Below are 69,586 nucleotides of genomic sequence, written 5' to 3'. Positions count from 1 at the left end.
TGTTATATCCCTACTGTGCATTTCTATCATGGTATCTTGAGCACAGTAGGGATATAACACTTCTTATTGTTTAACAGTGATTTAATATCATGGACTACTCCAACTTGTTCAGTACCTTTTATCGATGTGCTGTGGTCCCTATACTCTAGTTGAAATTTCAAATTTTTTTCGTGTACTTGTTCTTTATAATTATTAAAATAAGTATAGCACTGTTAGTGTAAGAGTAGTTACGGAAGCAACTGCTAGCTGGTTAGAGATTGAAGGTGTATTTTAAACCAAATTAGGCTATCAGACTGGTAGACCTTCAGGACTGTAACTTATTTATTTATTATTATTAGCACTTTACAGTGACCAGCACTGAAGGTCTGACAGCAACATGTGCTGCAGCCTTAGGATTACCTAACCTAATTTCAGGGACTTAGACATTTATTGTTGCGATCCTTTTAATTGAATTTCTTGATTTGTTGTTCACTGTCCTGTAAAGCATTAAATGAAAGGCCTATTAGTGATTGTGAGGTTAAGGCTGAACAGTAGCTACAAATGAATTACATAAAAGTTTGATCTAAAATGAATGCCATCTTTCACTGCCTATTCCAGTAGTGATGACATTTATTATATTACAGTGGAATTTAATGTCATTCAAACTGAATTATGAATTGTTAATTAATTGAGCAATTAATATTATTGTAACATGTGCACTCATGGTGTACCTGAAGCCGAGGGCCATTGTAGTCAGAAAGCATCCTTGCTAACCACAGAACATGATATACATATAATCCTCTGACTATACTAGGTAAGATCAGATAATATATAGTACATGATCAAATTCCTTAAATGTTCTCACACAAAGTGCACATGATTGCACTATGATATATAATATAATTATATGAATGTAGGTGCAGATCTAGAAATTTTCAGAGGGGGTTTCTGGTTCTCTGGAATTGCAACTTCAGCCTAGCTGCAAGTTGAAGACCAAAAAAAAGAAAAAAAAGGTTGCAAATGCTGTGAAGGTGATTTTAGAGGTAAAAGTATGAAGTTTTGAAAATATAAAAAAGCCATAATATAACACAGTATGCATAACTCTCTGTAATTTTTATCACCCAGACAAGTCGTTGGGGTACACACTATTTCAGAGGGGTTTCTGCAAACCCCAGAACCCCCCCCCCCCTAAAACCGCCCCTGTGTATGCACATCTCATAAATTTCATGAGAGCTACTGCAGTTGGGTAATGGTTATAGTGTTTGGTGCAGTAGTCTTGTTTTTCTAATGTATTATTCATCACAAAAATAATAAATTATATAGTGTGGAGGCATTTATACAACCTTTAATCAGTTATATCATATGGTGCCATAGAGGTTGAGAAGGGTCTATATGACCAGATTATAATTATGTGCTATGTAGTGTATAAATGTTTAAAAGTTGTTGTACATACTTCTCATTGTATGAATCAGCTTTGTGTTGGTACTTACAATTATTATTATTGTTATTTAAACAATAATCTATGTATATATGCAAACTATAGAATTCAGGTAAACAACTGATAGTGTGAATACTCTACATGATTAGAGTTAGAAATTTGTTTTATTTGAACTCAATTTGCTGGTATATTACAGACATTTGTTTGTTTGATGCAGGTTTGCTGATAGCATAATAAATTTTGCATCTGTTATTTGTGCAGATAAGATTCAATGTTTGAGGCAGCTGTTAGTTTTAAAATAATGTGTGGATGTCATCAGAAATTGTGAGGTGAGGAGTGTCTTCATCATATGGGAGGAATCCTGAGCTGGATATGATAATGGTATCCTTTCAAAGCAAGCCAAATGGAGAGTGAAGTATAAATAAATCTCATTGAAAACTTTTGTAAAATTAAACACCAAACTGTGACTAAACTAACTAAGTAACTAAGCTCCAAACTGTAATGAAGCACAAAACTGCAAACTGTAACTAAACTACTGTAACTAACTAAGCACCAAACTGTAATGAAAAATAATATAAAGACATCATCACTCTATTAAACACAGTGTGCTATGTATACTGTACAGTGTAAAAGTTTAACTGATGGAGGAAAATATTGATGAGTTTGATGATTTGCATTGCAATTAATCTTTCAAGCTTTTCTCTCAAAAATTTTGTGTTCAGTGTATATGTTCTTCTATATAGCAGACAAAATGATTGCACACCATAATTTCCTATCTATATGCAGGCTATAGGGACCTCTAGAATATGTTTTTCAGGCTCTCTGTAAGTCTTTCTAGCAATTTTATCTTCACCAATTATTCTCAAAATTATTCCCAAATATTTTCTTGAGTGATTCATACAACTACAGTAGTTACATATTTTTATCTACAACTATAGAGGGAATTAGCAAGCATAAATTAATTTTAGCTTAAAATTTGAGATATTCTAATAAAGCAGTCTTGTTACATTTTAGATGACTGTTTTATTAGGATGGCTAGATTCTCTATTTATGCTCATATGTTAGCTGTGTGGAGATCTCTGCAAGAGAATTTTACATTATACTACAGTCTGCAGGTAAAATTTATGAATGTTAGTTTATGCAGTATCTGAAAACTTCCCTATTATTCTGGAATTGCTTCCTGGTTCTTCTTATCACCTATTACAGGGGCGGATCCAGGAGCTGGCAAGGGGAGGGGCACAAACCGGGTAAGTTGTAGGTGGTTGGGGAGAACCATATTCTCTAGTTCAGCGCTGCATTTTTGAAGCAGCAAATAAACACCTCTTAGTAGTGTCTCACTGTTGATTTTTGCTATTTTGGCCTTTTCAGATGGTTGTGATTAAAAGCTGCTTAAAAGGCTCTGAATGTCCCAAACAACAGCAACCCAATAATTATTTTTAGAGGTGCTTAGTACGCACGAAGGTGCTGGGTGAGCTAGTTTGGCTTTGGTTTCAGGTGAATTTATAATAAATGCTAGTCAAATGTGTATATTTTCATGAGTTGATAAACTGATCTTGGCGTAAGAAGCATGGTTGGCTACTCCACAAGGTGGGGGGGGGGGGGCATTTGCCCCAAATGCCCCATCCTGGATCCGCCATTGTATTATAGATTCCCAAATTTATTCTGGCATATTCTACAGGTCCCTAGAGTAGACTTGCATTTGATCAGTCAAGGTTGGACATGGTAAGACAAGGTCGGACATCATACGTACGATATAGTAACTGCATGTATATGTTCTATACCATATGCGTATTTTGTACCATACGCGTATGGTACATACCATATGCGTATACGCGTACGGTACAACCATACGCGTATGGTACGGAAAATCGTACCATCTGAGTATAGCTAACCTGGTATGCGTATAATATCAAGCAGAAGGTTTTTGCACTGCCGTACCTATTGACTACGCCTGATAGCACTCTGCTTTCATTTCTGTTTGGGGAAGAGGGAGGGGAGAGGAGCTAGTCTTTCTGTTCAGTGAAGATCGAGATACTCTAATAGAGCAATCATATATTTTATTATTACATCAACACTTCACACTTCATTTTTCAGCTGACAATCCTTGTACGTATCATTTTTGTTGCAGATGTAGTAATTGTTATAACGTAGGTTTATCTAGCAATTTCTCGGTACTTTAGTTTTGTAATTAAGTAAATTAAGCGAGGGGTCCGACACTTACTAAAATAGCGTACGAGATTTCGTACGATCGATATGATTTCTGATTTCGAAGGGCGATTTCAAGTGATTTCTGATTTCTAAGTTGATTTCTGATTTCTAACTGATTTCTTCGTGATTTCACGTATGAAATTGATTTCACAGTTGATTTCCGTGATTTCGCGACCGTTTTCTGTTGAATCAGTCACGTGAGTGTTGATATCCGCGGGTAGCTTGGCGTGTAAAGAAGCTGGGGAAGTTGCCAGAAAGGAGATTTTAGTATCAGTAATAGAGTTGGAGTTCTTGGAGTGGTCAGCCCTCGTGCCAATGGTAAGTGTGAAGATGTTGTGCCTCGCGTTGTGCATGCATTATAGCTACTGTAATAGCAATTAATTTCTGTAATTAAGAGAGCGGAGAGGAATACATTGGGAAAATAAATGTCTCGAAATTCAACAAGAGACAAATTAAAAAGGGTTGACCTTTACAATAGTTTTTAACACCAGTAAATGTGTTGAATTTCTTGATTAGTCACTACCCTATTAAAACCTGCTTACAAAGAAGTGCGCTATTGAAGCCTGCATACAAAGAAAGCTACTGAAATTATGTGTAGCAGGGAGTCAGAAACGTGACACCAACTTGATTGAAAGCAGACTAGACCAGGATCCATGGGCAGCTTGCAGTCTAAGCAAATGCCTATGGACCCACACAGCTTGGGACCCTGGATTGAAGCAGTACTTAAACATTCTGACTTCTCATGGCTGGCTACTATGTAGCTACCATCCTACTGGGGACTCGCAAAGAAGGTTACTAAAAGCCTATGAAACAGAGAAATATCAGAAACTTGACCTTAACTCTGTTGAATGCAAAATCTCCATGAGCAAAGGGATAGTCATTTTTGCACTGTCAGTTGAAACATGAAGGGGAGCTAGGTTCGATCAATCAAATGACAAGGCTCTATTTTACAGACCATGCCACTACACTAGTAGCTAATATACCCATGAAAGTACCCTATAAAGTACCCATGGTTTCTCTACTAATATGAATCAATTGTGTATTCATGCAATCTATGAAGTTTATTAATTTTATTTTCACTGATATACCATAGAAGTACCATTGGTAATTTATGGGGGCATTTATCCTTCATTTCATTGTCAATTCATAATGATCCCTATGAAACAAACCTATATAAATGCTTCATAGATACAATCACTGTAAATTCATGGCAAAATAAATTACCAGTGGTATATAGACCATATACTATTACAGCAACTACTTGTAGTGACAAAGTATGCATGCAGAAGGTATACAGTGATTAACTTATTATCTAATTATCATTCTATGGCTTTATAAGTTCTCTGAAAGTTGTGTGATACGGTACCTTATTGTGAGCCATAAATCCACTCAATGCAAAATTGTTTGATGACATGTTGACATGCAGTTTCTTCTTAAGTAATGCCTTAATGACTAACTACATTTTTAATTTCCATTTATTAATACAGTTCTTTGAAGTAAAGAGCTATGGATGATAATTCAAGTGAACGTAACACTGAACTTAACACTGAAGAGCTAGTAGTGGTATCGAAAGAAGAAGAAGCTCATCTTGCATTGAAGGAGTTGCCCGATTATGTTGCTGATAGTTTTATGACTACTGGATATGACACATTGCAAGTAATTTCCAGAATGGATACTAGTAGAAACCCTGGAAATGCCTTGGAGGAAGTTGAACAATACATTTCAACAGAATTCATTGAAGACCCTCGCTTTCGACGTGGTGTTACACACCGTGGCACTTCAAGTTTTTGCCAGGTCACCGACAAAGGATTATTGATTTTGTGGACAAAGTTAGAAAGAGCCTAGATCAAGAGGAAAAGGCTAAGTGGTTAAGTCTCAAACGGTCGGTGAGTAATGAATCTTCTTTAAACAGAAGAAGACTAAACTCAGTATGAATTTGATGGATAGCAGTACAAAACCTGATGATCTCCTAACTGAGGCCAAAGCAGTGGCAGTGGTACAGCAGCAGATTTGCAAGTGGCAAAAAAATGATGAAAATCCTCATCATTCAATAAAAAAGGATTTAAAAGAAAATAAAGATTTTGAGGTCAAATCTGAGGCTTTGGAAGGTAGTACTAGTTCCGGTCATCAACTCTGTGTGTATATTTACTGCAAGCTATGTAAAAAAAATCATATGTTTGGATGGAAGTGTAATTTTATCCAATTACAGTCAACATGTTCCAAAATGTACTGAAAAAAACAAATTGATGTCCAGAGATAGTAAATTACAGTACATAACTTTTTTCTACCAAAGGCTATCACTAAAGCTAATTCTACACAAACAAAAGCGACAAGTAGTAGTCCTTTATCCAGTATCCTCCTAGATCAACAATGAATACCATAAGTCAGATAATATCAAACTATAACATCAGAAGAGTTCTCTTTTAATTTAAGCACCCTTTTAACCATCCAAAATATTTCCCGGGATGAAGTAAAGGATACATGTACTAACAGTAGAAACAATCCAATACTTGTTAATGATGACAACAGATTGGAGGCTGAAACACAACTCCAGTGGACAAAATGTGGTAGAATTATATTGACTAGCAAAGACAAGCAGTTGCATGATACTCAATGGAAGTAAACTAAAGGATAACCACATTAACGCATTTCACAACATAGCAAAGGTGCAATTTCGTCTCATTGGAGGGCTTCACAATAGTTTGTTACTCAATAAAACATTATTGAACTTGGAAGATTATGAGCAATCTTTGCAAATGCTGTTCATTCCTGATAGATCACACTGGGCAGTGTTACAAGTGGTGAAATGTGATGTTTACCTATATGACTCAATGTTTACATCACCTAGTGAGGATACTCAAAGAATTATTGCACAACTAGTGCAGTCAAAAGACAAATATTTTAACATCACAGTTATGAATGTACAAAGGCAGACAAATTCTGTGGATTGTGGTCTTTATGCTACAGCTATGCTTGCCAGTTTGCTGTTAGGGCAAGATCCAACGACGATAGTATATAATCAAGGAGAGCTACGCCTACATTTAAGAAAGTCCTAGAAGAAGAAAAGATAACTTTGTTTCCAACAAGAAAAACCCGAAAGCATGCCACAAGGATTGCTTGTGTTGAGAAATGTAATGTTTATTGTATATGTAGATTACCAGATAGTGGTGGCGAGGATATGATCTGTTGTGATAACTTGGTTCCATTCTACATGTTTAAACATTAGTGTTTCTTTAGTTGGTGATAAGTGGTATTGTAATGATTGTGAAACAAAAACTAGAAAATGCTGATTATTTATTTTTTGTTTTTTTGAAATTGTGTCATTCACATGCACCTGTATCAAGAGTTCATATATACCATATTAACATGTGTAAATATATATTTAGCATGCATGTGTAAATTATCTGAATTCAGTACAAGTAGATGTATACTTATTATATGAGTATGTCACAAGTAATCTGGTAATAAGCAGCTATCAGTCTCTTTGATGTTATACAGCTGGGTGGGCCGCTTCTCCAGTTGACACCAGGTCCCCATTTAACAGCTGGGTAGAATGGAGCAACATGCACACACATAGTATGTACACATGAACAATGAGGTGAGATTAAATGGAGTAGCCAGTTCAGTAGCTACATATACAGAGCTAGCTATGAATTTCTCAAAGTAACTAAATCACATGAGACGAGGTTGTATGAAAGCTAAGGGAAAAATATTGTAGCTCAGTATACTTCCAGCATAATAGTAGCTAACAAGTTGCTGTCAGAACCTCAGTGCTAGTCACTGTAAAGTGTTAATAATAATAACACCACCCATGTATGCATGGATAGTAACAACCGGGCATGATAATATATTATAAGGGTAAAGGTGACAGCCACACCTGCATGGTATAGTATAGCTGAGATAGTAGTAATGCACCTATCAATGTATTGCCCCACTACCCCCCCTCGGGCATATATGGGGCTATAGTGGGGATTTGACACAGCCGAATGTCAAATGCCCCATAGTAGGGCAAACCTATCGTGTCAAATCCCCACCGTTGGCCCCAGTTGCAACGCGGGATTTACTCGGGATTTGACATAGCGAAGGAAGTTACAACAAAAAAATATTTGAGTGCTTACTGAACGATCGTCAAATGCCCCATAGTGGGGCAGCAGTTTCGTGTCAATTCCCCCTGTAAAGCCCCACTTACGCCCGGGGGGGGGGGGGGGGTGGGGCAATACATTGATAGGTGCATAATTCATGTAGTCAAGATGCATGCAGCAGGTGCAGTATAGTTAGCCCTACACACAAAGACTGGATTGCGAGCTGAATCTCGGAAACACTCGTTCATGAGCTGGAGATCACCTCATAGCGTCACAACAAAACAAAATTAGCAAGCTATCAGTATATTTATTTATTTATTTATTGATTAGCAAACACCCAACAGGGTTTTTACGCTAATGTACAAGGTACGTACACATAAGTGCCTAGTTTAAGTTACAATAACATAAGTGCCTATAATTTAGGTTACAATAATGATTAGTACTAAGTTACAATAAGTGCTAAGTTACAATAGGTGCTAGGTTACAACTAGTGCTAAATTACAGTAAGTGGTAAGTTACAATAAGTGCTAGAATTACAATGAATACTAAATTACAGTGAGGGCTAAGTTACAATAAATACAATAAGTGCTAAGTTACAGTTACAAAGTAGGAGTAGTTGATTGTTTAAATGTTTCAAGATCAATGGTAGATAGATTAGGGATACATAGATCGTTCCAATGGGGAATAGTTCTGGGTAGGAATGAATAGAGATACGTGTTTACTGAAGACTGTATATGATTAAATTTCTGATCATGATGGGCTCTGGTAGCAGTTTGATTTAATGATGGCAGACAGCGATTTGGGACCAATAATAAATGATTAACTATCTTGTACAATAGGATGAGGCGTGCTTGCTTTCTGCATTCTTGTAAAGATGGCCAATTTAGTTCATTTAACATGTCTGTGATACTGTCACGGTGGTGTCTGTTCCAAGGCTTATTTAAGACGAAACGAGCAGCTCGATGTTGAATCATTTCAAGTTTAGAAATGTCATTTTGGTGGTGTGGGTCCCAGATGGCACAACAATATTCGATAGATGGTAGCAGAAATTGTTTGTAGGCATATTCTTTGAAGTGTTTATGACAGGAATGTAAATTTCGCTTTAGGAAACCAAGTAATCGATTTGCTTTGTTGCATATGTAGTCAATGTGATCGTGCCATGAAAGTTTATTGTTCAAGTAAACTCCAAGATATTTAATCTTTTCTACTGATTTCAAGGGCACTCCATTCATTTGATATGTAAATGTTTTGGTGGTATGGTGTGTGGTAACTTGTAAGATGTTGCATTTAGATACATTAAAGTCCATCTGCCATTCATTTGCCCATTTTATAAGAGTAGTTAAGTCATCCTGCAGAATCTTCTGATCACTTGGTGAGTGTATAGGCCTATAAATTAAAATGTCATCTGCAAACAGTCGCAACTCACTATGTATGTTTGTAGTTATGTCGTTGATATATATTAGGAAAAGGGCAGGTCCAAGAACTGAGCCTTGGGGGACACCAGATGTTATGTCACAAGACATGGAATAACGGCCTTCTATTACTACTTGCTGTGTTCTGTTGTGTAGAAATGATTCAAACCATTCCAGCAAACTTCCTCTCACTCCATAATACTCCAGTTTGTTTAGAAGTCGAGCATGTGCAACCTTGTCAAAGGCCTTGGAGAAATCTAGTACTGCCAAATCTACCTGTAGTTTATTGTTTATTGCTTTGGCTATATCATTGACAGTCACAAGCAGTTGTGATTCACAGGAGTGATGTTCTCTGAAGCCGAATTGATTTTCTGTTAAGATGTTGGTTGACTCTAGATGTTTCATTAATTGGCTGACAATGATGTGCTCCATGGTTTTGCAGATTACTGAAGTTAGTGATATTGGACGGTAGTTTTTGGGATCTGATTTGTCTCCTTTTTTATAAACTGGTGTGACATATGCATGCTTCCATTGAGTTGGTAATCTACTGTAGCTGAGAGACTGTTGGAAGATGTGGGTAAGCATAGGTGATATCTCTGCTGCTGTGGCTCTTAGGGCATAAGGGTGTAACTTGTCAGGACCTGGAGATTTGTTTGAATTACCTTCATTTAGTATATTGTAAACTCCTTGTGTGGTAATCTCAAAATGTGGCATAGATGGATACGGAGAATTGGACTTAGAAGGAAAGTTATCAAATTGTTCTGTGGTAAATGTAGATTTAAAATGTTCATTTAAGATATTTGCTTTATCTATTGACTCTGTTATAGCTTCACCATCAGGACCTTTTAAGGTAGTAATTCCTGTAATATCTTGTTGTTTAGCTTTAATATATCTCCAGAACAATTTGTTATCGTTTGAGGATGAAATAATGTTAGTAATATAAGCCCTGTGCTTATGTCTTAACATTTGACGTACTTTACGTTGTAAATCTTTGTATTCTGACCAATCTGAGTCTCGCTTGTGACGTTTAGCCCTCTTATATACTCGTTTCTTTTTTCTTATTAGGCGTGTGAGTTCGGCTGTCATCCAGGGCAGACGAGTATTTTTACGTAGTGTTTTAAAAGGGACATGATCATCTATAATGCTTTGGAAGTTTTCTTGAAAAAAGGACCAGTTTTCATCAACAGTTCTGACTGAGGTGCTGTTTAAATTAAAATATTCAAGTGACAGATCAGATAGTCTACTTCGTATTATGTCCCAGTTTGCTTTTTTGTAAAGAGGTACTCTGTGTGGCTCTTGCTTTTGTTGATAAAATGAGACAGATAGACTGACCAATATGGCATCGTGGTCGCTAAAGCCAGGTATGGAGTTACAAGTGGAGATGATATTAGGGTGAGATGTAAAACACAGGTCTAGGATGTTTATGCCACGGGTTGGAAAGTTGACAATCTGGTTGAGATGAAAGTCTTGTAAAAATGTTAGAAGTTTTTCTCGGAGTAATCTAGATGTGTATGACTCTGCTGATAAGAAACCATGTTCCCAGTCTATTCCAGGACAATTGAAATCACCTCCAATAATAATCTTGGTGTGAGGATGTTTCTCCTTGATTTCACTAAAATTTTGCACTAAATCATCAAATACTGTTGGTGGAGAGTTTGGTGGACAGTAAAACGATCCAATTATAAGGTCATCGTAGTTTTTAATATGCACTTTGTATAGACTAGTATCGAACTGCGTGAGTAGCTACATCAGATAAAACGAGAGTAAGTAGTTTGGATGCCTATTGCGACAGCTACTGTAGCAAAACCATGCTTGAGTAACTCTGAACTTTATTTTCATGAAGATTTCAAGTTAGATTTCGGTGACATGTCGAGATTTCACCGTGATTTCAAGACAATTGTGTGATTTCAGTGATTTCTGATTTCGTTCGGTGATTTCTGATTTCGTTCAATGATTTCTGATTTCATGCAGTGATTTCAGTTGATTTCAGCCGTGGGTGTACGTGATTTCAGCATGTGTCGGACCCCTCGAAATTAAGTTTTAACTTTTTCGGGCTGCCAACACAGGTTGTTGGTTGACCCTCAATACGTTTACTGTATTGTAAAGTATTATTAATAATAATAATAATAAATTATTATGATTGCAAGACCTCGCACAGCGAGTATAAATGCAATATACAAATCAAAATAATATATATATATAGCTACAGCTAACTAATTACAATTTTACAGTTCATTTATAAGAAGGTTGTTAAACACGGTGATAGATGAAGCTTCAACAGTCTCTGGTTGCAAGTTGTTCCATATAGAGTCTAGCAGTGGAAGGAAAGAAGCTGAATTTATATGTGTCAATTCTATATAGTGAATTGCAGGGTAAGTTGATCTGATTATAGCTATTCTATTCTCTATAGAGCTAAGATCAATTTAGCTTTACTGCGATTACAGGTTTTTGCAATTGAATTCGGCGACTTTGCAATTGAATTCGTCCCGTTTGCAATTGAGTTCGTCGCTTTTGCAATTGAATTCGTCCCGTTTGCAATTGAATTCGTCGGTTTTGCAATTGAATTCGTCCCGTTTGCAATTGAATTCGTCGCTTTTGCAATTGAATTCGTCGCTTTTGCAGTTGAATTCGTCCATAACAAGAATGGCAGCTGGAGCAAACATGAAAACATGATGTAGCAGCTGCTACAAGAACTTGTTCAAGTACAACAGTAGTAAACAACTCTTTATAAGGCAATAATTCTTCCTCTACAGCCTCTCCAACAACATTCCAAACTCTACTACGCCATTCGCGATGGGTGTGGTCACTCGCGAGCAAGCTAATTAACTTGTCAGACAGCTATCAACTTCGCGTACTACCAGCTTCAATTACCTTCTAGTGTCTCAAGTGTATAACTCTCCAAGGTATAAATAGTTCATCTCTTAATGAACGGGTTGGTTTCTTGGAGCCGTTTTGTTTATGACGAATTGTAACGCAAACGCGACGAATTCTATTGCAAAACCGACTAATTCAACTGCAAAACCGACGAATTCAATTGCAAACGGGACGAATTCAATTGCAAACGGGACGAATTCAATTGCAATACCGACGAATTCAATTGCAATACCGACGAATTCAATTGCAAACAGGACGAATTCAATTGCAAAGGCGACGAATTCAATTGCAAAAACCTGTAAGATATAATTTACTTTACTGCATGATGCAAACCTATTTAAAATAAAGCATTCCTTAAAATAAAAGAATAGCATGATATCTCGCATGACTATATATAGAGTCTATAAGTGATGAAACTGACATCTTGATGTAGGACAGTATATGATAAAAACAATCATGAATTCATCACACTGTTAGCAGATCCAGTCTTGAATTGTGTTAAGTCCTGCTGATCTGGTAGGATCTGATGGAATTCTACATTGTCAGAACTACACTGTAAAAACAGCCGTGTGTATATTACACGCCAGCTGTGTGAATATCACACAACACATGTTCACACGTAGTTGGTGGTGTTCACACGACTGGCAGTCGCGTATTATTTACACGCGAACAGGGCCGCCCAGAGAAATTAAGGGGCCCAGGGCAAAGAGTTAAAGTGGGGCCCTTGACCCAAGTTGTAAGGTGAAGACCATAAAAAAAAAAAAAAAAAAAAGGTTACAACCTGCTGGCAATGACAATAACTACCCATCACCAACCATATCTCCTTATCTATAAGCTTGCTACACTGCTCCTCTGAAGAATACTGTGACTGCTCTATTAGAGTATTTAGATCTGACTGCTCTATTAGAGTATATCGATCTTTTAAACAGGTATTCAGGGGGCCCTTCATGGGGCCTCCTGGGGCCCCTTTCAGGCTGGGGCCCGGGGCAAAATGCCCCAGTTGCCCCCCCCTGTGGGCGGCCCTGCACGCGAAGTGTGTGTTATTTACACAAGAAGCGTGTGTAACAATGTGAAGTACGTGTGGGCAGCAGACTAGTAGAGTAGAGGCTGGTATTGTGGGACAGGGGGTAATATGGGTCGCATAGCTTAAAACCAGTTGAGCAGGTTAAATACTGCAGATTTAGGAGTAAAGAAATAGTACCTATTCAGATCATCACAGATAGTGATTAGAAGTCAACCACAAAGCTAATTATGGGATGATATAGCTCCTTAAATTTACTACATCATATTGGCATACTGTTGATGATTCTCTTTGTACCACTCACTATGTAGTTAAGAGTACAAAGATTTAAAGTAGACATATGAAGTCAACTAATTTTTTTCGACTGTCTACAGTGTCCCTGTTACCCTTTACATATGAAATCTACACAGTTAAAAAAAGGTTCTTTATTAAACACCCCTTGGGGTGTTTTATCTACAATTGTTGTCAGGCTCCCCCTTAGGGTGTCCCAGTACACCGTTAAAGGAGTTTCAGTAACACTCACCAATGGTGTTCCAATAAACTTTAAGGTGGTATACATAACACCCCTAGGTGTTTCAATAACGTCTTTAGCAGTGTTCAGTAGTCTTACAATTTTATTAGGGTGATATTAAAAGTACAAGCATTGAAAACTGCTATACATAAATGTATAAACTTAATTTCATAAGAGTTTATTGTTCTATACACATTTTCTCCAGATTGGAATAACAGTCTCCAGTTGCAACAGCTACTCATCTTTGAGATTAAACACTTAGTACTGGAATGGAACTATTGATGGAAGACTCAGCTACCCTCATCTTCAGGATCGCATCCGGTAATAACCAGAAATGGTTCTGACTGACAATTCGAAACTGCACAGAGTCTACATCGACATCACGTCACTGCAAATAAAAGAATAAAAATACATAACATATAACAAGCATGACAATAGGTACATATTTCAAGGAACTATAGTCTTGGCCGTATACCACACAATACAAAATTTTGGTGATTTTACTCGAGAAGGAATTTGGTGGATAATATATTGGCGAATAGTTGCATTTTTGGCGAATCAAAATCATTTTGCCAAATTAGCCAAAATTTTCTCCCACCGTACAGTAAGTAGTACTGGACTATTATTGATTTTGGATGCCAGGAAGCACTCCAGCCTATCTAGAGTTGTGAATTTATATGCTAATACATAATTAATGCTTCATGCAGTGAAACTATTAGAGGTTTTATATGTCAACCAAACATAACTTTGTGAATGTACACTACAGGTAAACATACCTCAAAATTCTTAAGTAAAACACTATCCTTGCAAACCATCTTGGATGTAACAGATGATAAATCAGCTTCCAAGTACACAATCAGTAACATCTGAGAAAAATAAGACCTTGTTATATACATTCAGTATTCTTAATTGTTACTTACCATCTGGGTGGACAAAAATCATTAGCTACATTCACCAAGAAGTCCCAATAGCTTCTTAAATTATGGCCTGGTCTTGCACTAAAACATTGACATCAATTTTGTTCTCCACATAGGCCAGTTGATAAAAATGAAGTCCTTTATATTGTTGTCAATTGGAACAGTTGCTTTAAACTTGTTTTGTATCTATATACCAAAAGAAAACATAGTTTTCAAACTATAACAAACTATTATGGTACACTTACCCAAGTACTTGCGTGCAAAGAGGGGAATTTTGATCAACAACCTCTGACAAAAGTGGACATTCAGTCACTATTAAAGCCAGGCGTTCAGTAGGGTTAAATCCACTTATCTTCGAATTGTACAGTTCCTTTGCCACCCTCTTTTAATAGTCACCCTTCATGGACTGAATAGTGTCATCATACTCAGCCATCAGAAATTTCCAATCCATTGTCGGTGGACTCCATTCTTAAGTTTTTTAGTTGGTTCATTACTGATACTTCGATCAATTTGTTTGCTACACCCTCCTCTGAATTCTTAATTTCTAAAATAAACCAGTATATCAAGGTTTTACACTTAACAACATACTGACACAAGTCCACCGTCCATTATCATCCAGGACCTAGCAGGGTGCCGCTTTTGAGCCAGCTTCTGGCACACCACATTGTAAGCCTCTGACTTTGGATGTACAATGATGCATGTTCTTGGCATCTAAGCTATCTCCTGTCTGCCCTGCCAGTTGTCAAACCAGTGGAAATGGCCTATAACATTGTCACGAGAATGTATAAAGTTCTACTGAAGATACCAGTCTCATTACGCTGTTCAGAAGTGAACACTTCTAATCGTCGCCAGTTCTTTCTTCACAGTTATAGATCATGTATTATCCACGTAAAAGTTGCCAGGCCGTTACTCACCTTTTCCCACTCTGGGCGCCCAAGCACTGACAACCGCTGCAGCCGGGTACAAATCGTCTTCCACATTCCCGCCGTCGATGCTGTTAAATTTTGGTTATATTTCTTTACTATCGAAAGCTGCTCGCACGTTATCGTCTCAACTGCTTCTTCAAGTTCGGTGGCCATATTACTGATATTGTGCACCTGGTCTCGCACCTGGTACACGCTATATAGTGCGCACTGCCATTCAATAGCTGGGCATTCAATGGAACACAATTGGATCGTCAGGTCATCACTTATTTCTTGGTATATTTTGACGTTCTGGAAGGTATGCGTGTATATAAATGCCAACACACGGGCCTATAGGACTGCAGGGAGTGTAGCTCAGTATCCGCTTGAATTGTCCATTGGCCTTGTCACAATCAACTTTCATTAGTGAACATGTTTTGACATCCATTAGTTCTTGCAATTTAAAGGTCGGATCAAGTGTATGAAAAATCTTGATAGCTAAGCTTGATGTATAAATCGGACTCACAAACTGGCATTTTGAATCACGTCACAGTGTATGATGATGACCACAAGGCTACCCGAGGCTACCCGCCGGCATCACAAAGGAAAATTTCCTTCCATTTTGAACATGATATGGAGTCTCTTAGTGATATTATTACATGACCAGCTGACGACTGGAGTAATTGAAAAGATGTTGGATTATGAAGTAGCATTTAATGTGTAGCCTTGTATCAACACTGACATTACCATGCTTATATAATGGATTGCAATCCTATGGCTGACAAATTAGTACGGCACACAGAATTATTTACTTTATCGACTGCACGTACATTCATGCTCATATCTGTGAACTCTGCCTTTTGCACAGTGCACAATTTATATTTTAGATATCTATAATTGTACGGAATTGAATTATTATTAATGCACACTAAAATCAAATATACAGAATGTACAAACACTATTAGTACTTGTAAAAGCAGTTATTGACATGTACAATCTAACAAGCTACAGTACGTTGATGGATTGAGTGTGGATATAGTATAGCTGATCTGTTCGTCTGCATGCTGAGCTCAATGTAACATTGTTTGGGCTTCACTGTTGCACTTAACTAAATCAGCAACACTGCATGAGCTTATAATCCTATAGCATCACTGTATGATGTGTAGACTCATTCCTACATAAAAAGAAATTCATTTCAAATGTATCAGTATAGAGTGTACAATAACACCTTTAATACGCTTCACTACACCTATTACAATCCAATAACATTATAGGCGTAATATAACACTCCTGGGTGTATATGTACACTTTTAAAGGTGTAGGTGTTCCATAAACACCTTTGTCAGGGTGTAACTGAACACCTCTGTTTTAACAGTGTACCGTAATTAAATATGAACTAGTCAACTTTCAAGCACAGCGTCTCATAATACCCCCATATGTCTCATAATACACACATCTACAGTGTTCCAGAAAAATTATCATACAGACCATCACAAAGCAGGAAATTTTTTGAATTTTTAGGTTAATGTAGTTTATGGGTACACTTTTCCATAGTATTAGTGTGAAATACCAGGGTTACAGTTTTAGGTAACTTCAATGCTTTGAAGTTAAGTGTCTCATAACTACCACCACTACTCTACACCTGGGACAACGTTCTGATGATTCACAGTTTTGTGAAATACAAGGTAGCTTTTAATAAGTGTAAATTTAAAAGAGTTCGATGTGAACCTTTCGCTGATGCCACGCTAAGCCATGCGTTTAATAGAGCTGTATATTCGTTACAGTGCTGTCTGTGTGACTCCATAACATACTTAAAAGTGAATGTGTTAATGATTATACTTACTTATAAATCAATGGAACTGTTTACCAGTTGAAGTGGTTTCAGCACCCACCATATCAATTTTAAAAAGAAGTTAGACGACTTGTGGCTTGTCACAGTATATGGATGCGAACAAAGGCCCTGTGCCTAAACTATTATTTTTGTATCACTTGTGTATATATCCATTAACTAATAATAATTTACTCTTTAGGGGTAGTATCTAGTGTGGTAGTCATTAATTGGAATTAGTGCGTTTAATCCCGCTATGGGCCTGTGAGAAGGCTAAAGCCTGTGGAATGGAGTCAGAAACATGTAACTAAAACGTGAAGAATGTATTAATAACTCATTGCTTCACTTTCCTTAGGAATATTTTGGCTGACCATGCACACACGCAATAACATAGAATAGAACAGTTTTAAGTAGTTTCGTGTGGCCAAACCACTTTTTGTCTAGGGAGGAAAGGGTCTTGTGGATCCCACAATTGTTATGACACATTGCATGGTTGTGACACAAGTATGTGCTATTTATGGTCCCGTGCACCTAAAAGTCCACTGTAATAAAACTATACTATAGTACAATAGTTGCTGAAGACTGCTTACCATAAGACTTATGACTGCATGATGTAATCATTGGTAGACACCAAAGTAGCTCAGACATTGATTGGCTTGTAAATACATGCTCATATTTCATAGACTGAGTGACTTGTATTAATAATTATATTGTGCAGTAATGGTGTGGGTGGAATTAGAACACTAAATGTATTATAGATTGTGTGTAGTATCAGTAGTGGAGTTATGTGTGACCAACTGACCATCACTATGGGACTATATATTGTCTACTGAATGTCCTGTAGCACTTGAGAGAATTTGTAACATGAGAAGATTACCTTGAGGGTAGTTGTACACTAACAATTCTTGTTATATGAAGTTGTCACTGTCAGAATTGATCAGGAAGTCAGTAGCTATGGACAACTATAGTGCTACTAAGGTGATGGATTAATTGGTAGTAGTTTATTGTTGTCTATTGTTGGTGTAGGACTGATTCTATACCTGATCCAATTGATTGGCTCTTTGACTACACTGGCATATCTTGGTGAGTACGTGTAGTGTGAGTGTTGTTAGTTTGAGTGGTTGGAGCATTGACTTGGTTATTGTAAGGGGTTCCTCTTTCAACACCAAGGTTCTGGTATGTAATAATGAAGGTTTGGGGAACAAATGCTCCTTTGTCCACATCTTGTAAAGCAGGTGAACGTCATCAGCTCAAGCACTGACTTAGAACAGCCTCTTTTGGATACTAGTCCTGCCCCAGTAGGATTTGTTTACACTAGAAGTGTAGTGTTATCAGCAGCCCTTGGGGGGGGGGTTAGATTACCCAGACCGGACCAACTTAAGTTATTTGTAATATGCAGCTCACCTAACAACTTATTTCAAAATAAGTCTCTGTTTCGTTAAACAATCATAGACTGTCTACCTGTAACTGATCCATTAAATAGATATAAAATTCCATTTAGTACCCAGCCTCTTGCAAGAAGTTCTATTTATAGCTCAGCCTCGTATGACTATGAGAAGGTACATTTATAGCTTAATCTTAGCATAGCCCTGTGTCTAAAATTGTATTCTGTGCTATGTTTTTAATCGTCATGTGTGCAGTGTTGCCAAAGCTCGGAGATCAGCTTAAATGAGCTATCACTGGTAAGGATAGATTAAGCTATTGTTGTCGTTATAAACTGTTTGTCATAATAGAAGCCTATTTGTCAGTGACTCCAGGCATGGCTGGTGAGATTGGAGCTACTTAAAAAGGATGGATGTGCTGATATGGACTAACTAGCCAGCTCAACAAAATGGTTCAGCCTATGCTGAATTCTCAAAATGTGGAACGAATTATTGTACATCTTATATGCAGTTATGGAAATGTGGTATTGAAATTCAAGTATATCAACCAAATTATTAACACACGTATATGTTTACAAAGTAGTATTTAGTAGTGTCCACAGTAGCCAAATTTGACAGCCAAATAATTCCTGTGGCTGTCAATCAAGTTGTGAGCACCCTTTGGAGGAATCACAAGAGATGTACCAATGAAACTTCCATTGCACATACTGTATAGCACAGTAATGAAAATTGGCTTCATAAATGTTGGCATGTATTTCAAGATCTGTTCCCAAATTATATTCAACATGCCATTCTTTAATGTGTAGTTATGTTTATTCTTATATGGCCTACTTTATTCTACAGGCTGGACTTATGGACTGAGATGGAAACAGCTTTTAGACTATGGTATGGCTCATTTACAGGTTTACCAAATCACTTAGTCACCTGACTTGCTCATTTAGTCACCTACACATGTTCACTTAGTAACCTGCCCTCAAGCAATTTTGTACATGATAAATAATTATAACATGAAGGGCACACTGCAGTACTTAATAATATTGTAATAGTTTGTTTTTTTTTCTCCGTGTTCCACGAACAATTCTGGACAAAGTAGACTAAACCAGCGTATGTACTGTAGCTCTAGCCATTTAACAGCTAGAGCTACAGCACATACAATACTTCGGTTACCGGTCGAATAATTCAGTATTTTGTGGGAATTGTAAGGACTTCAGGAAGAAACCATTTCGTTGTTCTGCATTGCTCTTTCACCCCACACTCATGCTTTGGCTATAAAGGTACGTACTTTAAATAAACCATAGTCTAAGCTAGACACCGTGACCAACATTTGGAAAATAAGCAATTTAGTAATTCCTCTGGCCCTTATGCACCTATCAATGTTACAGTCGATTGCAGAATTTTTGAAAAACGTATGCTGTACCGTCAGTGTTTCCGTAAGGCTCCTTGTGAGTAAATTTTATTGTCCTTGCTATGGATTCAACAGCAATTGAACCACACTAATCTTTTTTCTCAATCCTGCTGTTCAGGCATCACTACAAGTAGTTTTCCAGCCCACGGAATGTTTACGGCAAGGGAAGAGAAATTTCAACAATTCTGCAATCGACTAAGCCCCACAACCCCTTCCCGGGCTTACTAGGAGATTAGTGGGGGATTTTAACCTGATTTGATCTGAAACTCCACTTGAAATTTTAGGTGTTTATTTTAACTTGCAAGCTAAAGGATTAACCTGTTCCCTAAAGTACCTAACAGCCATACTACATGGAGATTTGACCACTAGTTGTTCCCCCATGGGTGGAAAATTTGATTTTTCAAAAAGTCAAATCCCCACCATTTCCCCCACTACTCCCGGGAGGGGGTAGGTGGGGGATAACATTGATAGGTGCATTAGTAGTGCCCTCGCTACACTCGGGTTTTACTCTTTTCACCACCTTTCATAACCCTTACGTAATATTAAGCTCAAAAGCATCCAGACTTCCTACTGTAGTTGTTGCTCTCTCTCTTCGACTTTAGGGCACGCATCTAGTAATTGCCGCGAGTAGTCGACTTTAGGGGATGCGTCCAGTAGTTGCCACGAGTAGTAGACTTTAGGGGAAGCATCCAGTAGTTGCCACGAGTAGTAGACTTTAGGGGAAGCGTCTAGTAGTGTTAGCGTTAGGGTCAGAGTTCAGCTTTGGTTTCTTCTTCACCTTTAGGGTTAGGTTCTTCTTACTATATACAGCTTATTTCGTTAGTCACATGTATAAGATACAAAAAGAAGGGAATCAAGGGAGCTAGCAGCGGTAGCACACTGGCCCATCATACTGGGATCCTGGGTTCAATCCCCGTTCAATACTGCACTTTTTTTCTCGCCTTTTTGGTTCACTGTTTTTTGTCTAAGTTCTGTAGGGTTATGAAATAGGGTGAAAAGAGTGATACCTCGCTACACTCGGGACGCTGCCTCGGGCCATCAGGATTACTAAATTGCTTAGTTCCCTTGGTCTTGGTGTCTAACTATTATTTAAACAATAATCCAGGCATTATCAACACTGGAGACACCACTATTGAGCTACAACTGCTGGTAATGCTCATCCTTACAAGTCATAGGACACTAGCGCCTCGACTAGCACATGTACTAATTAATTAGAATACACGTGTACTCACAGTGATAAAGTGTAATAGAGGCTATTGTTGTAGTGTAGATGTTTTCCTTTGTTGCTTCAGTACTTAGCACTAGCTAGCATTAGGGCTGTAGTGATGAGCCAGTATATTTACATAGCCCCATCACCTCACCTGGTGGTGCCACCTAGCTAGCTACCTGCTAAGAATAATTACTGGCTCATCTCTACAGCTGTAACACTAGTTAGTGCTAAAGCAACAAAGGAAAACATCTATGCTACAACAAAAGCCTCTATCACGCTATATCACTACTAGTAAACATATTTCTAAGTGTATTCTAATTAATTAGTACATGCGCTAGTTTCATGACTTTTAAGAGCAGTACCAACAGTTGTAGTTCGATAGTGGTGTCTCCAGTGTTGCAAGAGATGGATAATGCCCGGATTAGTGTTTAAAAGCTCCTGTGAAATAAAATAAGCCCTTTTATATACCTGTAGTCACAATGAAGCAAATTCCCATTAACGATGGGCGTTACATTATAAATTTGCCAAAATTGAAGGTGGGATCCACTCCCATAATACCAACAACTTTAACAAATTCTTTTCCTGGAACACTTGACTTATATTGTAGCTTATAGAATTTTGCGTGGGCGAGATCAAAGGAAAATTGTACTTTAAATTTCATAAAGTACACTCTCAGCCGGCCAACAGTGCTTCATGACAACAAAGAGTGCTTTATTGCACCGCAAAGAGTGCTTTATTCATTCAATAAAGCACTCTTTGCGGTGTAATAAAGCACTCTTTGTGGGCAATAAAGCACAGTTTCCCACGTGCCTTAGTGCAGGCTAATAGCCTGCGGGGCTCGCGCCAGTAGACTAATCACCCACGCCGGTAAAGGCTGATAGCCTCGCCGTGCTGAGTGATCAATCATCCCAGCCAATACGAGTCTTACCACTGGATTGCTTTTATAGACATACCTAAATGCTTTGATGATAGGTGGGAGAAGGTAACGTTTGTTAATGTAAATGGGGTTGTATACAATCACTGGACTGGACTGGTGGACTGGACTCAGGTATTTTCCCTTTTTAAACCAAATATTTGGGCAACTGGTTGCAAGTATGTTAGTCTCATGTAGTTAGACCACTCCCCCACACATAAAGAAACCCACACACAAACTAAAGAAAGATGTGATCATGCCCAGACTTGTCAACATTGCCCAGCTTCAGCTATGTACAGTGGTTCTAATATTCTTCAACAAATCTAAAACAGAAGTCACATGCGGTAATTATAGTTTAAAGTTCAAAATGAATCAATTTGATTAGTTGAAATCTTGTGCATGTGATTTCACTTGTTATTGCCGTCATGCAAAACTATAGAACGTTTTTATCAGCTATTGAATAACAAGACAGTTAACTGTCACCACTTAATTTAGCTGACTCCATGACTATAACTTACATGGTTACTACATACACATGTACTGTATGGTTTGTACTTCATGATAAGACAAATGGTAGTCATACAATAGACATTATGCCAAGAGAGAGAGAATTGCACACAATTCTAAGATAACAGACAGTGCCAAGTAGACAGATTCACCGGCATATTTTACATTCAATGAATGTAGCAATAGCTACGACCAGTTGCCCAAATATGTGCTAAAATGAAAAACAAACAAAAAAAACTGAGTCCAGTAGTCCAGTCCACCAGTCCAGTCCACTAGTCCAGTCCAGTGATTGTATACAACCTGTAAATGGACAAGTCCTGGAGATATCACGGAAATATTTTGCCATGTGGCTTACAATAGAATCGATTGTGGGTTGTGAGCAAAACCTGCCAAAATACGCGATGAACGTCTACCATGCCAAATTATGGTGAAATACGTGAGTTACTTTGTTAAACTAGTTCGTGTGCGTTCAGGCTGCTAATAGTTCGTGCAACGCGTGTTAATTACGAGTCCTAGTGTATGGTGACACTACACGACTAGAAAGTTCCATAAATAATTTAAAGCATATAGCCTTGCTTGTGCTATATGAAAAATAAAGTACGAAGCGCGCGGCTGAGATGCTAATAAAGCATCTCAGCCACATGCCTCGTACTTTATTTTTCATATAGCATTCACGGCTATGCTTTAACATATAATAACATTGTATAGGACACCAGAAGTATGTTTAAATGATCTGTTTTTAGATTTATAATATACCATTTGTTGACGATTTTTTTGGCAGTACAACTACACTTTGCATGTTAATCATTCCCCCTACGTCATCGACAACCTCCATCTTGGTATCCTTGACCAAACTGTTACTGCTATAGTAGTCAGTTTTTTCTTTTGGTGCTCATCATGGTACGCACAAATGCATGTTTACTTTCACTATTACCATGAGGTCTTGGAATATTTCACCGTTTTCATCAGTTACGTTTTTACTAACAGACAACTTTTGTGATTTTGTCCTTGTTGCTCCAAACTGCTCTGTTCGAATCAATTATATCAGTAGATGGTTCTGTGGTTGCTAAAGGTTGAACTTTGTAGTAATTTTCGTGACAAGATTACCTCACACATACGGCACCTTAACCGCTAACAAGCAACTCGAATTTACTCCGGTCTTTTGTACATCAGATTCTACATCTTTCCCTGTTCACAACTTTACTGAATCATAGATGATTGGAAGTTGTTGTTCGAATCTTCATCTTCGCTAGTACTATCACAAAACATGGATGATGTTTTGACACAAACGGCTCCAACGGCTCCTCCAGTAAACTAGCTCGCTACAATTCAAGCAGGAGGCAGACCTTCTGACACGAGGCTGAACGAGAGGCTGAACTATAAATACAACTTCTTACACGAGGCTGGGTACTAAATGGAGTTTGTATTCTATTTAAGTATCAGTTAACGAGTAGACAAAGTCCTGATTGTTTAAAGAAACAGAGACCGATAAAGTTGTTAGGTGAGCTGCATATAACAAGTAACTAAGTTGGTCCTGTCTAGTCTTGCGTAGCCAGACCGCTTTTTTCTTTTGTGTGGGCGTTGGAAAAAGGGTCTGGTACGCCTGCATTAAGAATTCTGTGTAACGTTCCACTGCAGTCAGTGATTGCTGCTGATTGGCGAAGTCCTACACTTCTTAGACCTGTTAAAAGCGTCACGCGCCCTCAATACAAGCAGCGATCAGGCTGCACTCCTAAGAAGTTTAGGGTTTCGCCAATCAGCAAGCGGTCTGGCTACGCGAGACTAAGTCCTGTCCGGGTAATCATATCCGGATCTTTATTCTTTATTATTAATTACTAGGCAGACAGCACAGCTGGTTTACCTAGGATGTAAAATCAACTTTGCAATTTGGCTTAAAACGTTCACCATGGATCAACACATCAACCAAGGTATAGTATTAGCCCTGTAGATACTTGTGCATATGGATATGAAGGCGGTTTGGTAGAAGAAACGGTGACAATCTTGTTTACGTTTACCGCATAGTAAACAAACGCACGTGACACGAATGACTTTGGAGCTAGAAAAACGAAACAAAAATTTTCAAACTATCAATGAACAGGCGAATAAGGTGGTACAGGGTACATAGTTTTAATCGATTTGAGTCTTCCTTCTTCGAGTACTGGCCCAATAAAAACTTACATAGTTTTTATGTAGCATGCATAATTTTACAAATCATTTTTAAATTTCAATTTTCTCAATATACTCATGTTTGTGCGAACAAGTCGGGTTTTTGCTGAGACGGTCACATTTACTCTAGTAGAACATTCACCTATTTACTTAGTAATTTGTGACTGCTCTATTAGAAAGAGGAGAACTGTGATTCCTGAATTACCTTATACCTAGCATACCGACTAGATACTCATGAAGAAAGATGACTATAGAACATCACTGTTACTCAATTGTGAACACATTACTGGGGTCAACATTTATAGCACTAGCAAGACTAGTATGCAGATCAAATCACATTTGAGAAGGCCTATCACTTCCTTTCTAGTTTAAGTTTGGTTGGAGTTGTGTGACATTAACGTTTTGATAACAAAGTTGGACCTTACCAGTTTAATAGTTTGACTTATTGTTGATGTCAGTAGTTCATGTCCAACTGAACCTATACTGTGTCAAGTTCAAGTTTTATAGTATAGGTGTGTTAGTATTCTAGTTACACTGCCATCTTATTAACAGGTGCAATGAAGAGAAGTGATAACGTATTAGTAGTCAACCCTAATGTCCAGATGTTAGTACCAGTAAATTATGCAGTGGGATGTTGACCATAATACGCTACTACACTACTACACAATGATACTACTAGTACCAAGTAGTGGCTCGTGTGATCTAACTCTGATGATGTGATCACTTCACATGTACCATGATGACATCCTAAGACTATTCCAGGTATCAGAAGAGACCACACGTGCATGTGTGTGTGTGTAATTGTGTATTTAAACTGAAAATCTTATACATATATATACTGTATATTAGACAAATAAATGTACTGTTCAGTTAGAAAATTAAATGCGTAAATCTATATTATTCATTACATGGTATTTTAAAGGAACAAAAAATGTACGTATAAGGTGAATGTCATAACTTTGGTATACCCACAGTGGATGGTGATCCCGAAGGGAAGACACTTCACAGACAAACTGATTTGAGCTTTTTAAAACTTCATACGCATGATAATGAGGATTGTAGCCGTTTGTTATGAAAAGATAGGTGGCTAAATAGAATTTCTGGTCAACTGATATAATGTCGTGTATTTCTCCAAATATTGGTACATCCTGGTAGTAATCGACAATGACTAAGATTGTAGGTTTGTATGTTGTTCCCATGATCTCCACCCAGTTTACTCTGTAGAGTATTACATATGTTGACTAATATGACAATGTTCACAAGGGTATGTACCTATAGATGGTTCTCTCTGAAATTCCATGGCATGTCTCCGTTAGGAGGTCTTTGTAAGACAGGTTGTCCAGATCGCACAAGGTGGCTATATAAAATTGTCAGTTATTCCATTTGGTTTACACTCACAAAATGGTTTGTACATAAATTCTATGTATGTACGTAGCCTTACCTGGGCCTACTGTACTAGGTGGTTTGAGGAAATTCTCTGCATCTGCTAACTTATAACAAATGTGCTTCTGGTGGTGCACAGCTAGTGATTTAGCAATATTCTTGTAATTTCCTGTTATTTTTGCCCATCTCTTAAAATAGCAATGCTTTGCCTCATATCTCATGCACCACATCCTTACCAAAGGACCATACCTTCAAATATAACATGACATTTATTTCACGCATACAGTTTTTGTTTTTATCACTGACTTACTGAATGATATAGTGTGGCAAATGAACGAGGTGGTGAAATTTCGGCGTTAAACGCCGTTCAGGATATAACTGCTTAAAGCATGTATGATGGTCTTGTATCAGATCTCTCAGGTAGCCTGCAATCTCACGTGTTGTTTCAGGTGCAGTGACGTAATCAACTAGCATTAGCAATCTCAAGAAATTAGCCCAGTTTGGATTGTCATTTGGAACACAATCTCCGATGATAAGGGGCAAGAGTCGTAGCAAGCACCAAGTCTGCGATGCTACAGAATCAGCAACAAGGTATCACATACTTATTCTTATTTGGACTACAGTGGAGCCCCTATAATATATATCACTTTGGGGACCTAGAAATTTGAACCTGATTTTCATTTTCAGAGGTGCAGTGTAAAACTGTTTGGTCTATAAACTTTGTCCTTATGATGGCCAGAGGTTAAACTGTTGTGCCCTCTTTGCAGAGACCTCTATAGAAGTTCCACTGTGATAATATATTTATAGTTTCCATGTTTAAAAATCAAATAAGGGAATCTGCATGCTTATCAGTATATCTTACAGTTTTGCTTAAGTGCTTCAGTGGGTGACTTGCTAAGATAAGTTACTGGTAGTGGCAGTGGTTTGTTGTTTCTGTCAGGAATTCCATATGGAAATTTTTTAATTCTGTTGTTCAGCTTAGCTAAGCCAAATAGCTTGTACTCCTGTATTAAAGCTGACAGCATACAGTGAAGTTCTACCACTGCAACCCCCTCAAATATGTCGTGCATGATGTCTGGTGGCAGTCCAGATGTAACATGGAACTCCTTGAGTTCGTTGAGTGTTGAGTTGCGTGAAATTCCAAATGATACTTTATAAACATCTGCAGCAGGAGTTTTCAACTTTTTAAATTGCTTTTGGTGTATACGTTCTGTCCTTGCAGGAAACTCTTCCGCTGTGAACTACAGTGTAAAAAGGTTAAAATTATCACACAGTACTGTATAGTAGAGATCATGGAGGTTTGGGCTTTGTTGCCCATGATACCACCCGAAAACCAGATTTACTTTGCTGCTACTGTGTCAGATGTGCTTTAGCAAATAGAGAAATGATGCTTGAAAATTCAGACCCTTTGTTGCTGTGTGGTTGAGAACAAAAATCTTCAAATCAAGCAACAGTGATCTGTTTAAAATGTGTAAATGCGAAAAGAGGTACTTCTTTGTGAATTGAAAGGAAAGTATCTGTAGCACAGAAGTAAGTATTAAGCTTTGAGTGAACTGTTATGCTGATAGTTGTAGCCAACTTCACACAAAGCTACGTAGTACGGCTTATATGGCTTGGTAGATGGTGCTTAATAATTATAACAACCCACCCTTGATCATGGCAGGAAGTAGATTTCTAACTTCCTGGTGCATAACAACAGATTTGAAAAGTGATATGTGTACACAGTACGTGCATGTACATACCTTGGTTTGTGTGCTTTCATATGTTGCAAAACAGTGACGACATTTACGGTAAGCTGATGACAGATTCTTAAATCCTCCAAGAAGATTGCTGGCAGGATTGTCTGCAACCACTGAAGTCAGTGCACCTCGAAGAAAGCATGTTTCTCCATTTATTTCAAATGGAACACCATCTGGCTGTAATTGTCATCTTTGAAATATTTTATGCCAAATTCCAACACTCACAGATTCTAAAGCTTTCATTTCTTCAATGAACGGCTCTAGTATGGTGTCAATACCATATTTTGTAATATATTGTGACTCCACTACTGCCAGTAGCATAATGGTGTGCAGTCTTGACCGTAATTTTGGGTCGATGTTGGTAATGGTATAGTAGAACATTCCTATTCAAAGAATGAATAATATAAATATTATGTATATTGTGTTATTATTGTATTCTGTGTATAGGGCTCTCAGACTAAGCTAGCGGCTGGTTATTTATGTTTCTGTATACTTGAGAAAATTTCAAAGTGTGTTTTGCATTATGTGCAAAATCCAAATGCCTTGATTATTACTAAGAGTCCACTTTTATTTTTATCCATTTGTTATGTCCATTTGCAGAGTAAACTATGCTTGTTTAAATTTAATTCAGTGGACACAATACAGGTCTTACCAAGTTTATGAACACCTGCTTTAGATCCAATAGGATTACAGACATCCATTTCATCGAAGTACAGTTGCACTTGGAGGGCTCTGTTGTACACAGAAAATATTTGGTGGTTCTTGAAATGATCTCCATCGCAGTAGTCACCAATTGTGTTTTCCTTTGCATGTGAATTCAATACCTACAGATATCCAGAATCAGTATTGTTCTATTGTGTTGTCATTATAGTTAATCCCTTTTGACCGCGAGTACTACTGTAACCAACATTTACAATCGTGTCATATCAATACCCTGTTACAAAGATATGCACTGTTGATGAAACAAGTGCAACTGTTTCATTGTGGAATTTGCATTGTGGCATCCTTGTGCTACATGCATCTCAGAGAGTTCCTATTTGTTGTAAGGGTAGAGATTCATTGATTTCTGTTAGTACAAGGCACTCTATGGCAATAGCTAGCTTGTTTCAGGCCCTGAAAATTTCGTGATGAAGCCATACGGAAACTATACCAAGCCTAGCTCTCTATTACAGTAGTTGTCATAGCACTTAAATATTCAGACCTTGAAATGGGAGACTGTACAGGCTTTCCACAGTTTAAAGTCTTGTAACTATTTCATAACAATGTGTTTCCTGCAACAAAGTTGTTCACAGGCTTGAGAACATGCAAAAGCATACCAATTTTATGCCTATTTAGTAGTGTTGCACCGATAATCAGTTGAACTATCCGTAACAGCCGATATTAACTAATTTTACAAGTATTTTAAGCTGACTTATTTTAAGCAGTCATATGAAAATATTTTAAGCTGACTTAGATGTTTTATAACTACTTGGCTTCCTGTTCTATGAAAGGAGTTAGGGGTAAAACTGTAGAAAACATAGTAAAAGTTGGCCACCTATGCAATTAATTACATTGATTACATTATCATTACAACTGTAGTTTATACAAATAAACTTTAGGTAGTTTTCTACTTCTCCTCCCCTGTTCTGAAGAATTGAAGAATATTGGTAACTATCGGCATATCGGTTACAGGAGTTAGCAAATAATCGGTATCGGTAAATGTGAAAAAAATGCATATCGGTACAACACTACTATTTAGGCACCTGTCAGGCTTACTGCTAGATGTCACTTCAGCGTGACAGGTGCCTTTTGGCATACATACAATACAGTAAAACCTCTATAATCCAACACTCATTGGGACAAGGAAATTGTGTTGGATTAGCAAGGATGTCAGATTATTGAGGTAGCATTGTATAGTAAAAATCTGGATTACAGAGGTGTCAGATTAGAGAGGTTTCAGTGTAGTAACATTTAGGAGGGGACTTTCAATATACTATACCATACAGTAATACCATGTTGAATGACGACTGTTATCAAATAGTGTATTTATTATTTTAAAGTTATCTTACTTGTGCTTGGACTTCTTTGTTCTTTAGAAGCAGCTGTAATGATGACAAGAATGGAATATGATAGCAGTAGTGATAGTGATCCTGTTGGGTACCATGAGCATCAGGCAGTTTCTCTTTCCCTAGCAAACACTCAATAGGCTCCTAAAAATTGTAAGTAAACATTTACTTCTGCTGTATTCCTTACCAGTAAATGAAAATGTTCTTTAAAGTATTTTGTCTGCAGGTACTCTGTTTCCAATCCGATGAATGGCCGTGAATTAGAGACACTACAAAAGTATTCTTCCAATGCTGGGATACATTCAACATTAGCTTGTGACAAAATTTTTTTTGCTTCTGTAACTACCCTCTCATTTTGCTGCTGTATAAATCCTGTAAAATTGTTAGTATAATAATTATTGTGTTATATTAGCAGAGCGAGGTTACCCGTCATGTCTTGTAGAATGCCATTCAATGCACTTTGTGTCAGCATTCGATCTTCTTTGGTCTTAAGGATAAACAAAGCTGCACTCCGTTGAGCATCACTGCATGCACAGTTATCATCTTGTGGCTCATCACTATCCACATTGTTATCTGGGTCGTCAGAAGAATTCATCTGTATCACCTCATCATTGTTGTTGTCGTCGTCATTTTCAGCGGTGGACATTGCTGCTTCAACATGTTTTCTGTATAGATGTGACCTATCACAGTCACAAAACACATTTTTGGGTAGTTCATTATTTCACACAGCGCAGACATAGTGTGCTGCACACATGTTGCAGCCTCTTACTGTAACTACCTCCAAGGGATTTTTAACCCACACTACCGAGTAGACAGTAGACCCTCAGTTATCTTACCCTTGAAATTGGAATTGACTGTTTTGTTAGAGTATTTTTTAAGCGAATCCACTTTTAGCCATTAGAGAATCTAGTTTTTAAATTGAATCTTAAGCTTTACAAGCAAACTTCAAAGGGCAGACAAACCTTAAAGACAATATGAACCTGGACTGTATATCCTATATACCAAAGTAGTGTGTGCATGAAATAATGGGCACTGACCTGCTATAGGCCAATACAATAGAATTCCATAGCTGTTATTTAATAGTAAGTGATGCTGTTAGCAAGTGATATAATTGTATTCCCAGACACACACACGCATACACACACAAAACTACCTATAGCTTGACACTTCTGAGAATGTCTGAGGGCAGAAATGGCAAGCAATCTGAAATCCCGACTGGTGTTGGTGTATTTCCTCAATGTGCTTGAGTACTCTTGTGTAGTGCTTGGAGCTGAAGTTTCCACAGTGAGGACAAGCGAACATACTTAGGTTTGCTGCGGCGTTGTGCAAACTTGTGGTCAACACTGAATATCGCCGTGCAAAATTATCATTACCACATTGAAACAGCTGTGCGTGTGAGGGTGGGCCTCCAAAAAATCACTGGACATTAAAGAGGTTGAGCGTTGTACTGCTGTAGTCCACGCGTCATTTATCGCTGTTACATTACTGTATACATCATTGCCAATAGGCGCAACTCTATCAATATAGTGACTGTCAATAACATACACAGATGGTATACTTCTGGACACTACGGTGGATGCCGCGCGATATCATAATGCAATTCATTGGCTGTAACTTATGTCAATACCGTTAACTACCATAGTTACACCACTGCGCAGCTGCACGCTAGCTATAGCTGTTGTAACGATCGGTAGTGTCTGTGTCATCTATAGAGCTAGTTAAGAGTCTTTGCTTCACTTATATATTGCTGGAACAGTTGCAGTAACTAGCTGAATTGATGGATATTAAAGAGAACTGGACAACTGATGATGTCTGCCAATTCATTTCCAAAGAAGGATTTGACAATGAGGTATGCACTTTTCTAACCACCCTACTCTCTCCACATCCCCATAGTTCAATTAATTTAACTGTTTGCCCAGAGAGGTTACAGAGCCTCACTCATACAGACCGGCATTATACTTATTTTCTAGGTAGTGGAATTGTTTCGTGACAATAGGATAAGAGGGCGAACACTCCCCTTACTTAGTGATAACGACCTTCGTGAGCTTGGCATAAAAGCGTTAGGTGATCGGAAGCATCTGCTTCAGTTGATCAAGATCAGGAGTAATGAAGATCTAGAAGTAAATAGATAACAACCGTACATGTGTCACAAACAATTGATAATACTATTGTTAATAGCACCAGCAACCAACTACCAGTCATCCACCAAATAGTACAGAAGATGAGGTAAACAATTTAATACTCATAAAAACAATATTTAGTAGAAATATTAAAGTTCCGTATGGGAGGTGCTGATCTGCCAGGATTAGACGATTTGTCTACAGATGATGATGAACACGATCAGGTACACATAGTAACTATACATACTGTGTATATAAGTGTCTCACTTTGTAGCTGGATGACATCGTTGAAGAAGTTGAACTTGGCAGTTCTTCTCAACTACCACCTAAAATGGTTATGAAACAAATAAAGTACAGCTTGCTTATAATTACATAGTGCATCTTACAGTCAAAAACAACTGATCAAGCCCTGTCTGCAGCAGCTCAGTGTGTGATCGTGCTGGATCACGAGGAAAAAATAATACCAGATCCATTTCCATTTCCAGTGACTTATGGAGCAGCTGTAGATGTGGCATTACACACAGGTTAAATGGGTAACAATTAAAAAGAGAATCTAATGATTCAGCGTAATGTACTTTGCGGGGACTGACACAGCTTCTTAACAATAATCCAGGCATTATATATATCTTGTAATGCTGGACACACCATTATCGAGCTACAACTACTGCTATTTACAAAAAAAATGTATGACAGTATGCTTTAAATGCTCCCCTTATGCTCCAATATTCTTAAATATAATTGTGTCTTGACTGCTCTATTAGAGTATCTAATGCATCTGTGAATGTTCTATTAGGATATTTCAACATGCGGTGACTGTTCTATTTGAGTATATAGATCTTTAACGAATCTTTTTTTCACAACGTAGCTGTAAATCTAATTTTTGCCGTGTTTGCACACTATCTTATTCTACATCATACTAAATGAGCAGAGTCTCAGCTTCTCTGATAACTGATGCACAAAATCTGTGCCTATTATGCTGGCATTAAGCTCCGGCAATGCTTTTGGCTACCTAATTATGCTGGCATAATTGGTGCAGGCCTAAAACTTATTGATTTGATATTGAATAGGTGGGAGGTGCAAGATTATGTGGCTATGATACTAAGAAAACTACTTGGCCCGTTACTGAATAAAACACTAGTACTAGGTACTGGAGCAAAGGAATACACCCATGCTACAATATAGTCTATATCACTACCAGTATTCACGTACATGTGTTTTGTAAATATTGTAATAAATAAGTGCATGTGCGACTTATGAGGAAGAGCAGTAGCAGCAGTTGTAGCTTGTTAATGGTTTTCCCAGCATTATATATATACCAGAGACAGAAAATGCTTGGATTATTCTAGTCCGTTAGTCCAGTCTGTGAAATGCATTAGGCCCCAAATTTGAGCCAAAAAAACTTTTGAAGTTTGCATTATTCTTCAAATTTTTACTTCTTAATCTTCTTTACTAAATAATATATGGGATCACAACTAAACCTCACCGTATGGTCATTTCACCGCCTGTTTATAAGATGTTCTCTAGTAGGTTCATAGCTTTGCATATATGTAAAAAAATTATTTTGTTATATACACGCAGGGCAAATGAGTACATCTGTAAAAGCTAAGTTTTACACAAGAATTGCTAATGTCATGGCTATGTACAAAACATATCCGAGCCACGCTGATTACGACTACGTGTCGAGGGCCATCGTGAAACGGTACCCTTTCCTGAAGAACCCAATTAATGGACATGTAAGCTGAATGTACTACATATGCTTCACTTCACTTAATTTAGTTCACTAGCTTGCTAGCATTTGCAAGTTGCAAGAGCGCTTCAGAGAAATGAGAAGGTACAGTGATAAGAAAGGGAAACCAATTATAAGAAAATTAAGCGAAAAAGCTGTCACTACTGCATCAGGAAAAAAAAGAAAGTTTGAGGTAAGAAGATTCAGTATACATTCAAATATCACAAGTTTCTACATAAAGATTCCAGAAGAAGAAGACGAGGACTCATTCAAACAACAAAACAAAACCCTTAAACATGAAGGAAAGAAACAAGCAAAATATAGAAATCGCGCTTTAGTAGGGGAACTGATGGCACAAACATTTTCTATGAGGAGAAATAAAATTGAGGAGAAGGAAGTGCCCCCTGTCAGAATTGTTGGCAGAGTTCCCATTGCTGAAGGACCCTCATGAGGTACAGGGGTGTTATAAAAAAATCACTACATACATACAGTATTACTTTTCTTTTACTTTAGGTGATAGCTGAACTGGGAAGACTGCAGAGAAACACTCAACTAAGAAGCACCTACAATGACACGTGGCATCAGTGGTTACCAAAAATCACAAAAGCAATAAAAATCAATGCTACAACAACTAACATTAAGAGAATGAAGGAAATAGACGTAAATACAGACTTGGAAGATGAAGATGGTAAAACGTTTACTATGTATATTACAAAGCAATTATGGCACCGTTTTACAGCTGGAAGGTTGACTTTGAAGGTGTTGTATGCTCTGGCCTTTATATTAAAAGACCACAAAACTAAGCCAGAAATTGACAAGCTTATGACCATCACTCCAGTAAGCAATAATTGTGACCTGCCTAGCAAAAACCGGCTGTTTTCACAAAATTCCCTTTACCTATAAAACATTGATATAAACAGGGTAAAAATACGTGTGCTACAGAAATATTTTACACATGCTTCGTTTTGAAGTGAAACAAAACTCAAATCAATAAAACTTATATACCACCAGAATCTCCTGTTCATTGGGAGTAAGAAAATCTTTGTTTCATGTACGGTATGTGAGTTATGGGCTCTTATTTACAATGTGGAAGAAATAACGTTTACCGTCATTCTATAATTGTTGAAATGGCCTTCTTCTTTGTGCACATGGAGACATATACGGAAAATACAGTACCTTGATTGATGTGCCAGTTCATGGTGAACATACTGAGCAGAATGCTGTCTTTGTAACTTTTTTCAGTCGTGAGCTATGATCGATAAAATTAAGCATGTGTAATTTATTTGATGTATTGTTGCTGTAAAAATCAAGTTTATTCCTATTCCAACTGTCTATCACTATAACTCCATCACAAAAAGCTGAAATTTTGGCTATCCACTCCTTTGTTACTCCAGATAACAGAGAAGCAATAAAATGGAATTCGAGGAATGAGCAAAAATGGCCAGTAATTGCTCAGCGGGTCACAATTTACTAACATACAGGTCTGAATACTGTAATGTATTACTGGTAAACATGTATTACTGTAATGCATTACTGGTTACAAATAGATACATACCATTAAAAGTGCTATTATACATAGGTCACTGTTGATTTGAACGCTGTGGCTGCCAACGTTGTGGAACCAGCACCCAGTCTGATAGTAACTGGCCACCTGTGTGCAGAAATAAAAGAAGTCACGATTGCAGCAGAAAAGCAGATGTTGTTTACAACAAATGCACTGGAGGCACCCTTGTCATTGCTTTCTGCATACTATGCCCTCCACATAACCTATCCGAAAGGGTTGCAAACATTCTATACCTTCCTTGAGTATGCAATACTAGACAAAAAGCCACCCAAGAAAATGTCATCTAACGTGGAGCAATTCATTACATATTTGCATTCCATGTGATAACAGACCAACTACTCTTGTAAGACTATGACTAATGTGTTTAAACAGTGTAGTTTAAATTACTGTATTTATATGTGTATCCACCATTATGTACTATAGATAGTCATGTGCTGGTCGCATGCTGCTTTATCTGTATGATAAACTTCAATTTGTTCAACTATAAGGAAAAATTAAGAACTTTAAGTATGATTAGGAATCACACAAAAAATAGTAGGTAAACAAGGGAGGTTATCTATACTGGTGGCAAGAGTTCATAATATATATATATACTGAGGAGAGTATCCTACTCTCATATACCCCTGTTGAAGGGCGTATTGTGACGTTATGATGTAGCACTTCTGAGTTTGCTCATTACTCTTTGAATAATTAATGATGTCATTAACTGAACATAATATTGATTGAATATCTGCCTAACAACATCGCTAGCAACCGAACTAACTTGACCTCTCAATGTTTCTCATTGAACTACAAGCATACCTTCGTGAGTTTGACACGACGTCATAGGCATTTCTTACCATGCCATTTGCGAATATGGCTTTCTCAAGTGTCGTGAGTGTGGGAAAATGCTAGTGATTGTTGCACTTATATAGCTGCTCGGACATCACAAACCACAACACTTTGTCGTTACATCATAACTTAACAATATGCCCTTCTACAGAGAGTAGGGGATATTCTCCTCAGCATATATATTTTGAACTCTTGCTGGTGGACATTTAATCCCTACTTCAGCACAATCTGTACCCATTTTTCACAGCGTTACAAATGAAGAATGGTAGGAAAAACGCTTCTCCAGTCACTGATCCCATTTACAAACGTAGGGAAGCCATCACACTACTGCAAGTTGATACCTTGGGCTGTCAGCAAAAAGAAATGGGACACAAAGGAGGACACAGCCATGAAATATGCATTGTACATACTACAGTATGCCAAAAGGCACCTGTCTGGCTAAAGTAACATCGAACAGTAAAAAAATCAAGTTAATCCCTAATGTTACAGTGAACCTCTCTATTACGGACATTTGGGACCCAGAATTTTTGGCCATTTTTTGCTGTAATATAGAGGCTTTCCTCTTTCAGAGATAAAAACTGTATTAACCAGACCTGTTGGGATCAAGGTTTTTTCTATTGTGTCCTTAATTGGGGAGTTTGTTAAGAGAGGTTCCACTGTACTACTATACTGTATGATGTTATATATATTTAAAGCTAGTAAGATTCATCACACAATTTTATTAGTACACATACTGTGCCCTTGAAGGCAATAGTGATTGGTTAACAGTGATGCCTTATGTCAAAAAAAGTTGCCCGATTCACATAGGCAAGAGTATACTGTATAATTATATTAGTAACCAAGAGTATCGAGTGGTGTATTACCTTGTAAGGCCCCTATCTGGTGACTATTAGTTTCCCATCCAGTCTTTCTAATTACTATGATGCGGGCAGGAGGGAATTACTATTAGGCCATTATAATGCACTGATGTACAGAGGTTCTTTATTTGCAATCGAGCTTTATTGACTTTAGGATTTCAGTGGACTGTTGAAAAGTAGTTGAAATAGAATCCATTACAGTGATTTGCCCAAAAAATAACAGCTCTCCTGGCGATGCATAGCGTTAATTTAAAAACTCCATCGTGTTTCAATACAAATTATAACAGTTTGGTATCACGTGTTCTTCTGAGCATGCACACTGTAAATAATATTTATTTTATATTTATTAATGCTTTACAGCACACGTGCTAAAGGTCAATAGGACACCTGGTCCTACAGCCTGTTTAAAGTCGTTACAGAAAGTGTGTTTGAAAAGGTGGAGAAATCCATGACTGGACCTAGGCAGCCTCGAACATGCAGCCATCCGATTAACACTCAAATGCTTACAGGAGTCTGCCAGGTGGTAGCTTACCATGCGGTAGCCTAAGAAAATAGAATCTACTACAGTGATTTACCAAAGAAAACAACAGTTCTCCTGGCGATGCATAGCATTAATTTTAAAACGCCATTGTGTTTCAATACAAATTGTGATAATGCGTTCTTCTGAGCATGCACGGAGTAAATAATGGCTAACTATGCAGTAGCCTAAGAAGGATGCAGGCTGTGGATGAGCTAATAATCACCAAATAAGGGCCTAATTGTGACCGAATTTTGGAAAATCACCCATATGGGTGCACGTGAAATAGCTAGAATTTTCATGTTTAGTGGGTTACTATTACGAGCAGAGGAGAGTTATAAAAATATTTCTAGAATTTTAATTTAAAGCATTGAGAATGGTTTAAAACCATCAACAAGTAGATTTGCATTATAAAGCTTGTTATTTGGTCATTAAATATTTTAAGTGTCAAATGTGCCCATATGGGTGATTTTCCAAAATTCGGTCACAATTAATCATTGCATTGAGTAACACCGATCAAAGGCATAGGTAAATATATGGCCTACTTCTTGAGCCACATTTATAAGATAGAAGAGCATGGGAGGTGAGTAGCTAGCAGTAGTGGCACAGTGGTTATTATTACAATATTATATGTGCAATACCTCAGAATTCAGTAACCTATAGTTATCAACTACATGGTAATGATTTAAAATGTTGTAGCACATCGGTAGTCTAGGGTCGAGCCCCAGAAATGAGTTTTGAGGGAATTTTTCTGCTTCCAGTATCTAAGTTTTACTGTCGGTTCAATAGCCAGACGAACTGACTTTAGGTTCAGTATTAAACCACTTCCTAAAAGAAATTAAGTACCCTTAGCTCGGTCTGAAAGACAGGGTAGGCTACTATAGCTGTATAATTAGCAAGTGGTACACAACTCACGTGCACATGTTGACATATCACTAAACGCACGTGGCGTCAGATAGCTCCGCGAAGTCAACTATCAAATACATCATAAAATTTATCATACAGGTTTTTGCAATTGAATTCGGCGACTTTGCAATTGAATTCGTCCCGTTTGCAATTGAGTTCGTCGCTTTTGCAATTGAATTCGTCCCGTTTGCAATTGAATTCGTCCCGTTTGCAGTTGAATTCGTCGGTTTTGCAATTGAATTCGTCCCGTTTGCAATTGAATTCGTCGCTTTTGCAATTGAATTCGTCGCTTTTGCAGTTAAATTCGTCCATAACAAGAATGGCAGCTGGAGCAAACATGAAAACATGATGTAGCAGCTGCTACAAGAACTTGTTCAAGTACAACAGTAGTAAACAACTCTTTATAAGGCAATAATTCTTCCTCTACAGCCTCTCCAACAACATTCCAAACTCTAGTACGCCATTCGCGATGGGTGTGGTCACTCTCGAGCAAGCTAATTAACACAGGAAATATTAATTGGGTTTCCAATATTGTAAATTACATTGGTTTTCAAGAATTTCCCAATATTAAAATCCAATATTGGAATCATGAGACAAAATACAACATTGGAAGTTTTGAAATTCCAATAATGATATCTTCAATTCCCAATATTGTACTAGAATTAAGGTATCAATTAATGCCAACATTGTGAAAGGTGATTCCCAATATTGGTAATGATGCTTTATCAAGGTTGTTTTGTCAGTATTCAGATATTGTTAATGCATAATCCCAACAGTGTGAATTCTAATTCCCAAGTAATCCCTAATATTGGTAACAATACTTTATCAATATTGTTTTGTAAGTATTCTGATATTGTTAATGCATAATCCCAACATTGTGAATTCTAATTCCAATATTGTGAATTCTAATTCCGATATTGTGAAGTCTAATTCTCAAGTAATCCTAAATATTGGTAACAATACTTTACCAAGATTGTTTTATAAGTATTCTGATATTGTTAATGCATAATTCCAATATTGTGAATTCTAATTCCAATATTGTGAATTCTAATTCCAATATTGTGAAGTCTAATTCTCAAGTAATCCTAAATATTGGTAACAATACTTTACCAAGATTGTTTTGTCAGTATTCTGATATTGTTAATGCATAATTCCAATATTGTGAATTCTAATTCCAATATTGTGAATTCTAATTCCAATATTGTGAAGTCTAATTCTCAAGTAATCCTAAATATTGGTAACAATACTTTACCAAGATTGTTTTGTCAGTATTCTGATATTGTTAATGCATAATTCCAATATTGTGAATTCTAATTCCAACATTGTGAATTCTAATTCCAATATTGTGAAGTCTAATTCTCAAGTAATCCCCAATATTGGTAACAATACTTTACCAAGATTGTTTTATAAGTATTCTGATATTGTTAATGCATATTCCCAACATTGTGAATTCTAATTCCAACATTGTGAATTCCAATTCCCAAATATTGGTAACAATAATTTACCAAGATTGTTTTATAAGTATTCTGATATTGTTAATGCATAATTCCAACATTGTGAATTCTAATTCCAACATTGTGAATTCTAATTCCAACATTGTGAATTCTAATTCCAATATTGTGAAGTCTAATTCTCAAGTAATCCCCAATATTGGTAACAATACTTTACCAAGATTGTTTTATAAGTATTCTGATATTGTTAATGCATAATCCCAACATTGTGAATTCTAATTCCAACATTGTGAATTCCAATTCCCAAATATTGGTAACAATAATTTACCAAGATTGTTTTGTAAGTATTCTGATATTGTTAATGCATAATCCCAACATTGTGAATTCTAATTCCCAAGTAATCCCTAATATTGGTAGCAATACTTTATCAACATTGTTTTGTATAAGTATTCTGATATCGTTCCCAATTTTAGTTTGTCCCTATAGAAATACAGAGTTGTTATTGTTGATAAAAGAAAGTATGCATGAGTACATATAGAATAAACTAAGAACAATATGCAATATTCATTTACATACAGCAAATACAGTAACAAGATAATATACAATTGATATACTGCCATGCAGATAACCAAATCCGCAAAAGTCCGACATGATAGTACATTTTCAGACACTTGTGGTAAAGCGTATATATTTCAGCACATCAACTATAGGGAAAATAAATTACAGGTGCTCAAAAAATTTGTGTAATTGAATTTCAATTTGCACTTGGAAGTTAGCTATAATCCATTACTTAGTAAGATTTACTGCTTGTCACCACAATCGAAGACAGACTTTCTGAAGAAAAGTTCATGCCATGCTATTTCTTCAATGTAACATAAACGCATCCTTTAGGTTCCCATGCCCCTGTTGAGGGTGTAGGTGATTAAGAAAATATCGAACATGCCTTACAGTACAACTTGTTTTAGCAGCCATCTGCATAAAAGACCACCCCTCTAATATGACTAGTTTTAAATTTTCATAGTAATCGTGCACCTGCCTATTAAGACCAAGAAATTTAAATGACTGTCTTAAATAGGTTCCACTGTTTAACCAACCGATGCTTTATACCACAAAATTTCAGCCTGCACTATTATGTTAGGCTTTTGCAGATTTGGTCAAATAATTTTTCTACATATATAGTATAACACCAAAAACGAGTCAGTAGTACAGACTAGTGTTCAAAAGGGCTTGACCTTTCTAACGTCATCCCTGGTGATGGAACCCAAGTTTGTTCCATCTTCTATCTTAACATACTTTTTAGCAATCAACTGGGTTGCCAGTGGTATCATTAACTTGCTTTTTTCTTTTCCCAACAGACACTTCCTTTCTTCAGCAGAACACAACAACTTTATGGCAGAATTAAGCTGGGCTCTGGACACTTCTTTCAAGAAGTGAGCCCCATAAGCTGCCAGCACAACAGCTTCTGCACTGTTGGTATTCAGAACTATAGAAAATAATTGATATTAATGATAGACTCACCACACACTCACCGTACTTATAGAAATTACAGAATACATATGGAAGATACGGACATTATTTTACTGGTTGTAAATCAGTACAGCAACCAATATATGTTATATAAAGATTATTTCTCTGCTATGTAACTAGCTATGGGCATTCATTTCTTAGGAATAGTAGCTATCTCTTGAAAGACAAATGCCAACAATGACCACACCATTATTTAAAGCACAAAAAAGTTCACAAGGTTTGACAATGCAACAAGAAAATATCACTTCAAAAATGGTTTAAGCTGGCATGTATGATGGTGATACTAGTAGTTCATGTGTGTACACTATATACCTTGATCATCTTCATCTTCTGTACTTCTTTCATCTGTTGACATCAGTGATTCTATAACATACAAAAGACAAACGGTGTAGCTATATATAAGTGTAGGATTTAAGTAGGAATCTGGAATCATACTTCTTAAATACTGTAAAGCATTAATACAATACAATACAATACTTTCTATTTAAAGGCCAAAATGCAATTAATATTTAACTATTCTGAGACTTTCTTTCCAAGCTTATTTTTTTCCAGACTTCTCCCTTTAAAACTAAAACATATTTACAAATGTGCACACATACACTAATGTTATATATTCTATTTCGAAAAATAAGTAAATTTACATGGGCATGACTAAAATTTTGCTGGTTGTAATAAGCAATATTTACAGTTGGAAATTACTTCAAAAGCTTCGTGGTGCAACTATACTGATAATTGCATACCGTCGTCAAATTCAGTGTCTTCGTCTCTCTCATTTTGCACATCTCCTTTCCCCTTATCCTGCAGCAACTCACTATCTTCATTACTCTCTTCTTTATTCTTAGCCTTCTCTTCTTCTTTGTTAGCTTTCTCTTCTCCCTTTTTAGGCTTCTCTCCTTCTAGCTTAGCCTTCTCTCCTTCCTTTTTAGCCTTTTCTCCTTCCTTCTTAGCCTTTTCTCCTTCCTTCTTAGCTTTCTCTCCTTCCTTCTTAGCCTTTTCTCCTTCCTTCTTAGCTTTCTCTCCTTCCTTCTTAGCCTTTTCTCCTTCCTTCTTAGCTTTCTCTCCTTCCTTCTTAGCCTTTTCTCCTTGCTTTTTAGCTTTTTCACATTGTTGATCATTAGCGACACCTGGAAGAAATATTAACTCAGAAAATCAACACTTATACCTGTTCACTATATGTGTGCACACAGTATAATATTATATATGTGCATTCATGCTCTTTATGTGTGTGTGTGTGTGTGTGTGTGTGTGTGTGTGTGTGTGTGTGCGTGTGTGTGTGTGTGTGTGTGTGTGTGTGTGTGTGTGTGCAACTACACACCTTTCGGTTTTACAGCTACTTCAGTTTTAGGAGACTACAATGCAAAAGCATCATTGAACATGCCCATTAAAATCTAGGTATTTTACCTTAACGTAATCATATCCTAGTTTTATATGTCGCCTTCGCTCAGACAAAGTGCATATGATATGCTGCTTAATGCAGTCTTTAGTAAAAAATTCAGTAGTGCAGCACTCCTCCAACTCTTCTACTAGAGCATTAAGCTTGGCTTGATTCTCCTTATTGCCCCGAAACAAAGGAATATCATTTCCTGGCCAAACTCTCCTTGCTTCTTTGGCCACTTTATTACGCCTATATCAAATTTATATGTTACATACATGGGTGTTGTAAAGTACAGTACTAGAAGCTCCTTACATCATCAAATAGACCATCTTATGTTTGGCTGGAATGTCATTCAGCTCTCTTTTTGTTAACTTGTAGCCAGTACGTGCCATTGGGGAATACTGTGCTACTGGTACATTAGCATCTGCTGCAGCTGCAGGTTTCAACAGGCGTTTCACCTTAAGCTGCTCCATTACCGTTGACAAGCCACAGGCCTTGAATTGTTCCATGGACCCCTCTTCTCCCAGCATCTTTAACGTTTCTCCATCAACCCTATTGGCTGTGTAAAGCACAAAAAATTACATGATAGATATGTAGACATTATTTGTGTTGCTTCAATTAGTGTGAACTACAATCTCCATTGTTATTTGTTAGCTACAAGCATGCAGCTGGTACATGTGCATGCAGCATGTGCACTACTATTATTGCCTTCCTGTTTGGTAAAATTGACAATAACTTGTAGCACATATATGCATGTGACTTTTTCCAGCTGGTTGTATGAGATCTCCACAATTGCATGTTATGAGAACAGGTGTCAACAGTTGTCAAGCAAAGCCACTAAGTCTAAGTCCTTGCAATTAGGTTAGGTAATATATCCTAAGGCTGCAGCACATGTTGCTGTCAGACCTTCAGTGCTGGTCACTGTACTGTAAAGCACTAATAACAATAAAATTTTTTGTAGCTACGCTCATTTTGTATGCAAGCTCTCTATAAATTAACAAGCCTGTAATGATTGTCACGTAGTGTGTTAGTTACCACAATACATTAACTCCCTCTAAAAAAATAAATTAACATATATTGCGTGCCGTATATAACACAAATAATACGACTCACCTTCAAACTGTAATGCTGTGTCTTCGCCAAAATGAAGCTCAGCCCACTGTTTTGTTTCATCTACTGTCCACTCCTGAATGTTCGCGTAATCCAATGCCATCACAATTTGAAAACAAACACGAAGACGTGACTCGCGATTGATAAAATAGTACGCAGCTGCAGCCAGCACCTGCACACAGCACCTGCACAAGTTTCCCGCTTACGTAAACGCATGCGTGAAAGCTCGTGCGCAAGCGCAATACTGTACCGTTGCCATGATATTGTACCGTTGCCGTACTACAAATGGCTGGTATACGATCACGATCGAGCGAAGATTTGATACTTTGGAACAGGGAAGACGTTGCATATTGTAACTGCTCAGATATGGAAAGTATACATACACATTGCCCGTGTAGAGAGTGCAAAGGAAAAGCAGTGTATCGAGGTACAGAGCATCGTCACTGGAAACTAGCTCAAGCTCTGATTGGGGCTGCTGTAGCTTTAGAAACACCTCACAACGGCAGCACAATAATAAACAGCAGTCATTTAGAGGAGACAGAACTTCCTGAAGCTAGTGCTGTAGCGCTGTCGCGATCGTCTGATACAACATTCGCCAATGCGTCTAGTTCCAGTTCGGTCACGAGTTCGAGTTTGCAATTGGATGCAGCTATAGATCATAGTACAACAGTTACCCTGCAGGACGAACCGGTAATGGATTTTGATGATTCCACTGATGGCCATGGTGATCGTCATGCAGCTAGCTATAGAAGCAGCGAGAGTACAGTTGGTGATCGTGATGCAAATAGCAATCCGCTACATGTGCTGGAGGCAGTGCTGAAAGCTATGAAGATCACTGACGATGTTGGAGGATCTCAAGCAAATTTTTTGAGCATATTAGAATTTGGCAAAGAGATGTATTACAAAAATCACGAAATGCAGCCTGATGAAAATGTGTGGCCAAGATCATGGCAAGCAGCCCTTCGTATGCTGGAGAGAAGTGGATATAATGAGCCACAGGATCTCTATATCTGTTTGGATAGTAGTCATCCTTGTTCATTTGATGTCATTAAGTCACAAGAAGGTTCATGCAAATATTGTGCAAAAAAGGGATCTGATGGTATTAAATACTCATATTTGCCACTGAGAAATAAGATTTCACAATGGTGTCAAGATGCAAGCTTCTGTGTGAAGATGACTGCTCACTGGCAAGAGAAAGACCACTGGATAAGCAGTGGGATGATAAGCAGTGGAGGACGAAAAGAGTTGTGGGATGGAGAACGTTTTGCAGAGTTAGCCTGGTTCTGGGATCCTCAGTGTAACTGGGTGCTACCAACTCGCTGTCCGCTATGCTCTCAAGTAGTTAGTTCTGCATTGATTAATGGAACAATTGGCAGCGTAGTGTCGCTAATATGTCCAGAATGTCATAAGAAGTTTCAACATCGTGTTCAGTCAGCAAACGGAGATCCCAGAAATATTGCCTTGATAGGCCACTGGGATGGATGGTTGCCATTTTTTGGAAGTGTAAAACATACTTCAGGTCAGTACTTTGTAGTTTAAATAATACTGTGCACTGCGTAAAGGTAACCCCAATTATAATGCCTATCCACTAGGTTCCATAGATGTATCTATAGCAACAATGTACAAGAAAGATCGGTGTTCAGTAGGTGAAGTTTATATGTGCGGATTTGTGCCAAGCTATTTGCTTCCAAAAAAACGACCTAATTCTATTGATCCATTTCTGCACCCATTAATTGAAGAAGTCGAAGACATATTTATTAATGGTAAAATTACTAGGTGACATACAGCATTTAAAATTTTTATACATTTAAAGGGGTTGAAGTGAATTATGCTGCAGAAATAGGAGGAATACCACCTGGGCCTGCTACATTAAGATGTTTGATACTTCTGTGGACAGGTGATTATCCTGCACAGTCAGAAGTGGCCAAAACAATTAGCCATGGCATCCGTCCATGTAGGAGATGTGAACTTGAAGGTATTACATATATACTCATAATGCATTGTAAAGAGATGTATTTTAATATAATATATATAGCTTTATTGTGTGCATTTTGTTAAATATATAGGAGAGAGATATCAGTTCACTTCTCAGTATTACTATGGTAACTACCGCTATCATACCCGTTATCCTTGGTCCCAGAAGAATCTAATATCTTGCATTCCCCACATGAAGAGAACTGAAACAGAAGATCGTGTCACTGTGCGAACAACAATAGCTAAAGAAACAGGATTTACAGGATTGTCTATTTTACACCGTTTGCACCACTTATATGGATTCAATGTTCTTACTGACACAGTTTTTGATGCTATGCACAATCTCCCTTTGAATGTTGGTCTCCATCATATGAATTATTATTTTGATGAAGAGATAGTGAGTAAGCAAGAGGTGGATCAAAGGTTAAATGTTATGCCATGGACTACAGGTAGATGCATATATGTATGGAGCTTATTAAGAGATTGTCATGCATTATATATAATGACTTATATACCATATGCATGTACATGTGTCATGCAACGTTGAAAATCTGCCACAATGCCATGAGTGTACAATGTACATGTGTGTACATGTGTATTGCATTCATTTGTGCACTTTCATACTTATATTAGAACTGAAGGCTGGAAGAATTCCAGAAGGTCTTAAGAACAGGTTTGGCCACTGGAAAGCAGAAGAGTTACAGAAATTTATTTATCCGGCATCGGAATATGTGCTTGGTGGGTTGCTGCCAGACCAGTACTATCATGCTTGGGTAACTCTTGTTCGAATAACAGAACTAGTTTACAATACTGGAAGAGATGGCTGGAGTGATGAAGACATCAATTTGCTTTCAAAGCTTGTCTTCAGACACAACATCCTCACAGAAGAATCAGAAGGAACAAAAAGCTGTGTAGTAACTTTACACAATTTGCTGCATCTCCATGAAGACATCATCAGGTTTTCAGCACCTGACAATTACTGGTGCTACACTTTTGAACGTGTGATTAAGTGCTACACTAACCGGGCCTCCAACTGCAAAAACGTAGAGCATACATTTGCTAGAGCTGAATGCAGAAGAGAGTATATGAAATTTTGTTTTCCGGATCAGGATTCACAGGAACTGTGTATGGATATTTGTCTGAATCCGGAAGAGATGGTAAAGTTTAGTTTATGTCGACTGTATAACCACAGTATATCATTGTCTAAAAGTATGCGTATGACAATTGTATGTATGTAAATTACATCATAATTATTATATAGCTGCTGCCATAGCAATACTCCACCATTTTGGAGTACAACCAGTTGTGCAAGCCTGATAGTGTAGGTCGGCTGCTACATACTAGTCAAAAGCAGCTTTACGTTCTAGTATTGTTCTATGCTTATATTATGGTAAGGTAATGGTTTCGCCTACATCAATGGGTTTTACTATGAGATGGCAGAGTGTTATCATATACACATAGAGGTAAACATTTTGTGATATCACACAGCTTCACTGCACTTGTTAAGCTATCAAAGAGATTTTTTGTGGCAATAAACAATGAGCTTCAGTTAGCTGACATAAATCATGCTTTTAAGTTATCTATATGCCATTATTATTTCACCTGCAGGATATAAGGCTTGTGTATTTTAAAGTGGCATTGTCATACATGCTACATAGCTCTTTACGCAAAAGGTGTTGTTGTAAATGTGTTTAGCTTATGATATTAATTCCTTATTGATGTGGAATCCAGCAAAATTACACTGCACACTGGGCAGGTAGTAATATACTATAGCTTCAAATGTAAACACAAAACATATTTAAAGTTGAATAAATAATTTAATACAGTGTAGGTTTATTAAGTTTGTAAAAGGCATTACAATAACAATATATAATAATTTAGATGCAGTGCTTTACCCTTATAAAGTTTTGTATGCCTAGAAATACTTCAATGTTATGTTTACATCATGATAGCATGCATCACTTAGTTTTCTACTTTATAGTTTTATGCCTCTAGCATTAAAGAAGCCCAGAAGATCAGCTCCTTGTACTCAAGATCTAGAGTCGATTCAATATTGGTCGGAGGAAAGCACTATAGATTGATGGATACTTCAGATCTCAGAGCAGCATCAACATTAGTAAATGAGCAGAGCTTTGAAAGTTCTACAATTGGGATATTTGCACGTAGCATTTTTGTTTCCAAGCATGGTTATAACGGAACCTTATACAGAATTGGAGAACACTGTCTTGTTAACCATCCTGGAGAGGACACTGTGATAGAAATTTCAAAAATCTTTGCAATAGAGTTTTCAACCTGCACCACTATTTATGTCAAAGGTACTATGTTTTCACTAGTGACTGAAAGAGATCAAATCAGCATTCATTCATACAGCTTAAATCATATAGTGCAACAAACATCCAATCAGCCAGTTGCTTTAGCCACACAAGTTGTCCGTAAAGTTATGCTTTATCCTCATGGTGAAAACTTTATTTTGGTTGATTATGCACGCACACACATTCCTTTGTGCTCCAGTGAAGTTATTGTTCCTCTGTATCCACAAGTAGGTGATATGGTGTCAGTTAGTGGTGAAGGCAATCAAATTTGGTTGGCCCAAATACACTCAGTCGACAGAACGGCCTGCACTTGCCAAGCATACTTCTATGTTGCAAATGATGAGCCTGATCATGAGCTGTACAGAAGAGAAAGTCATAGACTAGAAAAGATACACTTCGAATCCCTAATAAATTTACAAAATGGACAGTGGCGAGAAGATGGTTTCTTTCATTTGCAATCAGTTTTGCATTAGAAATATGTGTGTTGTATGTACATGAAAGTAATTAATATATTTCTACGTACACTGTAACTAGTAATTCTTAATACAAGTTTAACATTATTATTAATTAATAACAATCAACTTTTCTTTTTGAAAATACAATGTTGGATATTAAACAAACCAGCATGCAAAAGCAATGTCGGATAATCCATTTACCAATATTGACTGTTCTTTGTGAAAACACAATGTTGGATATTAAATAAACCAGCATGCAAAAACAATGTCGGATAATCCATTTACCAATATTGACTGTTCTTTGTGAAAACACAATGTTGGATATTAAATAAACCAGCATGCAAAAACAATGTCGGATAATCCATTTACCAATATTGACTGTTCTTTGTGAAAACACAATGTTGGATATTAAACAAACCAGCATGCGAACACAATGTCGGATAATCCATTTACCAATATTGACTGTTCTTTGTGAAAACACAATGTTGGCTATTAAACAAACCAGCATGCAAAAACAATGTCGGATAATCCATTTACCAATATTGACTGTTCTTTGTGAAAACACAATGTTGGATATTAAACAAACCAGCATGCAAAAACAATGTTGGATAGTCCATTTACCAATATTGACTGTTCTTTGTGAAAACACAATGTTGGATATTAAACAAACCAGCATGCGAACACAATGTCGGATATTATATTTACCAATATTAACTGGTATTTCCCAATGTAATTACCAATATTGTAATGATCACCAACAACACTTACATTGGATTTGCTGTTTACCAATATGGTTTCCAATTTTTCCACCATAATAATTCACTTTTAGCATTGTATTTGTCTTTGAAAACCAATGTAGACCCAATATTGGAATTTGTCCAAGTTGGAAATACAGGGAATATCAACATTGGTTATCAAAAAATTTTTCCTGTGTAACTTGTCAGACAGCTATCAACTTCGCGTACTACCAGCTTCAATTACCTTCTAGTGTCTCAAGTGTAACTCTCCAAGACATAAATAGTTCATCTCTTAATGAACGGGTTGGTTTCTTGGAGCCGTTTTGTTTATGACGAATTGTAATGCAAACTCGACGAATTCTATTGCAAAACCGACTAATTCAACTGCAAAAGCGACGAATTCAATTGCAAAAGCGACGAATTCAATTGCAAACGGGACGAATTCAATTGCAATACCGACGAATTCAATTGCAATACCGACGAATTCAATTGCAATACCGACGAATTCAATTGCAAACGGGACGAATTCAATTGCAAAGGCGACGAATTCAATTGCAAAAACCTGTAATATAGTGTAGCAAAATCTCACCTTTTATTATAAGATGATGCTGGTTCTTCCGCCTTGGCCGTCAGTAGATATTACAATTTTAGTATTTTACACCGGAAGTCGATGCAAAAAATGTTGTTACCTTGGTGACGCAAAATTTGGCGCTGGTTATAGGTGAAGTAGCAAGTTTTTGACGCTCTTTCAACTTTCATTTAAAGGTGCGGTAGAACCTGAAAGTGGTACCTTCGCTATTGGGAGGGTTGGGGGTTCTAACACCCGTGACCGGCAGTGGAATGTGCGAAGCCGGGGAAGTGCGAGAGTGTAGAGTTCCGCCTGCGGAAACTGAGGGACAGAAAGCTAGCATTCAACAACTCGCGTAAGTAAAACGGTATTCCTGACATGTTGGACAGGCTTTTCTTGCAGTTGTCGCAACTTAGCCGAAGGAGGCGGACTATAAAAATTCATTGAAGGCAAATTAAGCAGCAGCCAGTGAAACGGATTTATAAATGTATTGTGAAACCCATAGCAGCTTATCACCGGGTTTTGGTTGGTTTCTACACTGAACTACTAGGTATTGGAAGCTGTGTAGTGACTTTACATTTTCCCAGGGTGGTTCATGAATACTCACTGATGAAAATTCTACTCATAAACAGACGAACAGATGTGGAAACCACTGAAGCATTGGCATGGTGGTGTAGACTTGTAGCAGCCATCTTTGTCTGAGAACACTTGGAGACGGGACTTAACCTGTCACATTGCAGTTCTGTGTGTCTATCGACTCATGTACAATTGTGACCAGGCCTGCGATAATAGGGCATGTGGGCACATGATTTTTACCTACTTTTTCATACTTTCATCATTCATAACGTTCTGAACCATTATGCTATGGTTTTGCAATTTTCAGCTCTTAGTAAGCATTGCATTGGCATCATGATGCAAGTTACAGAATGCAGAAATACTATTCCAGTACTGAGATATGACCTGTAGAATGACGGGGTGTAGTTTGTGCCCACATGCCCTGTTTTCGCAGGCCAGGTCACAATTGCTCTATGCAAGGTATTGCCTTGTGTTATCAGGTTGTTAATTGTAGCACCGTTGTCTACTGTAGGGGTAGCTGTCTGAAAGATGACAATGCTGGATACTTTGCTGTGCATACAACAGCAGGTAAATTCATTTTACTGTAACAATGATATTCATTGTTGTGCTGTTTTAGATGGCATTTCTGAGCAATGGCATGGTGGTGTAGGCTTGTAGTAGCCATCTCTGTCTGACAAATATTTGGAGAATGGAGCAGACTGGACTTAACTTCTCACATTGCAGTTCTGTGTGCCTATTGACTCATGTAAATGCTCTATCCAAGGTATTGCCTGTGTGTTTTCAGGTATATTATGTATACTATATACCGTTGTCTACTGTAGGGGTAGGTATCTGAAAGATGATGATGTTGGCTACTTTGCTGTGCATACAACAGCAGGTATAAGCATTTCACTGTAACAATGACATTCAATGTTGTGTTGTTTAGATCCCAAAAATGTGGCGCTGCTTAGCAGTGTCGTGTGCCTATACAATTTGTCTATGCAAGGTATTGCCTTTATTTTCAAAGATATACTGTACCATACTGTCTGCTGTAGGTGTAACTATTTGAAAGATGATGATGATGTTGGCTACTTTGCTGTAAATACAATGCAGGTATAAGTATTGTAATGTAAACATGATATTTAATGCTGTGTTGTTTCAGACAAAGTGCGGCTTGGCCAAGTAATGGCAGGTGGTGTATACTTGTTTCTGCCATCTCCTTTGTCAGATAAGAACATCTGGATATCTGGAGAATGGACTCAACTGGTTTCCTTCACCTACAGAACAATTGTATTTGTTGTGTGTATGTATTTTGTATTTATTTAAACAATGAGATAACTGATTGTGGTAACAAAACATGTGAAATTGCGTAAAACCAACGAAAAAAGGTGTGTTGGGGTTACAAGAGCTTTTGCGTGAGTCACACACAAATAATTGTGTGAACACTACACACATATCAGTGTGGTATTTGTGGCAACAATTTCACACAAAATTTTGTGTGATATATACACATCTGTTTTTACAGTGTAATAAAGGTCAATCGTCTGGGTTGGAAGCTTTACGAAAAACATGATAACACTTAGCTGCATACAGTATAAGTCTGAAAAGTATAAATCAAAGGAAGGGGATTAAATATAATAATTATGTCTTGATTTATACATAGCCATTGGTGTATAATCTATAACAATGTATCTCGTTGTCTGTTTAACGTTAACATTTCATTTCATCAAAGCATCTGACAGTTCCACAAAATACATGCAATAGAGCCATCACCCATATAATTATGATGGCTTATGTGTAAGCACCTGTGGATTATTTTCTTGATGTCTTCTGACTTTTGTACATATTGATTTATTGCCTCGTCCTGCTGTCTACTGCCTTATTTGTCATGGATTTCCATCTTGCATTTTTATAATAAATGACTTCATTTCTCCACAGTGTAATTGATTTGAATACCGACAAAAGGCATTACCCAAAACTCTACTAGGGGTTTCATACTTGTATAAATGAACTTTGTAAAAATGTGTTTGGGTTTAAAGGTGCCCAATTATCCCTTCAACATAAAACAAGAGCAGTATGCTCCTTGTCTTACTCAGAAACTGAAATTTGAAGTTTGATCTTCTAAAGCATTATTTAGGACAAAAGACATTGATTTCTTTTAGGCTGTAGAATTGTGCCAACATATTGATATTCACAATTTTTCAATGAATATAACTGGAATGCATAGTGATATAAATGCTAAGCCATGCAGTAGAGGTAGCATTGTAGCTAAATATAAACATAAGATATTGATATAATTATCCATATACTGCATTCTGATTGGTTACAACATAGCAACCATATTAAATAATTTGCATCCATTGGCAAATGGAGCCAATTTTTTCAGGCATATATATATTTTCATTAAATATTTTATTCTATTGTTGCTACATATAATCTATTGTTTACCTTTAATTTGTTAGTACACTATAGCTTCCACTTAACAATGGATATTTATGCCTGGTGGCACTAAAGGTGTGTTGAGCAGACAATTTTAATCAGATTAGCTCGAGAAGTACAATGTAATGATTACTCAGACAGAGGAAGACCTGGAGAATGCTGATACAATAACATTGAGGGAGGTATAGCAAAGAGATATAACTGTAGAGAAAGCAATGTTTTAGTTTGCAAATCTGCATGGCTGTAGCTTATAGCAATATTAGACATGCTATACTCTAAGACTGATGTGCATAGTAATTAATTGTGCAATAAATTTTTTTAAAATTTTAGTTCGCTGAATCTTTGCTATTGAATGAGGCATGTGCATTGCCTACTGAGATGAAGTAGGAAAACATAACATGGCAGAAATTTATGGTGAGTTTATGAGTTCTAATGTATAGTTCAGTAATGAATGTATATTAAGTAGCATTGTTTAATTGTTAAGTGCATTGTATAGCTACTCGCTACTTACTGTCATATACTTGTGGATGGGAAGACAATGTGTTTAGCTACTCTTATCTGAATGTACTCTTTAAAGTTAACAACATCCACATTAATTTGTGCTGTAGGTCCAGTGTGATGAATATACTATTTACAGTATGTATAAACAAGAAAAGTATGTAAACAAGAAATTGGATCCTCAAAAGAAGAAGAGTGTACATAGTATATAAAAATGCAAATACATGGAGTGAGGAGCCATGTTGCACAACTGATGACACTTATAATTACGAAGTTCATTTTTCCAGTTATTTATTAGCTTTGCACAAGCAGTATATGTATAATTCAGTTAGAACTTACTAGCTACCATACATGTTGTAATTGTTCTCCTTGCTTATTTACCCAATTCTGTTGTAAATTGTCAGTTATCCACACTTATAATTGAGTATATAAGACCATCTGCATGCTTCTGATAGCTATAAAGCAACATACATGCACAGTACCATTTATGTAAAGTTCTGCAGACAAAGTGAGATCATGTACATAAGATTTAGGTACATTAGTATAGGACTATAGTGGGTATTACATGGGCATGGCAAGGATAAAATGCATGTGTGTGCTGATGAATAAATTTATAGTTACAGCTCAGTAGTAAGCAGATTATTGTGTTGTGTTCTAAGTTTACTTAGCTAGAAATGCTTGTAAAGACAGCCTATTGTAGCTAGGTGATGGCAAGGCTAGAAGACACTGCATAATACGCATATGGTACGTACCATACGCGTATGTCTGTACCGTACGCGTATGGTACGGAAAATCGTACCGTATACGCGTACGGTACAAAATACGTATATGCATAGATAATAGAGTAAAGGGATAGGAAACGCAAGCGATTTCCGGTTTGATTTCCGTTACGCGTGACTTGAAAGGACAAGACAGTTTTGTGAGAATTAGTGTTCTAAGCAGCGTAAATAGTAATCCAACAGACTACAGTAAGTATTTAGGCCTATGTGAGAGATTTTGGCGAGAGAATTCAGACCGTAGATTTTGTAACAAAGCGTATCGCATTAACCGTGATTGTTACACGCTGTCACACTTTCGCTCATCGTACCTTCATGCCTCTTCCATACCGCTTCTTTTATAGCCGGTTCCACTTTCGAATCTTGTGGTAAGCTAGGCGTGTCACCAACACAGTCTTTTACCGTTGCGTTGTACTGCAAGGTGGTTAAAACTTTTGGTTAAAAATGGAAGATACTTAGTCGTTTCTTCAAGCAACAGTTCCTGTTTTGCTCCGATATTTCCTCTGGTTCCCTCTGTTAAATGGTAAGGAATAGGTTTATCACAGTTAAAAGGATAGAATATATTTACGAAGAAAGTAAAGTGGTTTAAAGTAATTTTTGGGCCGTTTTTTTCACTTTCAATCTCCTTTACTTTTGCGTATAACTTCCTTGAGGGTTGGTACCATCCTAATTCCCTCGATTACTTACTTGAGTTCACTGTAGCGAAGTTTCACAGTCGTTGGTTACAAAATTCTGTCGTTACAACAATTTGTTTCTCTTTGATACAAGCGCAGCAAGCGTAACGAGTATGTTCGTGACGTACTACACGGAATTCCAATAGAAATGTACGTATTTTGTGACGTCACGTTATTGCGTTTCCTATCCCTTTACTCTATTATCTATGGTATATGTGACCGGGCCTGCGATAATAGGGCATGTGGGCACATGATTTTTACCTACTTTTTCCTCGACTTTTTCACACTTTCATCACATATAACATTTTGTACCATTATGCTATGACATTGCAATTTTCTGCTCTTAGTAAGTATTTAATTGGCATCATAATGCAAGTTACAGAATGGAAATATATGTTTCCAGCACTGAGATATGAGCTGTAGAGTGATAGGGTGTAGTTTGTGCCCACATGCCCTGTTTTCACAGGCCCGGTCACATATGGTATAGAACATATACACGAAAAAATTTGGAATTTTCAACTAGAGTAGGGACCATAGCACATCGATAAAAAGCACTGAAACAGGTTGGAGTAGTCCATGATATTAAATCACAGAAAAACAATAAGAAGTGTTATAGCCCTACTGTGCTCAAGATACCATAATGGAAATGCACAGTAGGGATATAACACTTCTTATTGTTTTACAGTGATTTAATATCATGGACTACTCCAACTGTTTCAGTACTTTTATCGATGTGCTATGGTCCCTACTCTAGTTAAAAATTCCAATTTTTTTCGTTTACTTGTTTGTTAACTTTTTAATAATTTTATTATCAGTCACTGCCATTCATAAGAAAGATGATACAAATCTTCCTAGCAATTATTGCCCAATCAGCCTTACTTCAATATTTTGCAGAATGCTTGAGTCAATTATTTAAAATAGGATAATGTCTTACTTCCAAGCAAATGACTTTTTTTGCAATGAGCAACATGGGTTTCGTAGCAGGAGATTTTGTGAGACGCAGCTATTGACTGTTATGGAACACTGGACTAGGTGTATCGATGATGGAACTAGTGTTGATGTTGTGTACCTAGATTTCCAAAAAGCTTTTGATAAGGTTCCCCACAGACGTTTGCTGACTAAGTTAGAAGCATATGGTGTTAATGGCTCGGTACTTCATTGGATTAAGGCTTTTTTATCAAACAGGAAGCAACGAGTAGTTGTTCATGGAGCACTCTCTGAGTGGTCTACTGTCACTAGTGGTGTCCCGCAGGGTAGTGTGCTCGGTCCCATCTTATTTATTATATATGTCAATGACCTACCTGACTGTATACAGAGCTATTTGGGTATCTTTGCTGACGACACAAAACTTTATCGCCCCATCTGCTCATCTGAAGATTCCTCCATTCTGCAAGAAGACATTGATTCCGCTTTGCAATGGTGTGACACATGGCTATCCTTCCTTAACCTTCCTAAATGTCACTACAGCACAATTGGACATTCTTCATCAAACACAGTATTATTTCTCATCCGAAAATGAAGCAAATATGATCTCCATGGTTGTGGAGGAAAAAGATCTGGGTGTAGTATTTGATAAAGATTTGAAGTTTACATCTCATGTTAATCAAATTGTAATGAAAGCTAACGGGGTATTGGGAATTATTAAACATACCTTTGCCTCCAGGGATGCCAACACAATAAGATTATTATACGTTACTCTTGTTACGCCCAATTTTGGACTATGCGTCAACTGCAGTGCCTGGAACCCTCATCTTATGAAAAACATCCGTAAATTAGAAGCAGTTTAAAGAAGAGCCACAAAACTTATACCCTCCTTCTATAATTTGACATACTCTGAAAGACTCCAAGAACTTAATCTACCCAGCTTACTTTACCGTCGAACCAGAATGGATCTGATTATGACTTACAAAATCCTGAACAATTTATAGTATCTGTGGACAAAGACTATTTTTTTACTGTTAATACCAACCCCACCTGATCTAATGGACTCAAACTTTACAAAAATCGCTTCAACACTACTATTAGAGGTCATGGTTTTTCACAGAGAATCGTCAATGATTGGAACACCTTACCCCATTAAATTGTATCTGCACCTAATGTACTGATCTTTAAGACTAAATTAGATGTATTTTTATACGACCGCCGGTTTGATTTTATTTAGATGTACTTGAGATTGGTTTTTATAAGACTTTGTCTTCCTTATACCAATTAATAAATAATAATAATAATAATAATTATGACTAGTGAACCCACGAATACCGCAGTTAATACAAGTTAATACACTCTCTTCCATTGCTATCTCCCAACCTCATGTTGCTTATACATGTTTTACTCATGGACTATTTAGCCGTTGGCTGTATGTAACACGTACATCCCTGATACATCTTCTAGTTTCCAGTCACTCGAGAAAACCTTATTGACAAAGTTTATTCCAGCCTTGACTGGCCTTGACCCTACTGGTGCTCTTCTACGTTCACTCTTTGCCCTTCCAACTAGATTTGGTGGTCTAGGCATTGTTGCACCTGATTCTTTATCATCTATTGAGTTTTCTGCTTCAATGTATGTCACAGCACCCTTACGATCACTCATTTTATCACAGAATTTTGGCTATACTGCCGATACTCGTTGTAGTCTGTACTCCCGTAAGCTTGAAATTAAACAATCCAAGACTATCAATTTGTCCACTCTTTCTAAGGAACTGTTCTCTAAGCTTACTCCCACTCTTCAGAGGGCTGTTACTTTAGCACAGGAAAAGGGTGCTTCAAGCTGGCTTACTTCCCTACCTGTGCAGGAACATGGTGTCTCCCTACACAAGACTGCCTTTCAAGATTCCCTTGCTTTGAGGTATGGCTGGATGCCCTCTCGTACACCTTCCCACTGTGCGTGTGGTACCAACTTTTCTGTTGATCATGCCCTATCTTGTCCGAAGGGTGGATTCCCTTCAATACGCCACAACGAAGTGAGGGATATCACAGCTGAATTGATATCTGAAGTGTGCCATGATGTGGAGGTTGAGCCTCATCTGCAGCCTCTAAGTGATGAAAGATTTCAACAGAAGACAGCCAACACTCAGGATGGTGCACGCTTGGACATTGCCATGAATGGATTTTGGGGTAGTCGTTATGAAAAATGTTATACGGACGTCAGAGTTTTTAACCCACTTGCACCATCCAACAGTGGAACCACCCTTAAGTCATGTTACAGGAAACACGAAATAACAAAGAAGAGAGCTTATGAGTTGCGAATCCGTGAAGTGGAACACAGTTCTTTTACCCCTCTAGTGTTCTCTGCTTCTGGGGGAATGGGCCATGAAGCCAGTGTATTTTACAAGCGATTGGCGAGTTTATTGTCTGACAAATGGAATGACCCTTATGCCACAGTATTAGGATGGATTAGATGTAGATTGTCATTTTGTTTACTGCGTTCAGCAATCCAATGCATTAGAGGAGCACGATCTTCACAAGGTCGTTACATCAAAAGTGCTCCTGTGGCCTTGGTGCAATCAGAGACTCAGTTTTTGATTTAATTGTTTAACTGTTATTTGTATGTTCTAATCTTAAAAAAAAAAACCAATACCGCATCTGAAATACCGCATTTGGGGCGCGCCCCAGCGATATCATTTATCGTCTGAAAAGTGAAGTACTCATTACGCTTCGTTGTCAGCTACGTTCAACTTGTTACACAGCAATACGAACCAAGAACTTTTCCGGAAGAACCTCTACAATCTACGCATACCAAAAGAAATGGTGTCGCGCCCCAAATTAACTATCGTCTGAAAAGTGAAGTATCCATTACGCTTCGCTGTCAGCTAGGTTCAACCCGTTACACAGCAATACAATTAAGAACTGCTTGAAAGCGCCTTTACAATCAAAATAGCCACTATGAAAAATACGGGTGATTTCCGTTTCGAAGGGAAGCCATCACGTGCTCGCGCCAAATCTATACCTTTCCCTGTTAGCAAAGATGAATGGGACACAAAGGAGGACACTGGTGGGTCCATGAAGAATGCATTATACGTACTGCGGTATGCCAAAAGGGCACCTGTCGGGCCGAAGCGACGTCGAACAGTGAAAAATCAAGCCCTTAGCTTTAGCCATTATCGAGTTACGCTTGTCTGAAGGCATCAATCAGTTAGGCCAATGAAACTTGATTACCAGTTTCTCGCTCAGATTTTTGAAAAATTGATGCGGGCGGGCGGTTATTATTCATTATTCATTATTTTCTAAAAGCACAACACCCACCCCAAACATGAAGATTTCTGCCAAAAAAAAAACAGGGAGATCTACATTGCATTAAATTTCTAAAGTACGTTACTAATCTATATAAGAATATTAAGCTATCTAAACAAGTGATTTTCCCACTAGAGCTGATTGCTCTATTAAAGTAAAAGTGACTGCTCTATTAGAGTATTTCGATCAGAATTACCAATAATGAAATTCCATGCGGGTATATAAACAGTATGCGGGCGATGACGCGAAACTGCTAATCAAGTTTCATTGGCCTTAGCTACTTAGTCAGTAGAAAATTCCGTTGGATAAAAATTTTTGAAAATTCTGTAGCAACTTCTTGAAAGCATTTCGAGTCGATCTTAAAACTTATTTGGGCTTAGTTTTACCTCACCAATACTGCCTCATCGTCGTCATGGAGAATTGAGGCTGGTTTTGGGGTGATTTTATTTCGTGGGCCATGCCTACTACTTTGTGGTCCCTACTATACAGTTACTGTCGTACTGTATGATAGTATATATAGGGACCACAAAGGAGTAGACGTAGCCCACGAAATAGTATCACCAAAAAACCAGCCTCAATTTTCTCTTACAACGATGAGGCAGTATTGGTTAGGTCAGGGCCGCCCAAAGAAATTAGCAACTTTAATCTCTACATCTAAAGAAGTTCACACTAAAGTGCTAACTGAAATAGACTCGAAAGCTGGTGATGTTGGCTTAAAACTGAAGCCATCTAAATGTGTTTCCTTATTGTTTGATGGCACAAAATTTTGTTCTTGTGGAATAACTCTATCTGGTGGTACTACCAAAACTATCTTAGATGGCCCGACCAAATTTTTGGGGAAGTTGATTGGAGTTTCTGCTCATGCTACCAAAAGTGCTTCTGGCAAAGCTATGTTTGCTAGGTTCTCTGACCTTATACAGAAAGTTGATAGTTTGCCATTAAGACCTGAGTACCAAGTATGGATTTATAGGAATTATGTTCTCTCAATCATCAGATTCCATCTCACTGTTGATAGTGTTGGACCATCCACTATCAATAAAATGGAAAATCTAGCTACTAAATACCTGAAACGTTGGCTCTGTTTACCTCGCAGTGCCACTCGTGTGATCTTGAACTATCCAGGTGTTTGCTGTCCTAGTGTGCGTTCAATTTCAAAGCAGTGTAAACTTAGTTTACTTGCCAACATCTCCTCCTCATCAGATCTGATGATTAAGGAGTTGGCCTTACAAGTGGATCTTTCCTCCAATTTCCTCCAGATTAACAGTTCTCATCAGGAGTTACTCAATGAAGCCAGAGCTCAACTGGACTCTATTCCTACGGCTCGCAAGCTCTACACAGCTAGCAAACACCTTGCCATTTCTAGAGAATTGACACTATGCAAAGAGAAGCTGGACACTCTCTCTGTTCAATGTAAATTTGAATCAAGTGCTGTTCTGGAAGCTGACTCTAAGCTGTGGAATCGACTCCTATTGGGTTTTCATCCAGGCCAGCTTTCGTTTGTGCTGCGAGCTTCATCAGATACATTACCAACTCCGTTAAATTTACGTCGCTGGCATATACAAACTGGTGCAACTTGTTCACTTTGTTTGTCACCTCGTCCAACTTGTCACCATGTGCTAAATGGGTGTCCTGTGGCTTTGCAGCAAGGCAGGTTTACTTTTCGTCATGATGCTGTTTTATTATGTTTGATGTCTGAGTTGCAAGCTTGTTTGGATAATGTAGAAATATTTGCTGATTTGGATGGCAAACGTGCGTCTGACTCTCCTCCTGCCACCATTCCCCCTGCTGTACTAGTGTGTTCTCACCGACCTGACATTGTTATATATAATGCAGAAATGAAATCTGTTGTACTTCTGGAACTTACCTGCCCATTTAATTCTCGTGCTGACCTTTCTGCTGCACGAGAACGTAAGCAGGAGAAGCCAGAATATCTGCAAATTATTGCTGAGCTTGACCGCTTGGGTTTTGTTAGTCATTACCACACAGTTGAAATTGGTTGCCTTGGCCATTACCTTACAGAGACAGTAACATCTATGAAAAGAGTTTCAAATCTGAGTTTTTCCAAGACGAAAGCATTGCTTGATAGAGCAGCTGCTGTGGCTATAACTTCCTCTCAGAGAATCTTTTATGCACGTAGTAATCCAACCTGGACACTTTAAGTTAAGTTTTGTAGTTAATTATTTTTGTATGTATTCTTGCCATGCCTACGCGGATCTTATCTTTGTAGTCGCATGTGTCCGAGGCTCTGTATGTAATTTTGTCATTTCATCATTATTCTGATGGTTTCAAAAAAGAAAAAAAAAAGGGGGTCCCGGGCAAAGAGTTAAAGTGAGGCTTCAGAGGCAAGAAGGTTTCCATTCTGAATCACAACTTCACCCAAGCTGTAAGTTGAAGACAAAAAAAGGTCATGACCTGCTAACAATGACAATAGCTACACCTCACCATCTATAAGTTTGCTACACTGCTCCTCTGAAGAACACTGTGATTGCTCTATTAGAGTATTTAGATCTGACTGTTCTATTAGAGTATATCGATCTTTTCAACAGGTATTCAAGGGGCCCTTCATGGGGCCTCCTGGGGCCCCTTTCAGGCTGGGGCCCGGGGAAAATGCCCCAGTTTCCCCCCTTGTGAGTAGCCCTGGGTGAGGTAAAGCTAAGCGGACAGTACTAGGTGTTAAAATGCTGGACAGCTGGAAAGCTAAGCCCAATGAGCTCAAACAAGCTTTCAGATCTACCAGAAACGATTTCAACAAGTTGCTACGGAATTTAGAAAAACATTATTCAACGGAATTTTTAAAATTTTTTTGTTTTATTTTTAATTTTTTTAAAACTCCCGGCTAGATTAGTCTCGATCCCAGACCACAAGGGTCTGGTGACACGCAATAGAAACGCTAGGCAGTATAAAACAAAGCCTTACAATTTTCATATGACATCACGTATTACGTAATCTGAGGCAGGGATTCAAATTGTCAGCAATGATGGAGCGCTTCTAAAGATCCATGATGTTACCGTAAAAAGCATCGGTGTAGACGGTGAATGGGACACAGCGATAAAGAACAAAGTGAGTTCTAGTTGCGTGAAAGTATAGGAATATCTGACGTCAGAGGCGTACTCGAATCTGATCGGCGACCGATGAATTCCTCGGTCGTATACGTCACTGCCTATAGTTTGTATTGCGTGTCACCAGACCCTTGTGGTCTGAGGGCGAGACTAGGACTAGATGTACTGCCCTTGCCTACCACTCCCAGCACCAAGGAACAAGTATGCTGGACAACTGAAAAGGGGGACAACTAAAAGTCCCTAGGACCAGCAATATAGCCCATTTCCGGGGAAGCATTGTTGGAACGATGAAGGATGGATCGTGTTCCCCGGATGCATATTGTAGCAGAACGAAGCAATGATAAGGACAATGTGCAGCGAATCCACGCTAGAGTGCCACTATAAGATGTTGAGCTGTGGTGAGAAAACATGTCGGCCAGACGACGATAGAATGTCAGTGCTTCTCTTCCCATTCCGCCGGTTGTGGAAATACTAAAGGTTAAAGGAAGCCTGTTCCACCTCCCGGTCACGTTCGCCATACTCTTGCTTCTGTAATTCATGACGACGATATATAGATGGTATGCTGGAGTTATGGCAAGAGTACATAATAATAGAGTAGGGAGGAGAGTGTCTAATTTCAGTGGATTCACCAAACTCACTGCGCTCAGACCTTGCGCAATCAACTATAGCCACCAAAGGTGACAAATGGCTTGCTCTATGAAGGAGGTTGTAGCACTTCTACGGCTTCAATTAGGAAATATCAACAGTCTTCTGTTCACTTAAATGTATTGAATTATTACTATAAGTTTTATGGATTGAAGTAGGAGGGTTTGAGCGCAGTATGTTTGTATGGATTATATTGAGAGTTAGACACTCTCCTCCCTCTTCTATTATTATGTACTCTTGGTTATAGTAACTTGGTGCATTAGGATGGAATACCCTTACATCAAGAAAGGCACTTTGTCATCGTCCCCAGAAACCGCATGCATGAATATCTGCCCTGGCATCATCCTGTCGGTTGGCAGACTTGGGAGTGATTACTTCACCACTGAGGGTCTGTAAGGGAGGCTCAGTAGCAACATCTGAACACACCCTTGACAATAAACCTGCCGTGATGTCACGCAAGTCATTGTGTCGCACAAAGGTTAAGTCCCCATGTTGACAGACCATAGCATGGCCGATAGTAAAAGAAGCCCCGGCCACATACACAGTGACTGGGAATATTCAGTAACTTCCATACGTAACTTTCAACGGAATTTTCTACTGACTGAGTAACTGACTGATGCCTTCAGACAAGCGTAACTCGATAACGGCTAAGGCTACGGCGAGTTTGATTTTTTCACTGTTCGACGTCGCTTTGGCCCGACAGGTGCCTTTTGGCATACTGCAGTACGTACAATGCATTCGACATAGACTTACCAGTGTCCTCCTTTGCGTCCCATTTATCTTTGCTGACAGGGAAAGGTGTTCTTTTTTATATACTTCAATACCTCCATCAGTTCCAGTATCATACACTCGTTCCAACCACCTCCTCAAGCTATTTCACTTACCAACAAGAATCGATGTTTACAAGTACTCTTTCTTACCACGAACAATTATTCAATGGAACCAACTACTTATCTCTGATATTGACAAGATTGACATTGACACTTTTAAGAACAATCTGATTGGTATTGTGTATAATTGTAATGGACATTAGCGTGTTGCCCCTGGTGAGCTTTGCTAATTATAATTTTAATAATAATAATAATTTATTTCCCGCCCTAATGGCACTTCCATCCTCCCCGATCTCTAGCTAGAAGTTAAGCCTAATTTAATTTATAAAAGACAAAAAGCAGCTAAATGCGCGAGGTGTCGATTTGGCGCGAGCACGTGATGGATAGTCTCGCGTGGCCAGACCACTTTTTCTCGGCACGGCGCTTATCGATTGCATTACAAGCGCCTGCTCGAAAAAGGATATGGTGACAACTGAATTTACAACTCGTTCTTGTTACCTACATGTTTCTGTAGATAACGATTTGTGAACGGAAGCTGTATGGTGCGCCCGCTCCAGAAGTTGTAACTCCTGTGCGGCTGACAGGTGGCGTTGATGCCGATTTACGTAAGTCCAGGTGTCGCTGACAAATTAGGCCAGAACGAGTTGTCAATTCGGTTGTCACCAGACCCTTTTTCGAGCAGACGCTTATAATGCAATCGATAAGCGCCGTGCAGAGAAAAGGTGATCTGGCCACGCGAGACTACGTGATGGATTCCTTCGAAACGGAAATCGTCCGTATTTTTCATCGTGGCTATTGTGATTGCAGAGGTGCTTTTCAAGCAGTTCTTGATTCGTACTGCTGCGTAACGGGTTGAACGTAGCCTACGGCGAAGCGTAATGGATACTTCACTTTTCAGACGATAATAAATACCATTGGGGCGCGCGGAACGATTTTTTTGGTATGCGTGGATTGCAGAGATGCTTTTGGAACAGTTCTTGATTCGAAATACTGTGTAACGGTTTTAACACAGCTGACAACGAAGCGTAATGGATACTTCACTTTTCAGACGATAATTGATATAGCTGGGGCTCGCTTTGCCTTTCCAGATGCGGTGTGCATGGGTTCATCAGTCATTCATAATAAAATTATTTATTTAAAAAGGTAACAAACAAATACACGGAAAATTTTGGAATTTTCAACTAGAGTTGGGACTATAGCAGGTGTGGTCTATTCTACGGAACGGAACGAAACGGAATGATGGACTAAACCACGGAACGGAACGCTTTCTCAAATTGAAGCTTGCAACTTACCATTGCTGAAACTGCCCTTACAAGTTATCAGTGGCACCTCCAGTGGGTGATTAAACATAAGATAAAAAGAATTAAAGGATCGATTGTGGGTTCTTGTTTGTTGTTATTAGTAACGAAGTATTAATTGTGGGATGAGCTGTATCAGTGATGTTCATCCATGCATGGTTCATCTATGGATATATCAAGAAGGGCACTTTATGTGAGCTGTTTTGCTTATTTTGACTTTAGAAAACAGTCTGGGCCGGCTTTTCAAGTCATGTCAGTGTACAAATAAAGCAAGCAGGAAGACACTGGTAACAGGAAAGAGCCAGCTGAATTAAAACTTGAAGAATTTTGTGCAGTGTGTGAGGAGCAAATATTTAGGCAGACTGCAAGGAGGCTACATTCTGCAAACATCACTGAAGTGTATGTATGGAGTTATTAACAGCCGGTGCAGTGGACTAATGCCGTATTCAATAGTAAACTGATTTTTTCTGTTGCACAAATTCAAGGATGTGTCTGACTGCTAGACTTGATCAGGATAAATGCCAAAACTCCAAGATCAACCAAATCTCAATTATAAGCCTTCAATGTATGTGAAACCATGCCCATAGCCACCAGGCAAATGTGATTTGGACCAAGGTGTGTGTGTGTGTGTGTGTGTGTGTGTGTGTGTGATTTGAATGTATCTAGTCAGACCTGAAATGGAACACTCACATTAATTACATATCACCTATGAATCCTAGGATTTCTTAAGTGTAACATTTCACATGCTTCACTTCAAACAAAACGGCTAAATTTGTTCGTCTATTTTCAAGTGATTCCCAGTCCAGCTGGTCCATGAAATTACAGTGGGATCACATGTATTTGTTACAGTGTGGGCTGCTCTGCATTGGATCTACTCTAGAGTTGAGATTTCAAGGTAGACTGCCAATGTACCAACACTTGTAGCATATTTAAGTGGAGGACAAACGAATACAGTAATGCTAGATTATTTATGTATACAATTTTTTCATAATGAAATTGATATCCCGTTTTGATTTGTACTTCCACTTTGCAACATATTCAAGAGGTTACCACCCTGTTAATCTCCAACCACTGTAGATATTAACCAAGATTTCACCAGTGTTTGTTTTTTTCCATCTACAAGGAGCAATAATTATGTAAAGGCTCTAATTCATATTAAGTATTTAAATCTGTAATTCTAGTTGTACTAATTTTATTGATTTGTCTGTATGTTTTTTCATTTTCCTTTGAAGTTGTACAGTATAGGTAAACAACGATAAATTTTCTTTCCCATCTTATTCTAGGATTTCTATTGACTAAGAAAAAATTAATTATTTGTATACAGGCTCAAAATTGAGAAAATATAAAGAAAGTGAATTAGTATTATACAGTCAGTTTGCTTTTGGATATTTAATGCCTCCAACTGCAACAAAAAATTGATGAATCCATGCATCTCATCACTGGTCGTCTGAACATTCTGAAAGTGATGCCTCACTCAATCAACCATATATTCTGTTTATTAGACTAAATAAAGTCATTATCACCTAGCCTTTTCCTGTCACCAGTAACTTTTTAGTTAATTTCTCTGTGGATATTATGCTCTGAAACTGAAGAAATTGAGTGGTCTTTTATCTTGTCAAGATCAGCAGAAACAAATGACATCCAATCAGCTACTGTATTCTAGTAACAAAACTTGCCTTGGCCATGCAATAAATGAACCGAAGAGACCTGCTTGATATATCTGGTAGTAGAAAAATCACTGCATGAGACAGCTATTAATATTTTATTATTATCCTATTCCATTTTCCTGGAGGTTCCAATGATAAAATGCAATTTCAGCAATGATAGCAGCTAGCCAAGCTGCAGGTTTTGACTCAGAAAAGCATTCCATTCTGTAAAATAGACCCCATCCTGGATCCAACTCACTATACTCAGCCTGAGATATCTGGCATTAGTCCACTACTCTGTTATTGAATCATTAATTTTCACACAATATAGCCTCCTTGAGGTATCTGAATGTTTGCTCCTCACACACTGCACAAAATTCCTTTAGATTCTGCTTAGACTAAGTTGATTCAGCTTGTCACCATACTTGTTTCCTTTGTAGTGTAGCTACAAACTGATTTATGCTGATTAGAAAGGCTGGGCCCCAGACTGTACATTCTAAAGTCAAAGTAAGCAAAAACAACTCACATACTAGTTAAAACAAGTCATGCATTAAGTTCCTTACTTGATACATCCGAAGATGAACACATTGAGTCAGCTATTCCCACAATAAGTACTTCGTTACTAATGACAACCAAGAAGAACCCACAGTCGATCCTTAATTTCGTTTTATATTTATTGCCTGCTGGAAGTTCCACCGACAACTTGTACAGCAATAGTAAGCTGCAAGCTTCAATTTGAGAAAGCTTTCCGTTCCGTAGTTTAGTCCATCATTCCGTTCCGTTCCGTTCCGTTCCGTTCCGTAGAATAGACCCCATCACCATAGCACATCGATAAAAAAGTACTAAACAAGTTGGAGTAGTCCATGATATTAAATCACTGTAAAACAATAAGAAGTAAATTGAGTACCACCAAATACTATCGGAACTAGATCGGCTAGATATTACCAACTATTATGAGACCTTCAGTTGAGATCAGTGTGCTAGGGCATTACCATCAATATTCTGTACCAACACTTCCGTTTTGTTGACCAGGATTTGTCTATTGCCAAATCCTCAGTAAGACAACTACTAGATGATGCCTCAAAGGTGTGTGTTGCAGCATCCCAGAGAATTTTTTTGGCGAGAGATTGCAGGGAGTGGCTGTGTCCAACCTAGTACTTGCGTAATTACTGTAGTCCTAATTTTTACTTGTATGTTATACATGTAGTTACTGTATAGCCTTATATATCTGTAGGTCATTTTTTTTCCACCCTTGCCATTCCCACACTGGGTTCATTTTCAAACTAGTATTTTGTGGTCGCATGAGACCGAGGTTTTTTTGTGGATTTGTATGTCTTCTCATCTATATAATAATTCTATAACTCTTTTCCGGCACTGTCCCGTCGTTCTTGGTCGGATTCCAATAGGATCGGTACCATTCAAATCTAAAATTTAAGGCGAATCTTTTGATCCGGTGTCACAGTGATATATGTTTCCCCGGGTAACGTGTTTCCCGCACACATATCCCTAGGGATCCGTGTTTCCCCGCACACATATCACTAACTCGCTAGCGACCTACAAGTCACAGTGATATGTGTTTCCCCGGGTAATATGTTTCCCCTTTATAAAGTCATGTGCAACGTACGTAGTGTTAGCATAGGCGCGCATGCACTTTTAATAATCATAGCTAGCCATACCTATGCGACTAATACTATAATTATACATGTTGATGGAGGAAATCAAGCCATTCACTGGCATTCAACTATAACTGCTAACCTGTGCTGTGATTTGGCTATGTAGCTATAGCATCAGTTTAATAAAACAGTAGCTACAAGTACATGTATACAGTATCTCTAGCTATATAGAGTAAATCATGTGATTGCGTGCAGCTATGTATAACTAATCAATGTAGCTACAGCTTTGGCATGCAGTCAATCATTATCTACCTCCTAGCCGGTTCTATCTGGGGTTCCCAAGGGAGTATTTTGGGACCCCTACTCTTCATTATTTACATGAATGATTTACCATCTTGTGTTACCATCAGTAAAACTTTACTATTCCGGCATTGACAACACCAAGATTTATAATACTGCATGTTTGTAGTCTTGGAGATATTTCACTGTTTCAAAATGATTTAGACTCAGCAACTTTGTGGAGTACGAGATGTAATATGTTCTTTAATCCTAAAAAGAGTGTCCGGGCCACCTATATTAATGCAAAAATCATCACTAATTACAAAATAGCTGACACACATGTTTTAACAAATAGTTCACATAAAAATCTCGGTATTATAATGTCATCAGACCTATCTTGGGATCAACACTACAAAAATATAATCCCTAAGACCTACAGAATGCTAGGACTGCTCCATCGCAGCTTTAGCAAGCATCAAACAGTGACAGCCAAGAGAACTTTGTATATTTCCTTAGTGAGATCGCAAGTTATATACTGTTCAGTAATTTGGAAACCTAACCATAATTATCAAGGACATCACACTTATTGAGCAGGTCCAGAGAAGAGCAACAAAGTTTATTTCAAATGATTATTAGTATAGCTAGCTAGTATAATTATTGTATTAGCTTATATAGTAGCTATAGCTAGTTAGCTAACTATAGCTATATACATGCAATATGCATGGTGTCTATTAGCTAGATAGCAATATATCTACTGAATGGTTGGATCGTGCAACTAGCCGTATGACCTTGGAGTTACTGCACGATGGCTATATCTTAGTGGGAAACACGGATCCCTGGTGATATATGTGCGGGGGAAACACAAATCCCTAGGGATATGTGTGTGCGGTGAAATATTTAAAAATCGCTACGGGAAACACATACCACTGACAGCTTTTGGTGGGAAACACGGATCCCTAGTGATATGTGTGCGGGGAAACACGGATCCCTAGGGATCTGTGTGCGGGAAACACGTTACCTATATCACTGTGACACCGGGATTGGTGGCGATTCGTTGAACTACGGAAAATATCCTTTAAACCACTTTAGCTAC

At 37.9% G+C, this 69,586-nt stretch overlaps 7 protein-coding genes and 6 long non-coding RNA genes across 21 annotated transcripts; 9 read left to right on the top strand and 4 right to left on the bottom strand.

Annotated features, from left to right (window-relative positions):
- The first annotated feature begins 3,901 nt into the window (after positions 1 to 3,901).
- On the top strand, positions 3,902 to 7,062 carry LOC136258698 (uncharacterized). Its single transcript, XR_010702926.1, has 2 exons — positions 3,902 to 3,943; positions 5,113 to 7,062. It is a non-coding gene; the product is annotated as an uncharacterized lncRNA (long non-coding RNA).
- A 6,548-nt stretch (positions 7,063 to 13,610) lies between these two features.
- Positions 13,611 to 15,592, bottom strand: LOC136258234 (uncharacterized). 5 transcript variants are annotated; one of them, XR_010702629.1, is made up of 5 exons: positions 15,260 to 15,592; positions 14,688 to 15,203; positions 14,446 to 14,628; positions 14,302 to 14,391; positions 13,611 to 13,913 (listed from the first exon to the last, which is right to left on the bottom strand). It is a non-coding gene; the product is annotated as an uncharacterized lncRNA (long non-coding RNA). The 5 variants fall into 5 exon arrangements; XR_010702628.1 differs by having other exon boundaries at positions 14,688 to 15,300; positions 15,357 to 15,592; XR_010702627.1 differs by having other exon boundaries at positions 14,688 to 14,986; positions 15,035 to 15,591.
- A 1,394-nt stretch (positions 15,593 to 16,986) lies between these two features.
- On the top strand, positions 16,987 to 18,239 carry LOC136258237 (uncharacterized). Its single transcript, XR_010702636.1, has 3 exons — positions 16,987 to 17,029; positions 18,017 to 18,150; positions 18,199 to 18,239. It is a non-coding gene; the product is annotated as an uncharacterized lncRNA (long non-coding RNA).
- Positions 18,240 to 23,959: 5,720 nt separating this feature from the next.
- On the top strand, positions 23,960 to 34,422 carry LOC136258232 (uncharacterized). 2 transcript variants are annotated; one of them, XM_066051565.1, is made up of 13 exons: positions 23,960 to 24,090; positions 25,308 to 25,517; positions 26,588 to 26,729; positions 31,679 to 31,771; positions 31,893 to 32,042; positions 32,101 to 32,148; positions 32,198 to 32,266; positions 32,317 to 32,376; positions 32,431 to 32,566; positions 33,621 to 33,775; positions 33,827 to 33,961; positions 34,010 to 34,220; positions 34,282 to 34,422. In XM_066051565.1, exons 4-12 carry the CDS (start codon positions 31,700 to 31,702, stop codon positions 34,217 to 34,219), a joined length of 1,035 nt encoding a protein of 344 aa, XP_065907637.1. In that variant the 5' UTR covers positions 23,960 to 24,090; positions 25,308 to 25,517; positions 26,588 to 26,729; positions 31,679 to 31,699; the 3' UTR covers position 34,220; positions 34,282 to 34,422. The 2 variants fall into 2 exon arrangements, 1 of the variants encoding a protein (XP_065907637.1); XR_010702623.1 differs by lacking the exons at positions 31,679 to 31,771; positions 31,893 to 32,042; positions 32,101 to 32,148; ... (5 more) ...; positions 34,010 to 34,220; positions 34,282 to 34,422 and adding exons at positions 29,953 to 30,075; positions 30,149 to 30,350.
- Positions 25,601 to 26,521, bottom strand: LOC136258236 (uncharacterized). The gene is made up of 4 exons (XR_010702635.1): positions 26,449 to 26,521; positions 26,197 to 26,387; positions 26,028 to 26,112; positions 25,601 to 25,973 (listed from the first exon to the last, which is right to left on the bottom strand). It is a non-coding gene; the product is annotated as an uncharacterized lncRNA (long non-coding RNA).
- LOC136258231 (uncharacterized) lies at positions 26,537 to 50,017 on the bottom strand. The gene is made up of 13 exons (XM_066051564.1): positions 49,974 to 50,017; positions 38,453 to 38,510; positions 35,324 to 35,419; positions 32,429 to 32,542; positions 32,310 to 32,368; positions 31,945 to 32,240; positions 30,349 to 30,602; positions 30,110 to 30,294; positions 29,926 to 30,066; positions 28,530 to 28,701; positions 28,103 to 28,260; positions 27,881 to 28,054; positions 26,537 to 27,379 (listed from the first exon to the last, which is right to left on the bottom strand). Exons 7-13 carry the CDS (start codon positions 30,566 to 30,568, stop codon positions 26,987 to 26,989), a joined length of 1,443 nt encoding a protein of 480 aa, XP_065907636.1. The 5' UTR covers positions 30,569 to 30,602; positions 31,945 to 32,240; positions 32,310 to 32,368; positions 32,429 to 32,542; positions 35,324 to 35,419; positions 38,453 to 38,510; positions 49,974 to 50,017; the 3' UTR covers positions 26,537 to 26,986.
- Positions 34,282 to 35,805, top strand: LOC136258233 (uncharacterized). The gene is made up of 3 exons (XM_066051566.1): positions 34,282 to 34,456; positions 34,508 to 34,605; positions 35,348 to 35,805. Exons 1-3 carry the CDS (start codon positions 34,414 to 34,416, stop codon positions 35,654 to 35,656), a joined length of 450 nt encoding a protein of 149 aa, XP_065907638.1. The 5' UTR covers positions 34,282 to 34,413; the 3' UTR covers positions 35,657 to 35,805.
- Positions 40,519 to 44,147, bottom strand: LOC136258076 (putative autophagy-related protein 11). Its single transcript, XM_066051380.1, has 7 exons — positions 43,910 to 44,147; positions 43,109 to 43,355; positions 42,823 to 43,045; positions 42,737 to 42,770; positions 42,162 to 42,545; positions 41,734 to 41,784; positions 40,519 to 41,377 (listed from the first exon to the last, which is right to left on the bottom strand). Exons 1-7 carry the CDS (start codon positions 44,007 to 44,009, stop codon positions 41,112 to 41,114), a joined length of 1,305 nt encoding a protein of 434 aa, XP_065907452.1. The 5' UTR covers positions 44,010 to 44,147; the 3' UTR covers positions 40,519 to 41,111.
- On the top strand, positions 44,192 to 48,793 carry LOC136258489 (uncharacterized). The gene is made up of 7 exons (XM_066051804.1): positions 44,192 to 45,425; positions 45,499 to 45,669; positions 45,720 to 45,881; positions 45,973 to 46,329; positions 46,514 to 46,618; positions 46,676 to 47,037; positions 47,862 to 48,793. The coding sequence occupies exons 1-7, from the start codon at positions 44,192 to 44,194 to the stop codon at positions 48,663 to 48,665; spliced, it is 3,195 nt and encodes a 1,064-aa protein (XP_065907876.1). The 3' UTR covers positions 48,666 to 48,793.
- On the top strand, positions 49,650 to 51,863 carry LOC136258235 (uncharacterized). Of its 4 annotated transcripts, none has more exons than XR_010702631.1 (8): positions 49,650 to 50,105; positions 50,150 to 50,307; positions 50,355 to 51,095; positions 51,145 to 51,291; positions 51,350 to 51,405; positions 51,454 to 51,513; positions 51,563 to 51,620; positions 51,670 to 51,863. It is a non-coding gene; the product is annotated as an uncharacterized lncRNA (long non-coding RNA). The 4 variants fall into 4 exon arrangements; XR_010702632.1 differs by having other exon boundaries at positions 49,650 to 50,307; positions 50,355 to 50,477; positions 50,540 to 51,095; XR_010702634.1 differs by having other exon boundaries at positions 49,650 to 50,307; positions 50,355 to 50,987; positions 51,040 to 51,095.
- A 623-nt stretch (positions 51,864 to 52,486) lies between these two features.
- LOC136259060 (uncharacterized) lies at positions 52,487 to 53,686 on the top strand. Its single transcript, XR_010703170.1, has 3 exons — positions 52,487 to 53,128; positions 53,277 to 53,360; positions 53,555 to 53,686. It is a non-coding gene; the product is annotated as an uncharacterized lncRNA (long non-coding RNA).
- Positions 53,687 to 57,747: 4,061 nt separating this feature from the next.
- Positions 57,748 to 58,443, top strand: LOC136257192 (uncharacterized). The gene has a single exon (XM_066050264.1). It carries the CDS (start codon positions 57,749 to 57,751, stop codon positions 58,418 to 58,420), a length of 672 nt encoding a protein of 223 aa, XP_065906336.1. The 5' UTR covers position 57,748; the 3' UTR covers positions 58,421 to 58,443.
- Positions 58,444 to 59,716: 1,273 nt separating this feature from the next.
- LOC136258487 (uncharacterized) lies at positions 59,717 to 62,416 on the top strand. Its single transcript, XM_066051801.1, has 2 exons — positions 59,717 to 61,256; positions 62,310 to 62,416. Exons 1-2 carry the CDS (start codon positions 59,717 to 59,719, stop codon positions 62,414 to 62,416), a joined length of 1,647 nt encoding a protein of 548 aa, XP_065907873.1.
- The last annotated feature ends 7,170 nt before the right edge of the window (positions 62,417 to 69,586 follow it).

Source organism: Dysidea avara, chromosome 6, assembly GCF_963678975.1.
Source record: "Dysidea avara chromosome 6, odDysAvar1.4, whole genome shotgun sequence".
Classification (NCBI taxonomy): Eukaryota; Metazoa; Porifera; class Demospongiae; order Dictyoceratida; family Dysideidae; genus Dysidea; species Dysidea avara.
This window is presented reverse-complemented; position numbering and strand designations above follow the sequence as displayed.

What these genes read in the sequence shown, in the direction of transcription:
- LOC136258487 (XM_066051801.1), top strand. Translation starts at nt 59,717, where the DNA reads ATGAGGCAGTATTGGTTAGGTCAGGGCCGCCCAAAGAAATTAGCAACT. An exon ending in TCAGAGAATCTTTTATGCAC is followed by an intron (nt 61,257 to 62,309) that starts GTAGTAATCCAA and finishes GCGTGTCACCAG; the next exon opens with ACCCTTGTGGTCTGAGGGCG.
- LOC136258232 (XM_066051565.1), top strand. Translation starts at nt 31,700, where the DNA reads ATGGATATTAAAGAGAACTGGACAACTGATGATGTCTGCCAATTCATT. An exon ending in CAAATAGTACAGAAGATGAG is followed by an intron (nt 32,149 to 32,197) that starts GTAAACAATTTA and finishes GAAATATTAAAG; the next exon opens with TTCCGTATGGGAGGTGCTGA. An exon ending in AGAACCCAATTAATGGACAT is followed by an intron (nt 33,776 to 33,826) that starts GTAAGCTGAATG and finishes TTAGTTCACTAG; the next exon opens with CTTGCTAGCATTTGCAAGTT.
- LOC136258231 (XM_066051564.1), bottom strand. Translation starts at nt 30,568, where the DNA reads ATGTCCACCGCTGAAAATGACGACGACAACAACAATGATGAGGTGATA. An exon ending in AAGAACATTTTCATTTACTG is followed by an intron (nt 30,067 to 30,109) that starts GTAAGGAATACA and finishes TACAATTTTTAG; the next exon opens with GAGCCTATTGAGTGTTTGCT. An exon ending in AAATGAAAGCTTTAGAATCT is followed by an intron (nt 28,055 to 28,102) that starts GTGAGTGTTGGA and finishes TGACAATTACAG; the next exon opens with CCAGATGGTGTTCCATTTGA.
- LOC136257192 (XM_066050264.1), top strand. Translation starts at nt 57,749, where the DNA reads ATGCCCTCTCGTACACCTTCCCACTGTGCGTGTGGTACCAACTTTTCT.
- LOC136258489 (XM_066051804.1), top strand. Translation starts at nt 44,192, where the DNA reads ATGGCTGGTATACGATCACGATCGAGCGAAGATTTGATACTTTGGAAC. An exon ending in CGAAGACATATTTATTAATG is followed by an intron (nt 45,670 to 45,719) that starts GTAAAATTACTA and finishes ATACATTTAAAG; the next exon opens with GGGTTGAAGTGAATTATGCT. An exon ending in GGCATCGGAATATGTGCTTG is followed by an intron (nt 46,619 to 46,675) that starts GTGGGTTGCTGC and finishes TTCGAATAACAG; the next exon opens with AACTAGTTTACAATACTGGA.
- LOC136258076 (XM_066051380.1), bottom strand. Translation starts at nt 44,009, where the DNA reads ATGGCATTGGATTACGCGAACATTCAGGAGTGGACAGTAGATGAAACA. An exon ending in TAGGATATGATTACGTTAAG is followed by an intron (nt 42,771 to 42,822) that starts GTAAAATACCTA and finishes TTTGCATTGTAG; the next exon opens with TCTCCTAAAACTGAAGTAGC. An exon ending in AGTAGCTGTAAAACCGAAAG is followed by an intron (nt 42,546 to 42,736) that starts GTGTGTAGTTGC and finishes TATTTCTTCCAG; the next exon opens with GTGTCGCTAATGATCAACAA.
- LOC136258233 (XM_066051566.1), top strand. Translation starts at nt 34,414, where the DNA reads ATGAAGGAAATAGACGTAAATACAGACTTGGAAGATGAAGATG. An exon ending in AGACTTGGAAGATGAAGATG is followed by an intron (nt 34,457 to 34,507) that starts GTAAAACGTTTA and finishes ACCGTTTTACAG; the next exon opens with CTGGAAGGTTGACTTTGAAG. An exon ending in AGCTTATGACCATCACTCCA is followed by an intron (nt 34,606 to 35,347) that starts GTAAGCAATAAT and finishes TATTATACATAG; the next exon opens with GTCACTGTTGATTTGAACGC.